At 47.2% G+C, this 72,089-nt stretch overlaps 3 protein-coding genes and 1 long non-coding RNA gene across 7 annotated transcripts; 2 read left to right on the top strand and 2 right to left on the bottom strand.

Annotated features, from left to right (window-relative positions):
• Positions 1-27,518: 27,518 nt before the first annotated feature.
• LOC109758865 (F-box protein At3g26010) lies at positions 27,519-29,600 on the bottom strand. Its single transcript, XM_020317723.4, has one exon. It carries the CDS (start codon positions 28,874-28,876, stop codon positions 27,743-27,745), a length of 1,134 nt encoding a protein of 377 aa, XP_020173312.1. The 5' UTR covers positions 28,877-29,600; the 3' UTR covers positions 27,519-27,742.
• Positions 29,601-30,896: 1,296 nt separating this feature from the next.
• LOC141027069 (uncharacterized) lies at positions 30,897-31,394 on the top strand. Its single transcript, XM_073503989.1, has one exon. The coding sequence runs from the start codon at positions 30,897-30,899 to the stop codon at positions 31,392-31,394; it is 498 nt and encodes a 165-aa protein (XP_073360090.1).
• A 17,847-nt stretch (positions 31,395-49,241) lies between these two features.
• LOC120969279 (uncharacterized) lies at positions 49,242-52,407 on the top strand. 4 transcript variants are annotated; one of them, XM_040396419.3, is made up of 7 exons: positions 49,242-49,863; positions 49,970-50,825; positions 50,915-51,437; positions 51,514-51,612; positions 51,685-51,747; positions 51,829-51,893; positions 52,066-52,407. In XM_040396419.3, exons 1-3 carry the CDS (start codon positions 49,571-49,573, stop codon positions 51,002-51,004), a joined length of 1,239 nt encoding a protein of 412 aa, XP_040252353.2. In that variant the 5' UTR covers positions 49,242-49,570; the 3' UTR covers positions 51,005-51,437; positions 51,514-51,612; positions 51,685-51,747; positions 51,829-51,893; positions 52,066-52,407. The 4 variants fall into 4 exon arrangements, with proteins under 4 accessions (XP_040252353.2, XP_040252350.2, XP_045087640.1 ...); XM_040396416.3 differs by having other exon boundaries at positions 51,979-52,407; XM_045231705.2 differs by having other exon boundaries at positions 50,915-51,106; positions 51,829-52,407.
• A 5,110-nt stretch (positions 52,408-57,517) lies between these two features.
• Positions 57,518-58,221, bottom strand: LOC141026359 (uncharacterized). Its single transcript, XR_012188339.1, has 2 exons — positions 58,064-58,221; positions 57,518-57,864 (listed from the first exon to the last, which is right to left on the bottom strand). It is a non-coding gene; the product is annotated as an uncharacterized lncRNA (long non-coding RNA).
• Between the last annotated feature and the right edge of the window lie 13,868 nt (positions 58,222-72,089).

Genomic DNA, 72,089 nt, shown 5'->3' with positions numbered 1-72,089 from the left:
CTGTGTCAGCATTGCGTCACTGTGACGTCAGCAAGTCAACAGGGGCTGGTCCGGGTCAAACCTGACAGTGGGACCCATATGTCATCGACTCAGCTAATTAATATAGTTAATTAGCCTTAAGTTAAACCTAACCAAAATGTCAGTGGGGCCAGGGCCCACATGTCAATGACCCAGGGGGGTCAAATCCCTGGTCAACCGGGGCTAAATCAGCGGCGTTTAGCCGCCGGCGGCATCAGATGCGGCGGAAGGGCTCGGGATTGCTCCTCCGGCGCCCAATCAAGCAGAGGAGGGCACGCGCGGGGAGCTGGGGCTCGCCCGCATCCAGAGCGGCATGCGGCAGCAGCGGGGACGGACGGAGCTCGCCGGAAACGAGCTCGGGGCGGCGCTGGCGTTCGGGTGTTTGTGGCTACGGGGCTGCAGTGGCCGTGGCAGCGCGTTCATGGCACCTACAGCAACTACGCGAGGCGGCGAGCATGTTGGACACGACGCCCGGGCTGTTTGGTTGCCGGGGCCGCGTCGGCGGCGGGCGCCAGCGGCGGCGGGTGCGGTCGCTACGGCATGCGAGGAAGAGAACGGAGAGGGGGGAAACGGCCAGCAGCTCACCACGGTCACGACGAGCGGGTCGGCGAGGTCGGGGAGGAGCTGATGAAGACGGGAGGTCACCGGCGATCTCGGCGGCCGAACGACGGAGACGAGGTCGGGGGCGACGCTTCGGGGCGTTTGGCGGGGCGTGACTCGGTGGGGAGGAAGAGGGGGTCGAGGCGAAGCTTCGGAGCACATCGACGAGGCGAGGCAGTGGCTCTGGGCGCGGTGGTGCTCGTCGGCGGCGACGACGCGCTCGGGCGTTCGCGGGAGAAAGAAACAGGGGGGGAGGAGCACATGGAGAGTGAGAGGGGTCGAAGCGACTGCGTGGCGTCACCAGAGAAGGCCAGGGCGTCGAGGGAGAGCGGCAAGCAGGAGGTGGCCGGGGAGGAAGACGACAGGGGAGGTGGGCTGGGCCAGCGAGCTGGGCCGGCCACAGGTAGGTGGGCCAGGTAGTCCTTCTCTCTCTCTTTTATTTCTGTTTTCAGTTTTCCTATTTTTTTCAGTATGTTTTGATTTAGTTCAAAGACCAAACCATTTTCAAAATTCATGAAAATAATTGTGTAAACCAAATGGACTTATCCAAAGCTACACAACAATTTCCAGAATTATTGAACATATATTTATTATATAACAAATATAGATCCAATTCAAATATTTATTGGATTAATTCAAAGGCCCAAAATAAATATGTTAAACCTTCCAAAAATATTGGTTTGAATTTTATTCTTGCCAATATTTTTCAAGGTTTAACAGGAACATTTTCTTAGGCTTCTTTGAGAAGATTTTAATGTTGATCATTTTTAAAAGGTTTCTGAGGCTTTGAAAATTCCTCAATTCAAATTTCATTTGAGTTTAAACATGATGCATGGAGGCAAGAAAAATCAAGCAAGGGCTGATCTGGGGCTGTGACAGCGGTGAAGCCTGTATTTACAAGAAAGTGACTGGGAGCACTACAGCATTTCTGATAAGTATATGTGAATGACATATTGTTGATCGGAAATAATGTAGAATTATTCTGCAAAGCATAAAGGAGTGTTTGAAAGGAGTTTTTCAAAGAAAGACCTCGGTGAAGCTGCTTACATATTGAGCTTCAAGATCTATAGAGATAAATCAAGACGCTTGATAAGTTTTTTCAATGAGTACATACCTTAACAAGATTTTGAAGTAGTTCAAAATAGATCAGTCAAAGAAAGAGTTCTTGCCTGTGTTACAAGGTGTGAAATTGAGTAAGACTCAAAGCCCGACCACGGCAGAAGATAGAAAGAGAATGAAAGTCATTCCCTATGCCTTGGCCATAGGTTCTATAAAGTATGCCATGCTGTGTACCAGATCTATTGTATACCCTACACTGATTTTGGCAAGGGAGAACAATAGTGATCTAGGAGTAGATCACTGGACTGCGGTCAAAATTATCCTTACTGGAATAAGGATATGTTTCTCGATTATGGAAGTGACAAAAGGTTCGTCGTAAAGGCTTACGTCGATGCAAGTTTTGACACTAATCTAGATGACTCTAAGTCTCGGTCTAGATACATATTGAAAGAGGGAGCAATTAGCTAGAGTAGCTCCGTGCAGAGCATTGTAGACATAGAAATTTACAAAATACTTACGGATCTGAATGTGACAGACCCGTTGACTAAAATTATCTCACAAGCAAAACATGATCACGACTTAGTACTCTTTGGGTGTTAATCACATAAGCGATGTGAACTAGATTACTGACTCTAGTAAACCCGTTGGGTGTTGGTCACATGACGATGTGAACTATGGGTGTTAATCACATGGTGATGTGAACAATTGATGTTAAATCACATGGCAATGTGAACTAGATTATTGACTCTAGTGCAAGTGGGAGACTGAAGGAAATATGCCCTAGAGGCAATAATAAAGTTATTATTTATTTCATTGTATCATGATAAATGTTTATTATTCATGCTAGAATTGTATTAACCGAAAACTTGATACATGTGTGAATACATAGACAAACAGAGTGTCACTAGTATGCCTCTACTTGACTAGCTCGTTGATCAAAGATGGTTATGTTTCCTAGCCATAGACATGAGTTGTCATTTGATTAACGGGATCACATCATTAGGAGAATGATGTGATTGACTTGACCCATTCCGTTAGCTTAGCACTCGATCGTTTAGTATGTTGCTATTGCTTTCTTCATGACTTATACATGTTCCTATGACTATGAGATTATGCAACTCCCGTTTACCGGAGGAACACTTTGTGTGCTACCAAACGTCACAACGTAACTGGGTGATTATAAAGGTGCTCTACAGGTGTCTCCGAAGGTACTTGTTGGGTTGGCGTATTTCGAGATTGGGATTTGTCACTCCGATTGTCGGAGAGGTATCTCTGGGCCCTCTCGGTAGTGCACATCACTTAAGCCTTGCAAGCATTGCAACTAATGAGTTTGTTGCGGGATGATGTATTACGGGACGAGTAAAGAGACTTGCCGGTAACGAGATTGAACTAGGTATTGAGATACCGACGATCGAATCTCGGGCAAGTAACATACCGATGATAAAGGGAACAACGTATTGTGACGCCCCCGATTTGACCATACACTAATCATGCACGCAAATGTGTACGATCAAGATCAGGGACTCACGGGAAGATATCACAACACAGCTCTACAACATAAATAAGTCATACAAGCATCATAATACAAGCCAGGGGGCCTCGTGGGCTCGAATACAAGTGCTCGATCACAGACGAGTCAGTGGAAGCAACAATATCTGAGTACAGACATAAGTTAAACAAGTTTGCCTTAAGAAGGCTAGCACAAACTGGGATACAGATCGAACGAGGCGCAGGCCTCCTGCCTGGGATCCTCCTAACTACTCCTGGTCATCGTCAGCGGCCTGCACGTAGTAGTAGGCACCTCCAGTGTCGTAGGTGTCGTCGTCGACGGTGGCGTCTGGCTCCTGGACTCCAGCATCTGGTTGCGACAACCAGATAGAAAGGAAAAGGGGAAAAGAGGGAGAGAAGCAACCGTGAGTACTCATCCAAAGTACTCGCAAGCAAGGAGCTACACTACATATGCATGGGTATATGTGTAAAGGGGCATATCAGTGGACTGAATTGCAGAATGCCAGAATAAAAGGAGGATAGCTAGTCCTGTCGAAGACTACGCTTCTGGTCATCTCCATCTTGCAGCATGTAGAAGAGAGTAGATTGAAGTCCTCCAAGTAGCATCGCATAGCATAATCCTACCCGGCGATCCCCTCCTCGTCGCCCTGTTAGAGAGCGATCACCGGGTTGTATCTGGCACTTGGAAGGGTGTATTTTATTCAGTATCCAGTTCTAGTTGTCATAAGGTCAAGGTACAACTCCGGGTCGTCCTTTTACCGAGGGACACGGCTATTCGAATAGATAAACTTCCCTGCAGGGGTGCACCACATAACCCAACACGCTCGATCCCATTTGGCCGGACACACTTTTCTGGGTCATGCCCGGCCTCGTAAGATCAACGCGTCGCAGCCCCACCTAGGCTCAACCGAGAGGTCAACACGCCGGTCTAACCCTATGCGCGCAGGGGTCTGGGCCCATCGCCCTATGCACACCTGCACGTTGCGAGGGCGGCCGGAAGCAGACCTAGCCTAGTGGCGTTCCAGTCCAATCCGGCGCGCGCCACTCCGTCGCTGACGTCAAAAGAGCTTCGGCTGATACCACGACGCCGGGATACCCATAACTACTCCCGCGTAGATGGCTAGTGCGTATAGACCAAATGGCCAGACTCAGATTAAATACCAAGATCTCGTTAAGCGTGTTAAGTATCCGCGAACGCCGACCAGGGCCAGGCCACCTCTCACCTAGGCGGTCTCAACCTGCCCTGTCGCTCCGCCACAAAGATCCACTTGCGGGTACTCCTACGAGCCGACCCGACTTTAGTCATCACATGTGTCATGTGTATAGTACATAAGTATATACCCGTGATCACCGCCCAGGTGATCACGGCCCAATAGTATAGCACAGCAGACGGACAAGAATGTAGGGCCACTGATGGAAAACTAGCATCCTATACTAAGCATGTAGGATTGCAGGTAAAGGTAGCAACAGTAGTAGCAAGGGCAGGCTATGCATCAGTATAGGATTAACGGAAAGCAGTAACATGCTACACTACTCTAATGCAAGCAGTATAGAGAAGAATAGGCGATATCTGGTGATCAAGGGGGGGCTTGCCTGGTTGCTCTGGCAAGTAGGAGGGGTCGTCAACTCCGTAGTCGAACTGGGCAGCAGCAGTGTCGGTCTCGTAGTCTACCGGAGAGAAGAAGGGGAAGAAACAGTGAATACAATGCAAACATAAGCATGACGATGCGTGACATGACAATGAGCAGTGCTAGGTGTGTCCTAACGCGACAGTAGGTGGTACCGGCGAAGGGGGGGGGACATCCGGGAAAGTATTCCCGATGTTTTGCGTTTTCGGACAGATGGACCGGAGGGGGAAAGTTGCGAGTTCGATAGGTTAGGGAGGTGTGGTGGACGAACGGACTGCGTATCCGGATTCGTCTCGTCGTTCTGAGCAACTTTCATGTAGAAAACATTTTCATCCGAGTTACGGTTTAAAAGATATGAATTTTCAAAGATTATTTGAATTTCTGGAATTATTTGAATTTAGCAAAAATGAATTATGACGTCAGCATGAGGTAACGCTGACGTCAGCAGGTCAACAGGTCGGCTGACCAGTCAAACCAGACAGGTGGGTCCAGTGGGACCCACATGTCATTGACAGGGCACTAACAGAGTTTTATAACTAACTTAAACAAGGTTATTAGCAGGTAGGCCCCACCTGTCAGTGCCTATTTAGATTAATTAATTAGTTTTATTTTATAAAAACATTTTATTTAGTTTACTTATGCGGCGGGGCCCGCATGTCAGCGTCACAGAGACGCCCAGTCAGCACGTTGACTGGGTCAACCCAGTCAACGGGGCCCGCGGGGCCCGCTGGCAGTGACCCGGGTGGCCCCAGGTGTGCCACGTCAGCAGCGGCCGGCGGCACGTCGCCGGTGACGCCAAACACGGCGGAGGGCTTCGGACCTCGTCGGATTTCGCCTACGGACAACCGTTTCGCGCGCGCGAGGGCGCGTTCGAACGAGCGGTGCAACGCGCGTCGAACAGCGGTGGTGGCGTCGCCGGAGTTGGCTGGAATCGGCGCCGGCGTCGAGGCCAGCGGCGGAGCGGCTTCGATCGAAGACGGAAACGGCGAGGCAACACGCTATTGAGCAAAAGAGGAGGCTGGGGAGGATCTACGTGGTGCGGCGAGTCCAATGGGTACGAGCCCGTGACCAAACCGTCACCGGAGACGCGTCGGCGACGAGCTCCGCGGCGACGCGTTCGGCCTCGTTGTGAGAGCTAGCTAAGGTTCGCGCGAGAGCAAACGGAGAAGGGTAGGAGGTAGAGGAGCTCACCGCGCGGCACGCGGAGGCCGGTGAGAGGCTTAGTAGCAGCAGCAGTCGCCGGAGTCGAAGAAGACGACGGCGACCCGAGGAAGAAGGCGACGGCGTTGGGGGTGATGTAGGGGGTCCCGGCTCGAGCAGGTGGTCGGGGAGGACGGGCTCGACGCGGCGGAGCTCGTGGACACGTCGGGGAGGAGAACGGGGCTCGGTGGCCGCGGCTATGGCGCAGCCATGGCGACGACGGCGCTCGGTTGCGGTGGGGAACGAGGTGGAGCTGAGGGAGGAGGGAGAGGCGCAGGAACCGAGGGCGAGAGTTGGGGCGAGTGGGAGGCGCGATCAAGGAGGCGGGGCGTGGCGGCCTTATCCTCCCCCGTCGCCGGCGAGGGGGTGCGGCGGGGACCTGCCCCTGTTCCGACCCCGGTCGGGGGAACAGGGAAGGGGAGGGCACGGCCGAGCGAGGTGGGCCAGGCCGGCTGGGCCAGGGGTCGGCCCAGTTGGGCCAGGGTCCAGTGGGGGGGGTTTCTCTTCTTCTCTTTTTTTTGTTTGTTTCTCCCCTTTTGTATTTTCTTTTTATTTATTTATTTTCTTTTCTGTTTTAATTCATTTAAAAGCATTTAGGCATTTTATAAAAATGTGTTTACTTCACCATAATTACCAATGCAATAATTGACATGGCCCGAACATTTTTATTTTAATATTTGAAAACTTTTGTCGTTTGACTTATTTAGGATTTAAATTTGAAACGGTTTTGAATTAACCCGAGATTAATTACAGTGACAGAGGTGACGTGCCATCATTAACGTGAGATTACTGTAGCATGATTATCCGGGCGTTACAAATCTCCTCCACTACAAGAAATCTCGTCCCGAGATTTAGGAGGTAGAAGGAAACAATGCGGGGTATTCTTCGCGCAGACGATCCTCTCGTTCCCAAGTGGCTTCATCTTCAGAATGGTGCGACCACTGGACTTTGAGGAACTTGATCGCCTTCTGACGTGTGCGGCGTTCAGCTTGGTCGAGAATGCGGACCGGATGCTCCTTATAGGAGAGGTCCTGCTGCGATTCGAGCACTTCATGATCCACTGCTCGGATTGGGTCCTTGAAGCAACGGCGGAGCTGTGACACATGGAACACATAGTGAACCTGAGAAAGGTTCGGCGGTAGCTCCAGTTGGTATGCCACTTTTCCACGCCTTTCCAGAATAGTGAATGGGCCAATATAGCGAGGAGCTAGTTTGCCCTTGATCCCGAAGCGGTGAGCACCCTTCATAGGTGTGACTCGAAGATAAGCCTTTTCGCCAGGTTGATAGACCATGTCTTTATGATGACGGTCATACTGACTCTTCTGACGTGACTGAGCAGTCTTGAGATTCTCACGGATAATGCGGACTTGTTCTTCGGCATCTTGGATAATATCTGGACCAAAGAGTGGACGTTCCCCAGTTTCTGACCAGTTCAGAGGGGTTCGGCACTTTCGTCCATATAACACTTCGAAGGGGGCCATCTTCAGACTAGCTTGATAGCTATTATTATAAGAGAACTCAGCATACGGGAGAGATTCCTCCCATTTCTTGCCGAAGGAAATAACACAAGCTCGAAGCATGTCTTCGAGAACTTGGTTGACGCGTTCAACCTGCCCTTGCGACTGAGGATGAAATGCAGTACTGAATGACAGATGAGTTCCCATAGCTTCTTGGAAACTTGCCCAGAATCTTGAAGTGAATAAGCTACCACGGTCTGAGCTGATAACCAATGGAATACCGTGGAGTGAAACAATCCTGGACATATAGAGCGTTGCCAACTGACTAGCAGTGATCGTTTCTTTGACCGCCAGAAAATGTGCAACTTTGGAAAGCCGGTCAATGACGACAAGAATAGCATCATTACCTTTCTGTGATTTGGGAAATCCAGTGACGAAGTCCATCTCAACATGGTCCCATTTCCATTCAGGAATAGAGATAGGTTGCAGAGTTCCAGCAGGCCTTTGATGTTCTGCTTTGATACGACGGCAAACGTCACACTCAGCGACATAACGAGCAATGTCTTGCTTCATATTAGACCACCAGAATCTCTGACGGATGTCTTGGTACATCTTTGTACTACCAGGGTGGATACATAGAGGCGTATCATGAGCTTCTTTCATAACCTCCTGTGTCATATCCAGGTTTTTCTCTGCACATGGCACCACTAGGCGGCCCTTGAAGTATAAGGTGCCATCTTCAGCATTAGTGAAGAATGAGGGCTTTCCTTCTACGAGGTAGCGCTTAATCTTGTGGGCTTCAGAGTCATACTTCTGTAGCCTTTTGATGCTGTCCACGAGATCTGGCTTAGCAACTAGGGTATTGAGGGAACCCTGGGTAACAACATGGAGGTTCACCTTGCCAAACTCCTTAGGAGGGGGAGCGAGTGCACCCGGAGGAACAATATGGAGGTTCAGCTTCCTGAATTCTTCAACAAGCGAGGGCTAAACTTTGTGAACCTGGAGGTGGTTGCAGTAGGACTTGCGGCTCAAGGCATCAGCCATTACATTAGCCTTGCCTGGCGTATAAGAAATACCCAAGTCAAAGTCTGCAACAAGCTCCATCCATCTCTGCTGACGGAGGTTCAGGTCTGGCTGAGTAAACAGATACTTCAGACTTTGGTGGTCAGTGAAGATCTCACAACGATTACCAAGAAGGTAATGTCGCCACTGCTTCAGCGCATGAATGACAGCAGCAAGTTCGAGGTCATGAACTGGGTAGTTCTCTTCGTGAGGGCGCAATTGCCGAGAGGCATAAGCAATCACTTTGCGGTCTTGCATTAGGACACAGCCTAATCCTTGACGGGAAGCGTCGCAGTAAATGACGAAGTCCTTCTTAGTATCAGGTGGAGCTAGAACTGGGGCAGAAGTCAACTTGTCTTTGAGTGCCTGGAAACTTTCCTGACATTTGTCTGTCCATTGGAACTTGACGCCCTTATGCAACAGATTAGTCAGAGGCCTGGCGATCTTGGAGAAGTTCTCGACGAATCGACGGCAATAGCTGGCGAGACCGAGAAAACTTCTGACTTGTTTAACGTTCTTGGGAGGAGTCCAATCAAGGATAGCCTGGACTCGTTCAGGGTTGACGGCAATACCATCCTTAGAGATGACATGCCCAAGATAGGTTACTTCCGGTAGCCAGAATTCACATTTGGAGAACTTGGCATATAGTTGATGCTCTCGTAGCTTCTCCAGCACAAGTCGAAGATGTTCAACATGTTCTTCTTCGTTCTTGGAAAATACCAGGATATCATCCAGATAAACCACAACGAACTTGTCGAGGTAATCCATGAATATATAGTTCATCAGACGAGAGAAGGTGGCTGGAGCATTGGTTAAACCGAAAGACATGACGGTGTACTCGTATGAACCATAGCGAGTCACGAAGGCGGTCTTTGGGATATCCTCTTCGCGAACACGGATCTGGTGGTAACCCAACCTCAAGTCGAGCTTAGAGAACACTGACGAACCCGCCAGTTCATCATACAGATCATTGATCCGAGGAAGAGGATATTTATTCTGAATGGTAGCTTGGTTTATAGGACGGTAGTCTTGAACTAATCGGTTTGTCCCATCCTTCTTCTTGACAAAGAGAGAAGGTGCTCCCCAAGGAGAGCAACTTGGGCGAATGAATCCTTTGCGAAGAGATTTTTTGATTTCCTCCTTAAGCTCAAGGAGTTCATGCGGCGGCATTTTGTAGGGTCGCTTGGCTATAGGAGTGGTGCCTGGTTTCAAGTCGATGATGAATTCGACAGCTCTAGCAGGGGGAATCCCTGGAAGTTCTTCAGGGAAGACGTCGAGGAATTCACGCACGACGGGAATGTTTTCAATGCCCTCGAGTGGTGCAGCGTTCAATGCATTCAATGCATAGAGCCTTGCCTCGGCATTTTGCACCAGATGGGCTTGGTAAGTAACTATCTCATCTGAAGGTTGTAGCAGATGGACGGTCTTAGTGGTGTAAACGATTGAAGCAGTATGCGCTTTTAACCAATTCATTCCCAGAATGAGATCAATGCTACAGGACTTCAGTACGATGGGAGAGACAAGAAATTCCAGTCCTTCGATTTCAACGGGGACGTCGTTGCAAATCATGGAGGTTCGACATTGGCCCGCAGGGGTGTGTACTAATAGTGAAGCATTCATGTCTTCGCTTCTAATGCCATGCATGAATGCAAAGTCTTCTAACATGAATGAATGTGATGCACCTATATCAAATAAAACGGATGCTGGTACTGAATTTACGAGGAGTGTACCCATCACAGTAGCAGGCTGGTCTTGAGCTTCGTTGAGATCAACGTGGTTGGCATGAGCACGACCATAAGACTTAGCATTGTTGTTGCGGGGCTGGTTGTTACCACGGCCAGTTGCTGGAAGGGCCAGTTGATTCTAGTTCTGGTTGCATTCTCTAGCACGGTGTCCTGGTTGACCACACCTGAAGCACAAGCCATTATTGGGAGTGGGAACAAGAGCCCCAGGTGGGGGAGCTGGTAGCTTTGACTGCCTAGATGGTGGAGGAGGCAGACGCGGTGCAACATAGGTCTGCCTTGGGGCAGATGCATTTGGACGATACATGCTGTTCGGGATCCATATCTTACGCTTCTGTGAGGGCGAGCCCGAAGATGAGCCCGTGTCACGGTTGCGCCTGTGAGAGCTCTGGTATTCCTGCAGACCAGTTTCGACATTGATGGCCTTGTTCACCAAGGTGGCGAAATCAGCAAAGTCATGCACTAGAAGTGCGAGCTTGATGTCAGCTTGGAGGCCATCACGGAACTTCTCCTGTCTGCGTGCATCAGTTGCAATGTCCTCCTCAGCATAGCGAGACAAGTCCAGAAACTCCCGCTGATAAGCTTCAATAGTTTTGTTGCCTTGGGTGAGGTTGCGGAACTCACGCTTCTTCCGGTCCATGACTCCTTGAGGAATGAAGCGGGCACGGAAAGCAGCTTGGAAGTCTGGCCAGGTGATGATTGTTCCAGCTGGCAGAGTACGCCTGTGGCTGTCCCACCATTGAGCTGCGGGTCCCTTCAGAAAGAAGGAAGCAAAGTTGACATAGCTGGCAGGGGCTACATCGGCAGACTCCATCTCATAGGTGATGTCACGGAGCCAGTCATCAGCATCCAGAGGCTGAGTTGACCTGCGGTACACAGTTGGATTCAGGCGCATCAAATCCTGCAGAGTTACTGGGGTTGGTTGCTGGTCCATATTGGGGCGAGGAAACTGAGCCATCATATTTTCCATGAATTGGCGGTTCAGTTCAAACTGTTGGATCATACCAGCCATGTACTTAGGTGGTGGTGGGGCATCGCCACCACGACCACGACCACCTGGCCTAACCATCCTGCTAATATATAACAGGGGTAGTTCAGCATTGAGAAATTTGCAAAGACAAGAATCATTCATGATGAAACATGCATAATGAAAGGAGCACGATAGCTACTACATAGTAGTCGGCATAACTTACAAAAGGGGTCATGCATAGAGTTCAGTACATAGAGTTCAGTACATAGACTAAAACAACATAGGCGGCACACAGGTGTTGGAAATATGCCCTAGAGGGAATAATAAATGGTTATTATTATATTTCTTTGTTCATGGTAATTGTCTATTATTCATGCTATAATTGTATTGTCCGGAAATCGTAATACATGTGTGAATACATAGACCACAACCTGTCCCTAGTAAGCCTCTAGTTGACTAGCTCGTTGATCAACAGATAGTCATGGTTTCCTGACTATGGACATTGGATGTCATTGATAACGGGATCACATCATTAGGAGAATGATGTGATGGACAAGACCCGATCCTAAGCATAGCATAAAAGATCGTGTAGTTTCGTTTGCTAGAGCTTTTCCAATGTCAAGTATCTTTTCCTTAGACCATGAGATCGTGCAACTCCCGGATACCGTAGGAGTGCTTTGGGTGTGCCAAACGTCACAACGTAACTGGGTGACTATAAAGGTGCACTACGGGTATCTCCGAAAGTGTCTGTTGGGTTGGCACGGATCGAGACTGGGATTTGTCACTCCGTGTGACGGAGAGGTATCTCTGGGCCCACTCGGTAATGCATCATCATAATGAGCTCAATGTGACTAAGGCGTTAGTCACGGGATCATGCATTGCGGTACGAGTAAAGAGACTTGCCGGTAACGAGATTGAACAAGGTATTGGGATACCGACGATCGAATCTCGGGCAAGTAACATACCGATTGACAAAGGGAATTGCATACGGGATTGACTGAATCCTCGACATCGTGGTTCATCCGATGAGATCATCGTGGAACATGTGGGAGCCAACATGGGTATCCAGATCCCGCTGTTGGTTATTGACCGGAGAGGCGTCTCGGTCATGTCTGCATGTCTCCCGAACCCGTAGGGTCTACACACTTAAGGTCCGGTGACGCTAGGGTTGTAGAGATATATGTATGCGGAAACCCGAAAGTTGTTCGGAGTCCCGGATGAGATCCTGGACGTCACGAGAGGTTCCGGAATGGTCCGTAGGTGAAGAATTATATATAGGAAGTCAAGTTTCGGCCACCGGGAAAGTTTCGGGGGTTACCGGTATTGTACCGGGACCACCGGAAGGGTCCCGGGGGTCCACCGGGTGGGGCCACCTACCCCGGAGGGCCCCGTGGGCTGAAAGTGGAAGGGAACCAGCCCTTAGTGGGCTGGGGCGCCCCCCTTGGGCCTCCCCCCATGCGCCTAGGGTTGGGAACCCTAGGGGGGAGCTTCCCCCTTGCCTTGGGGGGCAAGGCACCCCTTCCCCCCCACTTGGCCGCCGCCCCCCTTGGAGATCTGATCTCCCAAGGGCTGGCGCCCCCCCAGGGGTCCTATAAATAGTGGGGGGAGGGAGGGCAGCAACCTACAGCCTTGGGCGCCTCCCTCCTCCCTGCAACACCTCTCTCTCTCTCTCGCAGAAGCTTGGCGAAGCCCTGCCGGAGACCCGCTGCATCCACCACCACGCCGTCGTGCTGCTGGATCTCCATCAACCTCTCCTTCCCCCTTGCTGGATCAAGAAGGAGGAGATGTCGCTGCACCGTACGTGTGTTGAACGCGGAGGTGCCGTCCGTTCGGCACTCGGTCATCGGTGATTTGGATCACGGCGAGTACGACTCCGTCATCCACGTTCATTGGAACGCTTCCGCTCGCGATCTACAAGGGTATGTAGATGCACTCCTTTCCCCTCGTTGCTATAGACTCCATAGATGCATCTTGGTGAGCGCAGGAAAATTTTAAATTATGCTACGATTCCCAACAGTGGCATCATGAGCCAGGTCTATGCGTAGTTACTATGCACGAGTAGAACACAAAGCAGTTGTGGGCGTTGAGTTTGCCAATTCTTCTTGCCGCTACTAGTCTTTTCTTGTTTCGGCGGCATTGTAGGATGAAGCGGCCCGGACCGACCTTACACGTACACTTACGTGAGACAGGTTCCACCGACTGACATGCACAAGTTGCATAAGGTGGCTAGCGGGTGTCTGTCTCTCCTACTTTAGTCGGAACGGATTCGATGAAAAGGGTCCTTATGAAGGGTAAATAGAAATTGGCAAATCACGTTGTGGTCATACGTAGGTAAGAAACGTTCTTGCTAGAAACCTACAAACCACGTAAAAACTTGCAACAACAATTAGAGGATGTCTAACTTGTTTTTGCAGCAAGTGCTATGTGATGTTATATGGCCAGAAGATGTGATGAATGATATATGTGATGTGTGAGATTGATCATATTCTTGTAATAGGAATCACGACTTGCATGTCGATGAGTGTGACAACCGGCAGGAGCCATAGGAGTTGTCTTTATTATTTTGCATGACCTGCGTGTCATTGAATAACGCCATGTAAATTACTTTACTTTGTTGCTAAACGCGTTAGCCATAGAAGTAGAAGTAATCGTTGGCGTGACGACTTCATGAAGACACAATGATGGAGATCATGATGATGGAGATCATGGTGTCATGCCGGTGACAAAGATGATCATGGTGCCCCGAAGATGGAGATCAAAGGAGCATGATGATATTGGCCATATCATGTCACTACTTGATTGCATGTGATGTTTATCATGTTTTTGCATCTTATTTGCTTAGAATGACGGTAGTAAGTAAGATGATCCCTTATAATAATTTCAAGAAAGTGTTCACCCTAACTGTGCACCGTTGCGAAGGTTCGTTGTTTCGAAGCACCACGTGATGATCGGGTGTGATAGATTCTAACGTTCGAATACAACGGGTGTTGACGAGCCTAGCATGTACAGACATGGCCTCGGAACACACGCAATACACTTAGGTTGACTTGACGAGCCTAGCATGTACAGACATGGCCTCGAAACACGGAGGACCGAAATGTCGAGCATGAGTCGTATAGAAGATACGATCAACATGGAGATGTTCACCGATCTTGACTAGTCCGTCTCACGTGATGATCGGACACGGCCTAGTTAAACTCGGATCATGTTTCACTTAGATGACTAGAGGGATGTCTATCTGAGTGGGAGTTCATAATCAGATGAACTTCATTATCATGAACATAGTCAAAAAGGTATTTGCAAATTATGTCATAGCTTGCGCTTTAGTTCTGCTGGTTAAGATATGTTCCTAGAGAAAATTTAGTTGAAAGTTGGTAGTAGCAATTATGCGGGCTGGGTCTGTAAACTGAGGATTGTCCTCATTGCTACACAGAAGGCTTATGTCCTTAATGCACCGCTCGGTGTGCTGAACCTCAGCGTCGTCTGTAGATGTTACGAAACATCTGACATACACGTTTTGATGACTACGTGATAGTTCCGTGCGGTTTAGAATTGTGGCACCAAAGACGTTTTTTGAAACGTCGCAGAACATGTGAGATGTTCCGAAGACTGAAATTGGGATTTCAGACTAGTGCCCACATCAAGAGGTATGAGACCTCTGACAAGTTTCTTAAGCCTGCAAACTAAGGGGGAAAAGCTCAATCGTTGAGCGTGTGCTCAGATTGTCTGAGTGCCACAATCGCTTGAATCGAGTGGGAGTTAATCTCCCAGATGAGATAGTGATAGTTCTCCATAGTCACTGCCACCAAGCTAGTAGAGCTTCGTGATGAACTATAACATATCAAGGATAATTATGATGATCCTTGAGCTATTCGCGATGTTTGACACCGCGAGAGTAGAAATCAAGAAGGAGCATCAATTGTTGATGGTTAGTAAAACCACTAGTTTAAGAAGGGCAAGGGCAAAAGGGATACTTCATGAAACAGCAAGTCGTTTGCTGCTCTAGTGAAGAATCCCAAGGTTGAACCCAAACCTGAGACTAAGTGCTTCTGTAATGAGAGGAACGGTCACTGAAGCAGTACTACCCTAGAATACTTGGTAGATGAGAAGGCAGGCAAGGTCGACAGAAGTATATTGGATATACGTTATATGAATGTGTACTTTACTAGTACTCCTAGCAGCACCAGGGTATTAGATACTGGTTCGGTTGCTAAGTGTTAGTAACTCGAAATAAAAGCTGCGGAATAAATGGAGACTAGCTAAAGGTGAGATGACGATATGTGTTGGAAGTGTTTCCAAGGTTGATGTGATCAAGCATCGCATGCTCCCTCTACCATCGAGATTTGGTGTTTGCGTTGAACATGATTGGATTATGTTTACCACAAAACGGTTATTCATTTAAGGAGAATAATGGTTACTCTGTTTATTTGAATAATACCTTCAATGGTCTTGCACCTAAAATGAATCTCGATCGTAGTGATACACATGTTCATGCCAAAAAGATATAAGATAGTAATGATAGTACCACATACTTGTGGCACTGCCACTTGAGTCATATTGGTGTAGAACGCATGAAGAAGCTCCATGTAGGTGGATCTTTGGACTCACTCATTTTTGAAAAGATTGAGACATGCGAACCATGTCTATTGGTATATATGCATGAAGAAACTCCATACAGATGGATCGTTTGGACTCACTTGATTATGAATCACTTGAGACATGCAAATCATACCACATGGGAAAAATGATTGAAAGTCCTCGTTTTCAGTGAGATGGAACAAGAGAGCAACTTATTGGAAGTAATACATTTTGATGTACGCAGTCCAATGAGTGTTGAGGCATGCAGTGGATATCGTTATGTTCTTACTTCACAGATGATTTGAGTAGATGCTGAGTGTATTTACTTGATGAAACACTAGTCTGAATTATTGAAAGGTTCAAGTAATTTCAGAGTGAAGTTGAAGATCGTCGTGACAAGAGGATAAAATGTCTGTGATATGATAATAGAGATGAGTATCTGAGATACGAGTTTGGCACACAATTGAGACATTGTGGAAAGTGTTTCACAATTAATACCGCCTGGAACACCATAGTGTGATGGTGTGTCCGAACATCATAACTGCACCCTATTGGATATGGTGCATACCATGATGTTTCTTATCAAATTACCACTATCATTTATGGGTTAGGCATTAGAGACAACCGCATTCACTTTAAAAGGGGCACCACGCAATTCCGTTGAGACGACACCATTTATAGAAACCTAAGTTGTCGTTTCTTAAAAGTTTGGGGCTGCGATGCTTATGTGAAAAAGTTTCAGGCTAATAAGCTCGAACCCAAAGCGGATAAATGTATCTTCATAGAATACCCAAAAACAGTTGGGTATACCTCCTATTTCAGATCTGGAAGCAAAAGTAATTGCTTCTAGAAACGAGTCCTTTCTCGAGGAAAAGTTTCTCTCGAAAGAATTCAGTGGGAGGATGGTGGAGACTTGATAAGGTTATTGAACCGTCGCTTCAACTAGTATGTAGCAGGGCACAGGAAGTTGTTCCTGTGGCACCTACACCAATTGAAGTGGAAGCTTATGATGGTGATCATGAAACTTCGGATCAAGTCACTACCAAACCTCGTAGGACGACGAGGATGCGCACTACTTCAGAGTAATGCGTGATCCTGCCTTGGAAGTCATGTTGCTAGAAAACTATGAACCTACGAGCTATGGAGAAGCGATGGTGGGCCCATATTCCGACGAATGGATCGAGGCCATGAAATCCGAGATAGAATCCATGTATCAGAACAAAGCATGGACTTTGGTGAACTTGCCCGATGATCGGCAAGCCATTGAGATAAATGGATCTTTAAGAAGAAGACGGACATGGACGGTAATGTTACCGTTTATGAAGCTCGACTTGTGGCAAAGAGTATTTTCACAAGTTCAAGGAGTTGACTACGATGAGTTTTTCTCATCCGTAGCGATGCTTAGGTCCGTCGGAATCATGTTAGCATTAGCTACATTTATGAAATCTGGCAGATGGATGTCAAAACAAGTTTCCTTCCCAGTTTTTCGTGAGGAAAGGTTGTATGTGATACAATCAGAAAGGTTTTGTCGATCCTAAGGATGCTAAAAGGTATGCTAGCTCCAGCGATCCTTCCATGGATTAGAGCAAGCATCTCGGAGTCAGAATATACGCTTTGATGGGGTGATCAAAGTTTTTGGGTTTATACAAAGTTTGTTAGAAACTTGTATTTACAATAAAGTGAGTGGGAGCGCTACAACATTTCTGATAAGTATATGTGAATGACATATTGTTGATCCGAAATGATGTAAAATTTCTGGAAAGCATAAAGGGTTGTTTGAAAGGAGTTTTTCAAAGGAAGACCTGGATAAAGCTGCTTACATATTGGGCATCAAGATCCATAGAGATAGATCAAGACGCCTGATGATACTTTAAAAAGACAGCACACCTTGACATGATTTTGAAAGAGTTCAAAATAGATCAGCAAAGAAGGAGTTCTTGGCTGTGTTACAAGGTGTGAGTATTGAGTGAGACTCAAGACCTGACCACAGCGGAAGATAGAGAAAGGACGAAGGTCGTCCCCTATGCTTTAGACATAGGCTCTATAGTATGCTATGCTGTGTACCGCACATGTAGTGTGCCTTGCCATGAGTTGGTCAAGAGGGTACAATGGTGATCCGGGAAAGGATCTCATGACAGCGGTCGAACTTATCCTTAGTACCTAGTGGATTAAGGAATTTTCTCGATTATGGAGGTGGAAAGGAGTTCGTCGTAAAGGGTTACGTCGATGCGAACTTTGACACTAATCCAGATGACTCTGAGTAGTAAACCGGATTCGTATAGTAGAGCAATTATTTGAAATGGCTCCAAATAGCGCGTGGTAGCATCCACAAAGATGACATAGATATTCGTAAAGCACACGGTTCTGAAAGGTTCAGACCCGTTGACTAATAACCTCTCTCACAAGCATAACATGACCAAACCAGAACACATTGAGTGATAATCACATAGTGATGTGAACTAGATTGTTGACTCTAGTAAACTCTTTAGATGTTGGTCACATGGTGATGTGACCAGTGAGTGTTAATCACATGGTGATGTGAACTAGATTATTGACTCTAGTGCAAGTGGGAGACTGTTGGAAATATGCCCTAGAGGCAATAATAAATGGTTATTATTATATTTCTTTATCCATGGTAATTGTCTATTATTCATGCTATAATTGTATTGTCCGGAAATCGTAATACATGTGTGAATACATAGACCACAACCTGTCCCTAGTAAGCCTCTAGTTGACTAGCTCGTTGATCAACAGATAGTCATGGTTTCCTGACTATGGACATTGGATGTCATTGATAACAGGATCACATCATTAGGAGAATGATGTGATGGACAAGACCCAATCCTAAGCATAGCATAAAAGATCGTGTAGTTTCGTTTGCTAGAGCTTTTCCAATGTCAAGTATCTTTTCCTTAGACCATGAGATCGTGCAACTCCCGGATACCGTAGGAGTGCTTTGGGTGTGCCAAACGTCACAACGTAACTGGGTGACTATAAAGGTGCACTACGGGTATCTCCGAAAGTGTCTGTTGGGTTGGCACGGATCGAGACTGGGATTTGTCACTCCGTGTGACGGAGAGGTATCTCTGGGCCCACTCGGTAATGCATCATCATAATGAGCTCAATGTGACTAAGGCGTTAGTCACGGGATCATGCATTGCGGTACGAGTAAAGAGACTTGCCGGTAACGAGATTGAACAAGGTATTGGGATACCGACGATCGAATCTCGGGCAAGTAACATACCGATTGACAAAGGGAATTGCATACGGGATTGACTGAATCCTCGACATCGTGGTTCATCCGATGAGATCATCGTGGAACATGTGGGAGCCAACATGGGTATCCAGATCCCGCTGTTGGTTATTGACCGGAGAGGCATCTCGGTCATGTCTGCATGTCTCCCGAACCCGTAGGGTCTACACACTTAAGGTCCGGTGACGCTAGGGTTGTAGAGATATATGTATGCGGAAACCCGAAAGTTGTTCGGAGTCCCGGATGAGATCCTGGACGTCACGAGAGGTTCCGGAATGGTCCGTAGGTGAAGAATTATATATAGGAAGTCAAGTTTCGGCCACCGGGAAAGTTTCGGGGGTTACCGGTATTGTACCGGGACCACCGGAAGGGTCCCGGGGGTCCACCGGGTGGGGCCACCTACCCCGGAGGGCCCCGTGGGCTGAAAGTGGAAGGGAACCAGCCCTTAGTGGGCTGGGGCGCCCCCCTTGGGCCTCCCCCCATGCGCCTAGGGTTGGGAACCCTAGGGGGAGCTTCCCCCTTGCCTTGGGGGGCAAGGCACCCCTTCCCCCCCACTTGGCCGCCGCCCCCCTTGGAGATCTGATCTCCCAAGGGCTGGCGCCCCCCCAGGGGTCCTATAAATAGTGGGGGGGGAGGGAGGGCAGTAACCTACAGCCTTGGGCGCCTCCCTCCTCCCCTGCAACACCTCTCTCTCTCTCGCAGAAGCTTGGCGAAGCCCTGCCGGAGACCCGCTGCATCCACCACCACGCCGTCGTGCTGCTGGATCTCCATCAACCTCTCCTTCCCCCTTGCTGGATCAAGAAGGAGGAGACGTCGCTGCACCGTACGTGTGTTGAACGCGGAGGTGCCGTCCGTTCGGCACTCGGTCATCGGTGATTTGGATCACGGCGAGTACGACTCCGTCATCCACGTTCATTGGAACGCTTCCGCTCGCGATCTACAAGGGTATGTAGATGCACTCCTTTCCCCTCGTTGCTAGTAGACTCCATAGATGCATCTTGGTGAGCGTAGGAAAATTTTAAATTATGCTACGATTCCCAACAACAGGCTCGCGGCGAATGCCTCTAACACTACAAGCAAGCCTACATCAGTCCCAAGAGGTACTGTGGAGGTAATCGTAACCCGACAGCTGGTAGTGAGGCAACGGATAGCCCTCCACGTCAGCAGACTGGGTGCTACGGATACTCAGGTGTAGAGCCCGACGCTCAGGTGGCAGAAGAGGACCAAGTGCGGGAGAGTAGCCTCCCACCTCTGCCCAACCGACACCGTGGGGCATCACGGTCCTGGCTGGGTAGATCGCAGTACGCGGTAGCTGTCCAGATCGTACAAAGGGGTGCAGCAGCGTCAAAGCACGGTAAAGGTGCTGACGGGTGGTGTACATCTCGTGGCGAAGAGCTCGGTTAGCTCGATCCAGCCCATCAGCATGCAGAACCAGGTTCTGATGGTAGAAGGGCTCTTGGGTGACAGTGGAGTAGGCAGCAGTATAGTATCCCTCCGCACCAACATCAGATGCGATAGCAATGTGCCTGAAAGGGGAGGTGTCCAACTCCCGATACTCTCCACGAAGACGTGTCAGAGCAACATAGGCAGCATCGTGGACAGCAATATCGATGGTCACACCAACACCATGTGCGGTGTGCAGCACAGTAGTGGAGTCATACTCCCGCGAGTAGAGGTGGACGATGGCACGGTACTGCTCCTGGTTAAACTCCTGGTACTCCTCGTAGACAGTGTACTCAGGGTGCCAGCGATAACCCAGATAGGTCATCATCTCAGCTAGCACAGCAGGTGATCCCGAGGCACCAATGGTCGTCGTGTGGCGCACGACCTGCCTCGTGGGTTCCATCTGAAAGCAAAGACGTTTCAAAGGAGTCAAATGACAGTGTGTGAATTGTTCAAAATACTATTCTAAGAAACAACTATGGCTTATCCAACTTTGGGGTGAATGCGGTCACGGGATCCTAGTGTTAGAGTTAGTAAATTCGTTTAACCCGAGTAGAAGAGAGTTCAGAGTCCCAGAGTAAAGGTCGAGGAGTAAAAGATCCTAGTACCACCCAATGGCGACGTGGGCCCGTAAGACACACAGCCATGTTAGTAAAAGTTTTTGTAATGTCTAGACTCGACTTCGGCCAAGGAGTGTGGAAAGGGGGATTCCTACAGGCAGTCGGCTCTGATACCAACTTGTGACGCCCCTGATTTGACCGTACACTAATCATGCATGCAAATGTGTACGATCAAGATCAGGGACTCACGGGAAGATATCACAACATAAATAAGTCATACAAGCATCATAATACAAGCCAGGGGGCCTCGTGGGCTCGAATACAAGTGTTCGATCACAAACGAATCAGCGGAAGCAACAATATCTGAGTACAGACATAAGTTAAACAAGTTTGCCTTAAGAAGGCTAGCACAAACTGGGATACAGATCGAACGAGGCGCAGGCCTCCTGCCTGGGATCCTCCTAACTACTCCTGGTCGTCGTCAGCGGCCTGCACGTAGTAGTAGGCACCTCCAGTGTCGTAGGTGTCGTCGTCGACGGTGGCGTCTGGCTCCTGGACTCCAGCATCTGGTTGCGACAACCAGATAGAAAGGAAAAGGGGAAAAGAGGGAGAGAAGCAACCGTGAGTACTCATCCAAAGTACTCGCAAGCAAGGAGCTACACTACATATGCATGGGTATATGTGTAAAGGGGCATATCAGTGGACTGAACTGCAGAATGCCAGAATAAAAGGGGGATAGCTAGTCCTGTCGAAGACTACGCTTTTGGTCATCTCCATCTTGCAGCATGTAGAAGAGAGTAGATTGAAGTCCTCCAAGTAGCATCGCATAGCATAATCCTACCCGGCGATCCCCTCCTCGTCGCCCTGTTAGAGAGCGATCACCGGGTTGTATCTGGCACTTGGAAGGGTGTATTTTATTCAGTATCCAGTTCTAGTTGTCATAAGGTCAAGGTACAACTCCGGGTCGTCCTTTTACCGAGGGACACGGCTATTCGAATAGATAAACTTCCCTGCAGGGGTGCACCACATAACCCAACATGCTCGATCCCATTTGGCCGGACACACTTTTCTGGGTCATGCCCGGCCTCGTAAGATCAACGCGTCGCAGCCCCACCTAGGCTCAACCGAGAGGTCAACACGCCGGTCTAACCCTATGCGCGCAGGGGTCTGGGCCCATCGCCCTATGCACACCTGCACGTTGCGAGGGCGGCCGGAAGCAGACCTAGCCTAGTGGCGTTCCAGTCCAATCCGGCGCGCGTCACTCCGTCGCTGACGTCAAAAGAGCTTCGGCTGATACCACGACGCCGGGATACCCATAACTACTCCCGCGTAGATGGCTAGTGCGTATAGACCAAATGGCCAGACTCAGATTAAATACCAAGATCTCGTTAAGCGTGTTAAGTATCCGCGAACGCCGACCAGGGCCAGGCCACCTCTCACCTAGGCGGTCTCAACCTGCCCTGTCGCTCCGCCACAAAGATCCACTTGCGGGTACTCCTACGAGCCGACCCGACTTTAGTCATCACATGTGTCATGTGTATAGTACATAAGTATATACCCGTGATCACCGCCCAGGTGATCACGGCCCGATAGTATAGCACAGCAGACGGACAAGAATGTAGGGCCACTGATGGAAAACTAGCATCCTATACTAAGCATGTAGGATTGCAGGTAAAGGTAGCAACAGTAGTAGCAAGGGCAGGCTATGCATCAGTATAGGATTAACGGAAAGCAGTAACATGCTACACTACTCTAATGCAAGCAGTATAGAGAACAATAGGCGATATCTGGTGATCAAGGGGGGGCTTGCCTGGTTGCTCTGGCAAGTAGGAGGGGTCATCAACTCCGTAGTCGAACTGGGCAGCAGCAGTGTCGGTCTCATAGTCTACCGGAGAGAAGAGGGGGAAGAAACAGTGAATACAATGCAAACATAAGCATGACGATGCGTGACATGACAATGAGCAATGCTAGGTGTGTCCTAACGCGACAGTAGGTGGTACCGGCGAAGGGGGGGAACATCCGGGAAACTATTCCCGATGTTTTGCGTTTTCAGACAGATGGACCGGAGGGGGAAAGTTGCGAGTTCGATAGGTTAGGGAGGTGTGGTGGACGAACGGACTGCTTATCCGGATTCGTCTCGTCGTTCTGAGCAACTTTCATGTAGAAAACATTTTCATCCGAGTTACGGTTTAAAAGATATGAATTTTCAAAGATTATTTGAATTTCTGGAATTATTTGAATTTAGCAAAAATGAATTATGACGTCAGCATGAGGTAACACTGACGTCAGCAGGTCAACAGGTCGGCTGACCAGTCAAACCAGACAGGTGGGTCCAGTGGGACCCACATGTCATTGACAGGGCACTAATAGAGTTTTATAACTAACTTAAACAAGGTTATTAGCAGGTAGGCCCCACCTGTCAGTGCCTATTTAGATTAATTAATTAGTTTTATTTTATAAAAACATTTTATTTAGTTTACTTATGCGGCGGGGCCCGCATGTCAGCGTCACAGAGACGCCCAGTCAGCACGTTGACTGGGTCAACCCAGTCAACGGGGCCCGCGGGGCCCACTGGCAATGACCCGGGGTGGCCCCAGGTGTGCCACGTCAGCGGCGGCCGGCGGCACGTCGCCGGTGACGCCAAACACGGCGGAGGGCTTCGGACCTCGTCGGATTTCGCCTACGGGCAAACGTTTCGCGCGCGCGAGGGCGCGTTCGAACGAGCGCAGCAACGCGCGTCGAACAGCGGTGGTGGCGTCGCCGGAGTTGGCTGGAATCGGCGCCGGCGTCGAGGCCAATGGCGGAGCGGCTTCGGTCGAAGACGGAAACGGCGAGGCAGCACGCTATTGAGCAAAAGAGGAGGCTGGGGAGGATCTACGTGGTGCGGCGAGTCCAATGGGTACGAGCCTGTGACCAAACCGTCACCGGGGACGCGTCGGCAACGAGCTCTGCGGCGACGCGTTCGGACTCGTTGTGAGAGCTAGCTAAGGTTCGCGCGAGAGCAAACGGAGAAGGGTAGGAGGTAGAGGAGCTCACCGCGCGGCACACGGAGGCCGGTGAGAGGCTTAGTAGCAGCAGCAGTCGCCGGAGTCGAAGAAGACGGCGGCGACCCGAGGAAGAAGGCGACGGCGTTGGGGGTGATGTAGGGGGTCCCGGCTCGAGCAGGTGGTCGGGGAGGACGGGCTCGACGCGGCGGAGCTCGTGGACACGTCAGGGAGGAGAACGGGGCTCGGTGGCCGCGGCTATGGCGCAGCCATGGCGACGGCGGCGCTCGGTTGCGGTGGGGAACGAGGTGGAGTTGAGGGAGGAGGGAGAGGCGCAGGAACCGAGGGCGAGAGTGGGGGCGAGTGGGAGGCGCGATCGAGGAGGCGGGGCGTGGCGGCCTTATCCTCCCCCGTCGCCGGCGAGGGGGTGCGGCGGGGACCTGCCCCTGTTCCGACCCCGGTCGGGGGAACAGGGAAGGGGAGGGCACGGCCGAGCGAGGTGGGCCAGTCCGGCAGGGCCTGGGGTCGGCCCAGTTGGGCCAGGGTCCATGGGGGGGGTTCTCTTCTTCTCTTTTTTTTGTTTGTTTCTCCCCTTTTGTATTTTCTTTTTATTTATTTATTTTCTTTTCTGTTTTAATTCATTTAAAAGCATTTAGGCATTTTATAAAAATGTGTTTACTTCACCATAATTACCGATGCAATAATTGACATGGCCCGAATATTTTTATTTTAATATTTGAAAACTTTTGTCGTTTGACTTATTTAGGATTTAAATTTGAAACGGTTTTGAATTAACCCGAGATTAATTACAGTGACAGAGGTGACGTGCCATCATTAACGTGAGATTACTGTAGCATGATTATCCGGGCGTTACACGTATGTTGTTATACGGTTTGACCGATAAAGATCTTCGTAGAATATGTGGGAGCCAATATGAGCATCCAGGTTCCGCTATTGGTTATTGACCGGAGAGGTGTCTCGGTCATGTCTACATAGTTCTCGAACCCGTAGGGTCCGCACGCTTAACGTTATGATGACAGTTATATTATGAGTTTATATGTTTTGATGTACCGAAGGAGTTCGGAGTCCCAGATGAGATCAGGGACTTGACGAGGAGTCTCGAAATGGTCGAGACGTAAAGATCGATATATTGGACGACTATATTCGGACATCGGAAAGGTTCCGAGTGATTCGGGTATTTTTCGGAGTACCGGAGAGTTACGGAAATTCGTATTGGGCCTTAATGGGCCATACGGGAAAGGAGAGAAAGGCCCCAAAGGGTGGCCGCACCCCTCCCCATGGACTAGTCCGAATTGGACTAGGGAGGGGGGCGCCCCCTTCCTTCTTTCTCCTTCTCCCTTCCCTTTTCCTACTCCAACAAGGAAAGGAGGAGTCCTACTCCCGGTGGGAGTAGGACTCCACCCTTGGCGCGCCCTCCTCCTAGGCCGGCGGCCTCCCCCTTGCTCCTTTATATACGGGGGCAGGGGGCACCCCATAGACACAACAATTGATCTATTGATCTTTTAGCCGTGTGCGGTGCCCCCTCCACCATATTACACCTCGATAATATCGTAGCGGTGCTTAGGCGAAGCCCTGCGTCGGTAGAACATCATCATCGTCATCACGCCGTCGTGCTGACGAAACTCTCCCTCAACACTCGGCTGGATCGGAGTTCGAGGGACGTCATCGAGCTGAACGTGTGCTGAACTCGGAGGTGCCGTGCGTTCGGTACTTGATCGGTCGGATCGTGAAGACGTACGACTACATCAACCGCGTTGTGTTAACGCTTCCGCTATCGGTCTACGAGGGTACGTGGACAACACTCTCCCCTCTCGTTGCTATGCATCACCATGATCTTGCGTGTGCGTAGAATTTTTTTGAAATTACTACGTTCCCCAACATCCCCGCCGATGACCGTCGGCGGCGCGATAGCCGTCTCCCAGTACACTGCGGCACGGCGGTCATTAGGAGCCCAGTAGGTCTTATACTTGCACCACTTCTTTCTCTGTTTAGGGTCGTCGGAGACGGCCTGATTCATGGCCCAGCGAATGATGTCAACTGCCATCGCGCCCTTCGCTGGGTCAGGAATCAGCGTCTTCATTTCTTCTTTAGTGGCCTTCATGACCACGGCATTCGATTCGTTCTACATGTCAGCCATGGAGCCGAAGTTCGAGCACACCTCCATGGTGTTCTCGAACTTAGTCCGGTCACCAGCCGTCCACCTGAGGAAGAAGGCCCTCCAGCCAATACCCCAAGGGAAGGGGTTGGCATTGGAGCTGGAGCTGGAGCTAGAGCTCATGGCGATGGGGAGGAGGAAGGTTGACAGTGAGAGAAGAGAGGGGGTGGGTAAATAGTGATGGGCAGGGTGAATAAATATAGGGGATGGAGAGGAGGAGAAGAGTGACAGTCATGCCGTTTTAACTACAAGCTCTTGAATTAGCCATGAACTCTGTGCAATGCCTGACTCCATGACTTGCGTGCAGATCGAGGACACGGAGGTGCTCCCGGCCGTTGACAGCAAGGGCAAGCGGCCCCTTCACCCAATGCCCGACGAGGTTGAGCTGCCGCCCACCGCCGAGGAAGACCCGAAGACGCCTGAGGGTGGCGACGACGAGGGCATGGAGGAGCCCCAAGCAACAAGCGCCGCAACTACGGCCACTACCATCAGGAGGATGGCCCAACTCACTTATGCAAGGTCATCCTTGCACCGAAGCTTGAGTGCATCCCCATGCCCCTGGACTTCACCAAGCACTTCGTCGCGGTGCCGACGGAGTTCAAGCTTAGGAACAACATCGGTTGCTCCTGAAAGGTGACGGTCAAGCTGATGAACGGCATGGTGACCCTGGATCAGGGTTGGGCCACCTACGCAGCCGTTCATTAGATCAAGATCGGCTATATGATAACGTTCAAGCTCCTCACTCCTGACACCCTCAAGGTCATCATCTTCGACGACGATGGCATTGAGGTCGTCAACAAGTGCGGGAAGCACGACGACGCCTTCGCCGCCAAGGAGTAGGGCCGGGCCACCTCTTTCGAGCGTACTATCGAATTATGCAAGTTGATGGTTTATGCGTTGAACTGTTATATCTGTGGTACTGTTATATCTAAATTATACTAGTTGATGCTATATTTATGGTCTGTTGTGCTTATGATGTGTGCTGCCGAAGTGTGGTGATAACCTCACCAACTAGCCAAAGAGGTCACCATACATCAGGCCTTGCATACAATCAAACTCCATGCCTTGGGTTTGTGGACTAACATGCAGGCAACCAAACACCAGGCAGTGTAGTTCAGCCCATGCAGGTAAGAGGGCATGCAGGCAACCAAACAACATGCATATGGTGCATTTGAGGCTGCATTTGTATAGCCAGACTGAGTAAAGAAGTGTATGCGATGCAGACACTGTTGCACACGGCAACCAAACACGCCCTTATAGAGGAAAGTGTATGGAGCAATTTTGATTGTAGTGTGTAAGAAAAGTGTTCCATCTAATATAAAATATATTTACATTAAGTAAAATATATTTACAAATAAGAAAAATAGGGGAGGAAATGGATGGAGCCACGTTGACCATCGGATCGCTGCGTCCAGTGTGCATTAACCCACGGAGCGATTCATTCAATCTCGGTTCGATGGGTTAGGCACGGCTCAGACCTCACCGCTCCATACCCACCTCAATTTAGCGCGCCAGTACCGGACCATCGTCCGCAAAGCAATCCGAAAGGTAGCACGAGGACGGGACGAGCCACGTCTTGACGACACGGTTCCTCGCGCCCTTGCCGAACTCCCACGCCGCGCCGGTGATCTCTCGCTTGCCCAGGTCGTACTCGACGACCTTCCACGGCGACCATATGTAGACCACCGCCTGATTCTCCGGGTGCATCGCCAGGAACCTCACCTCGCCACCGCCGCCGTCCACGACGTCGCTGACTCTCACGGCGTGCTTCAGACGCCACCACTGGCGCGCGCGGTCGTCCTCGAGGGACCAGACTTTGAGCAGCCCGCCGTCGCTGCAGAAGTAGTGCAGCCTGCCGCCGGAGTGCGCGACGCGGCCGTCGCCGTCCGCCGGCTCGGGGAGGTCGATGACCGTGCACGCGAGCCCGGCCCCGGCGGCGAGGTCCATGCGGACGACGCAGTCCGGGTCGGAGGCGAGGAAGTACACAGCGCCGCCGTGGCAGTGCACCGAGCCGGAGAGGGAGCCCGCGAGGACGCCGCCGAACTCCACGTCGCGCGCGGCCCACGCCCGCGTCTCCGACGAGAACACCTCCACCGCCGCTCCACGGTCGCGCCACCCGGTGAAGTTGATCACGTGGTAGTGCTGCCCGCCGAGCGGGTCGAACGCCAGCACGGAGAGCCGCGCGTCCTTGGCCGGCCTCGGGAGCGCCACCCAGCTCCTGGTCACCGGGCTCACGACGTAGAACTCCGGCGAGCCGGGGGCGCGGCAGAGGAGCAGGCCGTTGCACCCGTCGCAGAAGATGACGCTGTCGTGCAGCGCGAAGAAGCTAAGGTCCCGGACCTCGAGCCGGCGGCCCTCGCCGGCGCACGCGTACACGGGCCTGCCGCCGCCGCCAAGCGCGCCGTCGTCGTCGGGGAAGCAGATCATGGACATGTGCAGGGGGAGCCGGCAGCGGAGGTAGCCGTCCGCGATGGCGGCGCACCAGTTCTTGGAGACGCACCTGGAGCGCGCGACGGACTCCAGGGGCAGGCGCAGGATGATCTCGGCGAGCACGTCGTCGCCCAGGTCGATCTCTTCCGGAACAAAGCCCCTGGCACTCGCGTCGCTGTCGACGGAACAACTCTTGAGGATTGCCATATTATTCTTCTTGTTGGCACGTACGCTCTCAATACTGACCGAGTCGAGGGAATCGGACTATCAGAGGAAGAAGCAGCACTGCTACGAATTTTCAGACAAGATGACGGTGGATGTAGATGGAATGTAATGTAATGCTAAGATTAGAAGGGATGGATGGGCTATAAATAGATCTCCAACTGTGTAATACGGTTGGATGAGGATACTCGGGTCGGGTGGTACCTGGTCCGCTGGTCGGCAGGCAGGGATAGAAATACTGCCTGAATGATTGGAGCCCGCGTGTGCGCCGACGTGTATCAGTCGACAGCAAAGGAGAACCTGCGCGATGTGTGGTGATAAGTGATAACCGTCGAGGGAGGGCTCAGCTAGGTCGTGACACGTAGCTGGACTTGGGCTCGAGTGATTCGTTCTGGTTTCTCTCGTAGCCGTGAGCCGACACCGCATCACCGCGGAATGAAACGGTGGCGCCCGCGATATGAGCAACGTTTTCCGGTGCGCGGCGGTGGCGCGATATGGTGCGGTGGTCGTGGCCGGTGGAAAAATAATAGAGACCGCGGCGCCACGCCGCACTTCACATGCCTGTGCGGTGGTGCGCCGGCTCCGAAGTCTCCTCCTCCTCAACACGCAAATGACGCATTTCCGTTTGGTCATTCTTCGCATATCAACATTGAGTAAGGGAGCGAATCAACATGTAATTGGATAATTAGTAGGATAGTGATATCCCAGCTCATCAGGGTCAAGTCCTGGTACTTGTATTTATTCTGAATTTTTGAATTTATTTCAAGATTGCCGACGATGCGTGTTAAGTGGGAGGAGATTAAAAACCATTGAGTTGGAGAAGTTACGTGGGTATAGTGTATGTCAAAACTCGGCCAACTTATCAATAAGCAAATGGGTTAATATAACGAGCTTCAGAAGATTGAAAAAAATGACGACAAAAAGAAAATATTTTTTTAATTGTTTGGATTGCTTACCACATGTGTCACGTGGTGACAAAAAGGAAATATTTTGTCAGCGGCCTTGACAGGGCAGGCCCACAAATCAGCGACGATGGACACGTCGCCACTGCTCCGCGAGCGGTCCGGCCCAAGAAGCCCAACCCACGAGTCATCGGGCCAGCGTGGGTAAACGGAAGCCCGGCTGCGCATCTACTTGAGGAGGGATCGAGACCAGACTGAGGCATCCAGTGGATCAGGCGAACGGCGGCTCGGCTCTTTTCCCCTTCCCCCTTTCCGTGTCGCGACAAACCCTAGCTACCAAATTCGTGTATCTCCGTCTGTAATCGCCACCGTAACTCATATTTGAGAGAGATCCTTGCTAGTAATCAAGAGATTCGAGTACCCTATCATGTATCAGAGACCAGCATCTTCCCCATCACCGCGCCACCCTGGCGCAGATCATCGAAACCACGGGCCTTCGACAAGCTCGCGCGCACCTTGTCGCCATGGATCCGGCGATCGAGGCCTTCCTCGACCGGCTCGACAACACCCTCAAGGCCCAGAACAAGGCAATCGCGGAGATCCAGGCCTCCACGGCCAAGATCGACGACCTCGTCAACTGGCGACCAGATCTGGAGAAGCGGGTGGCGGATCTGGGCGACGCGGTGGCGGCGCTCTAGTTGGCGCAGCCACCGCCGACCAGGACGAGCGAGGAGCCACAAGGCACAAATCCGAAACAAGGCCCTTCTGCGACGACCGGCATCCTCCCTGGGGCCGGTGGCGGCGCGGGCAATGATCTCCAAGGGCCCAATGGCCACGGCATCTTCAACTTACCACGGGGGAACGTGGCGGCGTCCTTCCAGACGCCGCCGCCACCCCTGGCAACAGGTCCGTCCTCCTCCCTAGCAGCAACCACCACCCTGTCTTCACCGTTCGCACACGCGAGTCAGCTGCTGTCAGGGCTGGGCCAAACCCACCCATCTATTGCGTCTCCACAATTCACGAGCGACAACCCGAATCTGTGGAAAACAATGTGCAAGCAGTACTTTCAGATGTTCGGCATTTTACCGTCGTTTTGGGTGCCCATGGCGGCCCTGAATTTCTCCGGGTCCGCCGCTGTGTGGCTGCAATCCATACAGAAGCGACTCGCAGAGTTCGACTGGGAAACATTTACCTCATTACTTTGCACTCGTTTTGGGCGCGATCGGCACCAGACGCTGATCAGGCAGTTTTACACTGTTCGCCAAACGTCTTTTGTAGCACATTACATCGAGAAGTTTGAATTGATAATCAATCACTTATCGTCATATTCTGACTCGATCCATCCCTTTTATTTCTTGACTCGTTTCGTCGAGGGGCTGCGGAGGGATATTCGGGCGGTGGTCCTCGTGCAACGACCACCGAACCTGGATACGGCGTGCGCGCTCGCCCTGCTTCAAGAGGAGGTGGCCGATGGCGCGTTCGGCAGCCTTTCACGCCCGCCGGAGCCACCACCACGAGGAGGCACTCCCATGCCGCTTCTCCTCCTCCGGTGCGCTCGGTGCCAGTGGCGCCAGCAGCAGATTGCCGCGGCACAGACGTAGCCCGCGCTGACGCGTCCAAGCTCAAGTCGCTCCGGGACTATCGACGGGCCCGGGGTCTGTGTTTCAAGTGCGGAGAGAAGTGGGGGCACGACCATGTGTGCCCCACCACCGTCCAGCTTCACGTTGTGGAAGAACTGCTGGACGTCTTCGGCCTCGATAGCTTCATCGACACACAGCTGGGTTATGATGAACCATCCCAAGACACAACCATGGCCATCTCTGTATCTGCTGTTACAGGAGGAGTTTCGGCCAAAGCTTTCCAGCTCGGAGCGTGGCTTCAAGGCCGTGAAGTTCTCATGTTAGTGGATTCAGGCAGCTCCAACTCTTTCATCAATGAGCACCTCGCAAAGCAACTTTTAGGAGTTCAACCTCTCTCCAATCCCAGCCATGTTCGAGTCGCAGATGGAGGAGAGCTACTCTGCACACAGGTAGCCACACAGTGCGCATGGTACTCACAACGGCACGAATTCTACACAGATTTGAAAGTGTTGGCCTTGGGCACGTACGATGTCATCCTGGGCATGGACTGACTCGAAGAACACAGCCCGATGCAGGTTGACTGGCGCGCCCGTTTCATTGAAATACCTACTCCAGCGGGTCCGTTGCGTCTCGTGGGACACGACGCGGCCTCGACAACTTGCCAGACCATCAACAACTTACAACTGCAAAACCTATGCAGCAAAGGATCTATCACACATGTCATACACCTCTGTGTGGTAGCACCTCAGCCTGAAGATTTAGAACATACACCAGCCTGCATCCAAGAAGTTTTGGACCAATTCCCAGACGTGTTCGAGGAACCAAAGGGGCTCCCACCTAGGAGGGCATGTGATCATCGCATACCTCTGATTCCGGGAGCGCGACCAGTCAATGTCAGGCAGTATCGTTACAAACCTGAGCAGAAAACAGAGATAGAAGCTCAGGTCGAGGCACTGTTGAAATCAGGAGTCATTCAGCGCAGCAACAACCCATTTTCATCCCCAATCATCTTGGTGAAGAAAAAAGACGACACCTGGCGCCTCTGTATTGATTACAGACAATTAAATGCTATCACATGTTGGGGAACGTAGTAATTTCAAAAAATTTCCTACGCACACGCAAGATCATGGTGATGCATAGCAACGAGAGGGGAGAGTGTTGTCCACGTACCCTCGTAGACCGAAAGCGGAAGCGTTATCACAACGCGGTTGATGTAGTCGTACGTCTTCACGATCCGACCGATCAAGTACCGAACGTACGGCACCTCCGAGTTCTACACACGTTCAGCTCGATGACGTCCCTCGAACTCCGATCCAGCCGAGTGTTGAGGGAGAGTTTCGTCAGCACGACGGCGTGGTGACGATGATGATGTTCCACCGACGTAGGGCTTCGCCTAAGCTCCGCAACGGTATTATCGAGGTGTAATATGGTGGAGGGGGGCACCGCACACGGCTAAGAGATCTCAAGGATCAATTGTTGTGTCTTTGGGGTGCCCCCCTGCCCCCGTATATAAAGTAGCAAGGGGGAGGCCGCCGGCCAAGGGGAGAGGCGCGCCATAGGGGGGAGTCCTACTCCCACCGGGAGTAGGACTCCTCCTTTCCTTGTGGGAGTAGGAGAAGGGAAGGGGGAAGGAGAAAGAAGGAATGGTGCGCCCCCCTTCCCTAGTCCAATTCGGACCAGACCAAGGGGAGGGGTGCGGCCACCCTTGAGGCCCTTTTTCTTCTTTCCCGTATGGCCCAATAAGGCACAATACGTATTCCCGTAACTCTCTGGTATTCCGAAAAATACCCGAATCACTCGGAACCTTTCCGAAGTCCGAATATAGTCGTCCAATATATCGATCTTTATGTCTCGACCATTTCGAGACTCCTCGTCATGTCCCCGATCTCATCCGGGACTCCGAACTCCTTCGGTACATCAAAACTCAATAAAACTGTCATCGTAACGTTAAGCGTGCGGATCCTACGGGTTTGAGAACTATGTAGACATGACCGAGACACGTCTCCGGTCAATAACCAATAGCGGGACCTGGATGCCCATATTGGCTCCCACATATTCTACGAAGATCTTTATCGATCAGACCGCATAACAACATACGTTGTTCCCTTTGTCACCGGTATGTTACTTGCCCTAGATTTGATCGTCGGTATCTCGATACCTAGTTCAATGTCGTTACCGGCAAGTCTCTTTACTCGTTCCGTAACACATCATCCCGCAACTAACTCATTAGTCACAATGCTTGCAAGGCTTATAGTGATGTGCATTACTGAGTGGGCCCAGAGATACCTCTCCGACAATTGGAGTGACAAATCCTAATCTCGAAATACGCCAACCCAACAAGTACCTTTGGAGACACCTGTAGAGTACCTTTATAATCACCCATTTACGTTGTGACGTTTGGTAGCACACAAAGTGTTCCTCCGGTAAACGGGAGTTGCATAATCTCATAGTCATAGGAACATGTATAAGTCATGAAGAAAGCAATAGCAACATACTAAACGATCGAGTGCTAAGCTAACGGAATGGGTCAAGTCAATCACGTCATTCTCCTAATGAGGTGATCTCGTTAATCAAATGACAACTTTATGTCTATGGCTAGGAAACATAATCATCTTTGATTAACGAGATAGTCAAGTAGAGGCATACTAGTGACACTCTGTTTGTCTATATATTCACACATGTATTATGTTTCCGGTTAATACAATTCTAGCATGAATAATAAACATTTATCATGATATAAGGAAATAAATAATACTTTATTATTGCCTCTAGGGCATATTTCCTTCAGTCTCCCACTTGCACTAGAGTCAATAATCTAGATTACACAGTAATGATTCTTACACCCATGGAGCCTTGGTGCTGACCATGTTTTGCTCGTGGAAGAGGCTTAGTCAACGGGTCTGCAACATTCAGATCCGTATGTATCTTGCAAATTTCTATGTCTCCCACCTGGACTAAATCCCGGATGGAATTGAAGCGTCTTTTGATATGCTTGGTTCTCTTGTGAAATCTGGATTCCTTTGCCAAGGCAATTGCACCAGTATTATCACAAAAGATTTTCATAGGACCCGATGCACTAGGTATGACACCTAGATCGGATATGAACTCCTTCATCCAGACTCCTTCATTTGCTGCTTCCGAAGCAGCTATGTACTCTGCTTCACATGTAGATCCCGCCACGACGCTTTGTTTAGAACTGCACCAACTAACAGCTCCACCGTTCAATGTAAATACGTATCCGGTTTGCGATTTAGAATCGTCCGGATCAGTGTCAAAGCTTGCATCAACGTAACCATTTACGATGAGCTCTTTGTCACCTCCATATACGAGAAACATATCCTTAGTCCTTTTCAGGTATTTCAGGATGTTCTTGACCGCTGTCCAGTGATCCACTCCTGGATTACTTTGGTACCTTCCTGCTAGACTTATAGCAAGGCATACATCAGGTCTGGTACACAGCATTGCATACATGATAGAGCCTATGGCTGAAGCATAGGGCACATCTTTCATCTTCTCTCTATCTTCTGCAGTGGTCGGGCATTGAGTCTTACTCAACTTCACACCTTGCAATACAGGCAAGAATCCTTTCTTTGCTTGATCCATTTTGAACTTCTTCAAAACTTTGTCAAGGTATGTGCTTTGTGAAAGTCCAATTAAGCGTCTTGGTCTATCTCTATAGATCTTGATGCCCAATATATACGCAGCTTCACCGAGGTCTTTCATTGAAAAACTCTTATTCAAGTATCCCTTTATGCTATCCAGAAATTCTACATCATTTCCAATCAGTAATATGTCATCCACATATAATATCAGAAATGCTACAGAGCTCCCACTCACTTTTTTGTAAATACAGGCTTCTCCAAAAGTCTGTATAAAACCAAATGCTTTGATCACACTATCAAAGCGTTTATTCCAACTCCGAGAGGCTTGCACCAGTCCGTAAATGGATCGCTGGAGCTTGCACACTTTGTTAGCTCCCTTTGGATCAACAAAACCTTCTGGTTGCATCATATACAACTCTTCTTCCAGAAATCCATTCAGGAATGCAGTTTTGACATCCATTTGCCAAATTTCATAATCATAAAATGCGGCAGTTGCTAACATGATTCGGACAGACTTAAGCATCGCTACGGGTGAGAAGGTCTCATCGTAGTCAATCCCTTGAACTTGTCGAAAACCTTTCGCAACAAGTCGAGCTTTATAGACAGTAACATTACCATCAGCGTCAGTCTTCTTCTTGAAGATCCATTTATTTTCAATGGCTTGCCGATCATTGGGCAAGTCAACCAAAGTCCATACTTTGTTCTCATACATGGATCCCATCTCAGATTTCATGGCCTCAAGCCATTTTGCGGAATCTGGGCTCACCATCGCTTCTTCATAGTTCGTAGGTTCGTCATGGTCTAGTAACATAACTTCCAGAACAGGATTACCGTACCACTCTGGTGCGGATCTTACTCTGGTTGATCTACGAGGTTCAGTAATAACTTGATCTGAAGTTTCATGATCATCATCATTAACTTCCTCACTAATTGGTGTAGGTGTCTCAGAAACTGGTTTCTGTGATGAACTACTTTTCAATAAGGGAGCAGGTATAGTTACCACATCAAGTTCTACTTTCCTCCCACTCACTTCTTTCGAGAGAAACTCCTTCTCTAGAAAATTTCCGAATTTAGCAACAAAAGTTTTGCTTTCGGATCTGTGATAGAAGGTATACCCAACAGTCTCCTTTGGGTATCCTATGAAGACACATTTCTCCGATTTGGGTTCGAGCTTATCAGGTTGAAGTTTCGTCACATAAGCATCACAGCCACAAACTTTAAGAAACGACAACTTTGGTTTCTTGCCAAACCACAGTTCATAAGGCGTCGTCTCAACGGATTTTGATGGTGCCCTATTTAACGTGAATGCAGCCGTCTCTAAAGCATAACCCCAAAACGATAGCGGTAAATCAGTAAGAGATATCATAGATCGCACCATATCTAGTGAAGTGCGATTACGACGTTCAGACACACCATTACGCTGTGGTGTTCCGGGTGGCGTGAGTTGCGAAACTATTCCGCATTGTTTCAAATGTAGACCAAACTCGTAACTCAAATATTCTCCTCCACGATCTGATCGTAGAAACTTTATTTTCTTGTTACGATGATTTTCAACTTCACTCTGAAATTCTTTGAACTTTTCAAATGTTTCAGACTTATGTTTCATTAAGTAGATGTACCCATATCTGCTTAAATCATCTGTGAAGGTGAGAAAATAACGATATCCGCCACGAGCCTCAACATTCATCGGACCACATATATCTGTATGTATGATTTCCAACAAATCTGTTGCTCTCTCCATGGTTCCGGAGAACGGTGTTTTAGTCATCTTGCCCATGAGGCACGGTTCGCAAGTACCAAGTGATTCATAATCAAGTGGTTCTAAAAGTCCATCGGTATGGAGTTTCTTCATGCGCTTTACACCGATATGACCTAAACGGCAGTGCCACAAATAAGTTGCACTATCATTATCAACTCTGCATCTTTTGGTTTCAATATTATGAATATGTGTATCACTACTATCGAGATTCAACAAAAATAGACCACTCTTCAAGGGTGCATGACCATAAAAGATATTACTCATATAAATAGAACAACCATTATTCTCTGATTTAAATGAATAACCGTCTCGCATCAAACAAGATCCAGATATAATGTTCATGCTCAACGCTGGCACCAAATAATAATTATTTAGGTCTAAAACTAATCCCGAAGGTAGATGTAGAGGTAGCGTGCCGACCGTGATCACATCGACTTTGGAACCATTTCCCACGCGCATCGTCACCTCGTCCTTAGCCAATCTTCGCTTAATCCGTAGCCCCTGTTTCGAGTTGCAAATATTAGCAACAGAACCAGTATCAAATACCCAGGTGCTACTGCGAACATTAGTAACGTACACACCAATAACATGTATATCACATATACCTTTGTTCACCTTGCCATCCTTCTTATCCGCCAAATACTTTGGGCAGTTCCGCTTCCAGTGACCAGTTTGCTTGCAGTAGAAGCACTCAGTTTCAGGCTTAGGTCCAGACTTGGGTTTCTTCTCCTGAGCAGCAACTTGTTTGTTGTTCTTCTTGAAGTTCCCTTTCTTCTTCCCTTTACCCTTTTTTTTGAAACTGGTGGTCTTATTGACCATCAACACTTGATGCTCCTTTTTGATTTCTACCTCCGCAGCCTTTAGCATTGCGAAGAGCTCGGGAATTGTCTTACTCATCCCTTGCATATTATAGTTCATCACGAAGCTCTTGTAGCATGGTGGCAGTGATTGAAGAATTCTGTCAATAACGCTATCATCCGGAAGATTAACTCACAACATGCCCTGCAAAAACAAGTTAGACGTCCTCTACTTTGTTGTTGCAAGTTTTACGTGGCTACTACGGGCTTAGCAAGAACCATTGTTACCTACGCATCAAAACCACAACGATAGTTTGTCAAGTTGGTGCTTTTTTAACCTTCGCAAGGACCGGGCGTAGCCACACTCGGTTCAACTAAAGTGAGAGAGACAGACACCCGCCAGTCACCTTTAAGCAACGAGTGCTCGCAACGGTGAAACCAGTCTCGCGTAAGCGTACGCGTAATGTCGGTCCGGGCCGCTTCATCTCACAATACCGCTGAACCAAAGTATGACATGCTGGTAAGCAGTATGACTTATATCGCCCACAACTAACTTGTGTTCTACTCGTGCGTAGCATCAACGCATAAAACCTGGCACGGATGCCACTGTTGGGGAACGTAGTAATTTCAAAAAAAATCCTACGTACACGCAAGATCATGGTGATGCATAGCAACGAGGGGGGAGAGTGTTGTCCACGTACCCTCGTAGACCGAAAGCGGAAGCGTTATCACAACGCGGTTGATGTAGTCGTACGTCTTCACGATCCGACCGATCAAGTACCGAACGTACGGCACCTCCGAGTTCTACACACGTTCAGCTCGATGACGTCCCTCGAACTCCGATCCAGCCGAGTGTTGAGGGAGAGTTTCGTCAGCACGACGGCGTGGTGACGATGATGATGTTCCACCGACGCAGGGCTTCGCCTAAGCTCCGCAACGGTATTATCGAGGTGTAATATGGTGGAGGGGGGCACGCACACGGCTAAGAGATCTCAAGAATCAATTGTTGTGTCTTTGGGGTGCCCCCCTGCCCCCGTATATAAAGGAGCAAGGGGGAGGCCGCCGGCCAAGGGGAGAGACGCGCCATAGGGGGGAGTCCTACTCCCACCGGGAGTAGGACTCCTCCTTTCCTTTTGGGAGTAGGAGAAGGGAAGGGGGAAGGAGAAAGAAGGAAGGGTGCGCCCCCCTTCCCTAGTCCAATTCGGACTAGACCCAGGGGAGGGGTGCGGCCACCCTTGAGGCCCTTTTTCTTCTTTCCCGTATGGCCCAATAAGGCCCAATACGTATTCCCGTAACTCTCTGGTACTCCGAAAAATACCCGAATCACTCGGAACCTTTCCGAAGTCCGAATATAGTCGTCCAATATATCGATCTTTACGTCTCGACCATTTCGAGACTCCTCGTCATGTCCCCGATCTCATCCGGGACTCCGAACTCCTTCGGTACATCAAAACTCAATAAAACTGTCATCGTAACGTTAAGCGTGCGGACCCTACGGGTTCGAGAACTATGTAGACATGACCGAGACACGTCTCCGGTCAATAACCAATAGCGGGACCTGGATGCCCATATTGGCTCCCACATATTCTACGAAGATCTTTATCGGTCAGACCGCATAACAACATACGTTGTTCCCTTTGTCACCGGTATGTTACTTGCCCGAGATTTGATCGTCGGTATCTCGATACCTAGTTCAATGTCGTTACCGGCAAGTCTCTTTACTTGTTCCGTAACACATCATCCCGCAACTAACTCATTAGTCACAATGCTTGCAAGGCTTATAGTGATGTGCATTGCCGAGTGGGCCCAGAGATACCTCTCCGACAATTGGAGTGACAAATCCTAATCTCGAAATACGCCAACCCAACAAGTACCTTTGGAGACACCTGTAGAGTACCTTTATAATCACCCATTTACGTTGTGACGTTTGGTAGCACACAAAGTGTTCCTCCGGTAAACAGGAGTTGCATAATCTCATAGTCATAGGAACATGTATAAGTCATGAAGAAAGCAATAGCAACATACTAAACGATTGAGTGCTAAGCTAACGGAATGGGTCAAGTCAATCACGTCATTCTCCTAATGAGGTGATCTCGTTAATCAAATGACAACTTTATGTCTATGGCTAGGAAACATAATCATCTTTGATTAACGAGATAGTCAAGTAGAGGCATACTAGTGACACTCTGTTTGTCTATATATTCACACATGTATTATGTTTCCGGTTAATACAATTCTAGCATGAATAATAAACATTTATCATGATATAAGGAAATAAATAATACTTTATTATTGCCTCTAGGGCATATTTCCTTCATCACAGTCGTCGGCAAGTTTCATGTACCAATAATCGAAGAACTCCTCGATGAACTGCATGGAGCAGGATGGTTTTCAAAGTTATATTTGCGCGCAAGCTATCACTAGATCAGACTGGCCCCCGGAGAAGAGCACAAGACGGCCTTCTCAACACACCAGGGCCATTTTGAGTTCAAGGTCTTATCCTTTGGACTAGCTGGGGCTCCTCCCACATTCATTGAAGGACTGACTACGACTCTCAAGCCAGTCATACGCATTTGTGTCCTCTGTTTCTTCGATGACATTCTCATTTTTAGTGCCACATTGGAAGAACACAAGTGCCATGTGAAACAAGTGCTGGAACTGCTTCGCAAAGACCACTGGAAGGTTAAGCTCAGCAAATGTACTTTTGGGCAAAGCAGAATATCTTACCTGGGCCATGTCATCGGTGCGCAAGGGTTGTTAACAGATCCAACCAAGATAGCAGCGGTAGCCAACTGGACCCCTCCGCAAGATGTCAAAGGAGTCAAGAGTTTCTTGGGACTCGCAGGATACTATCGGCGTTTCGTGCGCAACTTTGGCGTGATTGCTCGACCGCTCTTTAACTTACTGAAGAAGGGCGTCCCTTTTCTCTGGACATCGATCACAGAAACTGCATTTCAAGTTCTGAAGCAGCAACTTATCACAGCACCAGTTCTGGCCTTACCAAATTTTGATCAACCATTTACAGTTGAGACCGATGCGTGCGACCGTGGCATAGGGGCAATTCTGCAACAGTAGGGACACCCGATAGCTTTCATGAGCAAAGCCCTGAGTCCACGCTATCAAGGGTTGTCGACCTATGAGAAAGAGTACTTGGCAATCATAGTGGCCATGGATCAATGGCGTCCGTACCTGCAGCACACGGAATTTATCATCTACATGGATCAAAAAAGCCTCACTCATCTAGAAGAGCAGCGACTGAACACCCCGTGGCAGCAAAAAGCCTTCACCAAACTGTTGGGGCTCTGGTACCGCATCAAATACAAGAAGGGGACTGAGAACAACGGTGCGGATGCCCTATCGCGAGCTAACCTAGCTGAGACACTTCACATGGTCACATCATGTCAACCCGGGTGGCTGGAAGACGTCGTCAACAGTTACAACAACAATCCGCACGCGTAGAAGCTTCTGGAACAACTAGCAGTGTGCGAAGATGCCAAAGGACGATTCACACTGCAGCAGGGCATCATCAGATTCAGGGGAAGGATATGGCTCGGTGGAGGAACTCATATACAACAGCGCATCATGCAGGCCTTCCATGACAGCCCGATAGGTGGCCACTCGGGATTTCCAGTTACTTATAGACGTATTCGACGCCTTTTTGCTTGGCCCAAGATGAAGATGCAAATTAAACACTATGTTCAGTGCTGCTCAGTGTGTCAGAAAGCCAAGCCAGACAGAGCGGCCTCACCAGGACTCTTATTGCCGCTGCCAATTACAACCAAACCATGGGACATGATTACCATGGATTTCGTGGATGGCCTTCCACAATCGAGCCGGTTCAACTGCTTACTGATGATAGTTGATAAGAGAACTAAGTTCAGCTATTTCACTACTAGGGAAAAGCCTATACACAGAATCTTACCGGCAGTGCGCTTTAAAATAAGGCGCTGCTAACTAGCAGTAGCGCACTCGCACAAACCTCGCTGCTGAAATAAATGTATCACTAGCGCGCCTACTCTAAGACGCGCTACTGCTATAATTGCCACGATGCCGCAGTGAGGCTAGTTCTAGCAGCAGCGCGCTAATATGAAGAGCGCTACTACTAGGGACCATAGCAGTAGCGCATTTACACAATAACCGCTACTGCTAAGTTTACTAAAAAAATTAGTCCCACCTTGCTTCGTGAAGAGAGTTTGTACCACCTTAAATATACTACTTCTCAAACTTTCACAACCACTTGGTCTTCATTGCACTCTATGTGTAGAATTTGTGGCCGCAATATGAGTCTTCACCAGTTCCTAAACTGGTGAGGACTCATATTGACAAATCAGATTGTACACAAAAAGATCGTTCATGATGAATGTATTTTTGATGTCTATTTTTACATGCTGACACATAGAAGTAGCGCGCTCTTTGTGAAAGGCGCTACTGCTAGGTCGTTTAGCAGTAGCGCCTTTTGATATAGCGCGCTACTGCTAAGCCATTCCATCTCCCCCACTCTCGGACCTATCCGATCCACTCACACTCACACTCACTCGATCTCGCCCTCAACCCCCACGCCGGGCCTCCCCCGTCGCCCCTCCTCCGATCTGCGCCGCCGCCACCTCCTCCTCCTCGCTGGACTCGGTACCGGCCTCCTCCTCCGTCCTCCCTTTAGTCGCCGTTGGCCGGTCCCTCCTCGCTCCGCCTTCCTCCTCCGTCCTTCCTCCACTCGCTGCTGGCTGGCCCCTCCTCGCTCCGTCTTCCTCCTCCGTCCTACTCTCTTCTCCCTCCTCGAGTCGCCCCTCCTTCTCCCTCCTCCCTCCTCCATCTAGTTGGATTTAGTTGATTTAGTATGTAGTTGATTTAGTTGATTTAGAACATCTTGATTTAGTTGATTTAGTAGGCTAGTTGATATAGTTGATTTAGAACATTTTGATTTAGTTGATTTAGTATGCTAGTGGATTTAGTAGGCTAGTTGATTTAGTTGATTTAGTATGCACCATTTTATTGTTATTTTTTTCTGTACATGGATAGGTAGATGCTTTTGTTTTTTTGTAATAAGATATTTTTTGGCAAAATGTAGGTGCCAATTTAGTTAAATTTGCCACTTGTTTTTTTAATCAATTATCTTAGGCAATACGGGCCAAATGAGATGAAATGTCTTGGTAGGTGGTACCCTTATTTGGTACATATTTGTGAAAAGTTTTTTTGGCAATAGGTGCCACCAAAATGTTTTGTCCATAAAATTGCTTCTCGCGGAAGAACCAAAAATATCACATGCTACTGTTTTTCTTTCCTGTGAAGTGAATCGTTAATCCTTTGCTCATATTGCTTTAGGAAAATGGTGCCACCACCACCACCACTATGTCGACTGTGCAAGTCAAGGTGCGCCAAGCTGGCTGTCATTGCTAATTTTTTAAATGATACATTTTTTATTAATTTTCATAAATATTACGCTGGGTAAATTTTTTTCAAAAATAATACACCGTCGGCCCGCTGCAGGCCGACTGGGCCTAGTCGGCCCGCAGCAGGCCGATTGGACTCCAGTCGGCCTACAGCTGGCCGACTGGCCCCTGTCGGCCCACTGTGGGCTGATTGGGGAGCTAATTGGCTCGCTGTGGGCTAATTGTTTTTCAAAAAAAGTAGGCATAAAAATATATGTTTAAAAAATATTAATTATGTAATTAAAAAATGTTAAACGTGTATAAAATAATGTTCCTGATGTATACAAAAAATGTACAATATATATGCAAAAAAGTTGACTAAAAATATGTTTTAAAAAGTGTTAATCATGTATTTAAAAATTGTTAAATGTGTGCATAAAAAATGTTCCTTATCTATACAAAAAATATAGAATGTGTATAAAAAAAGTTGACACCAAAAAAATATGTTTGGAAAAAGATGTTAATCATGTATTTGAAAAAATGTTCCTTATCTATACAAAAAATATAGAATGTGTATGAAAAAAGTTGACACCAAAAAATTATGTTTGAAAAAAATGTTAATCATGTATTTGAAAAAATGTTTAACGAGTACACAAAAATGTTTCATGTATTGGAATGAAAGGTTAAACGTGTATAAAAAAATGTTCCAGCTCCGGATCCGGTATGGGAGCATCACGGACCTAAGCATGATTGGTTGCTCTTTTTGTATGGAACTGGAACATTTTTTTCAAACATATTTTTTTGGTGTAAACTTTTTTTCATACACATTCTATATTTTTTGAATAGATAAGAAACATTTTTTATACACACATTTAACAATTTTTAATCATGTATTTGAAAAAATGTCAACTTTTCAAACATATTTTTTTGGTGTCAACTTTTTTTCATACACATTCTATATTTTTTGTATAAATAAGGAACATTTTTTATACACACATTTAACAATTTTTAAATACATGCTTAACACTTTTTAAAACATATTTTTTATGTCAACTTTTTTGCATATATATTGTACATTTTTTGTATACATCAGGAACATTTTTTATACACGTTTAATATTTTTTAATTACATGATTAACATTTTTTTAAACATATATTTTTTTATGTCTACTTTTTTTGCAAAAACAATTAGCCCACAGCGAGCCAATTAGCTTCAGTCGGCCCACAGTGGGCCGACAGGACGCAATCAGCCCACAGTGGGCCGACAGGGGCCAGTCGGGCCTGCTGTGGGCCGACTAGGCCCAGTCGGCCTGCAGCGGGCCGACGGTGTCTTATTTTTGAAATTTTTTTATCCATCGTAATATTTATGAAAATTAATAAAAAATTTATTATTTAAAAAAATAGCGCTGTCATTTATCTCAACCTGGTGGAAGATGACGAAGATGATGAAGATAATGAGGACCCACTCGATGAAGATGATGAGAACCCACTTCATGAAGCCATCATAGCTCAAAGAATGAGGCTGAGCGAGGAGGAGGTGTGCAACCTATGGGATATAATTCCGCCACGTGATGACTTTGTCGGGGTGCCATTCGTGACCCGCCTGACAAGTACCATGGTCGATCGGCATGAAATGGTATGTTATACGTACTGCCTGTAGTAATTTGATGATATATATATATATGCTTTATTGTTATACTTACAAATACAAATTATTCGATGATATGCTTAGTGAATCCGATGATATGCTTAGTGTAGAGTCCAGTGATATACTTTGTGGAATCTAGTCGATGATATGCTTTAGTGTAGAGTCTGATCACATGCTCTTATTAGTGTAGAATCCAAGGAACTATTAATAGTGTAGATAATCCATATATACTTATTAGTAGAATTCATGATTAGTTAGTATAAATGCGTAGTACCGTGTCTTTTGATAGTGTAGAAATCTAGACTAAATAGAAATATATTTGCAAGAGTATGTGCGAGGCTATTTATTAATTGATATGTTTTTCTTATTCAGAAATTGCCAAAGAACCTATCTGTGAGTTGTGGTATCGAGCCTGATGAAGAAGGCTCAGCTGGACTACGCCTTACCGCAACGGGCTCCGTCACCACCTGTACTTACCGCATGGACACAGACGGTCGCACACACTTAAACTCGGTTGGGTGGAAGAGATTTCTCGTTGGCAAGAATCTTCGTGTTGGACAGGCCATCCTAATTACTATCAGGAACACCCACCGCCCAGGCTTGAGAATGATGATTGTCGTCGATATCATCTAGAACTACATGTGTGTGTGTGGCTATATCATCTAGAACTACATATGATGATCGTCGTCGATATCATGTAGAACTACATATGATGATCGTCGTCGATATCACCTTGTACTGCTTGAGGATGCATGTTGAGTATATATATGAAATTATTATCTAGTACTCCCTCCGTTCCAAATTACTCGTCGTGGTTTTGAACTAAAACCACGACGAGTAATTTGGAACCAAGGGAGTACTACCTAGTACCTATAATGCTTTATGAAATTGATATCTAGTAGTACCTATTATCTGGAAATTGCTGTTTATTGAAGCTGAAACAGGATAGGAAGCCGGGGCGAAATGATGAAAGATATAGCAGTAGCGCGGGGCCAGAAAATCGCTACAGCTAATTAATAGTGGCGCATTCCGGAAAAGCGCCGCTGATACAATCCATAGTAGTAGCGCGGGTACAGACCGCGCTACTACTAACAGTTAGCTGTAGCGCCTTATTGGTAGCGCGGCTGCCCGCGCTGCTGATAGCCTCAAAACCCGCGCTACTACTAGGGTTTTCCCTAGTAGTGTTTCTTGCCTCTGGCGCATCCGCACACTGCGGCTTCAGTTGCGCAACTCTTCATACAGCAAGTCTACAAGGTGCATGGGCTGCCGGGAGCAATTGTGTCAGATCGAGATCCCGTGTTCACAAGCCATTTCTGGCAGGAGCTATTCAAGGCAGCAGGCACACAACTCAGACTAAGCACAGCCAACCACCCTCAAACAGACGGTCAAACGGAACGAGTTAATCAGTGCGTTGAAACTTTTCTGAGATGTTTCACTCAAGCGTGTCCAAGACGGTGGAGTTTCTGGATCCCGCTAGCTCAATTCTGGTACAACAACTCTCACCACTCAGCTATAGGCATGGCCCCTTTCAAAGCAATGTTTGGGTACGAACCAGGGCACTAGGGGATTACTGCAGAAAACACCTGCTCAGTGCCCGCTCTCAAATCATGGATCGAGGAGAGAGATGCGGTCCAGGAGCTGCTACAGCAACATCTGAACAGGGCAAAGCAACTGATGAAAAGTCAGGCTGATAAGAAACGATCTTTCCGAACTTTCGAAGTGGGTGATCAGGTGTACCTGAAACTGCGGCCGTACATCCAAACTTCAGTCGCGCCAAGAGCAAACCATAAGTTGGCATACAAGTACTACGGCCCTTTCCAGATCACCGACAAGATCAACGACGTTGCATACAAGCTCCAACTGCCGCCACAGGCGACGATCCATCCAGTCTTCCACGTCTCGCTGCTTCGACGCGCGCTGAACCCGGGTATGACTGTTGAAACTCATCTTCCTCAGTGTTCTGACGAGCTCGCGGTCCCTGTGGCAGTCCTGCCGTCAAGGTGGAGACAGGACAAGGGCAAGATGCGCGAGCAGATTTTCGTCCGCTGGTCCAATTCCAATGTGCTCGGAGAAACTTGGGAAGACAAGGCAAGTCTCAAGGAGCGATTCCCTCTTGCTGAGGCTTGGGGACAAGCCTCGACTCAAGAAGAGGGGGATGTCAGCGGCCCTAACAGGGCAGGCCCACAAGTCAGCTACGATGGACACGTCGCCACTGCTCCGCGATCGGTCCAGCCCAAGAAGCCCAACCCACGAGTCATAGGGCCGGCGTGGGTAAACTGAAGCCCGACTGCGCATCTACTTGAGGAGGGATCGAGACCAGACTGAGGCATCCAGTGGATCAGGCGAACGGCGGCTCAGCTCTTTTCCCCTTCCCCCTTTCCGTCTCGCGACGAACCCTAGCTACCAAATTCGTGTATCTCCGTCTGTAATCGCCACTGTAACTCATATTTGAGAGAGATCCTTGCTAGTAATCGAGAGATTCGAGTACCCTATCATATTTAGATGGGAAGAAGTTAATTTTAGGCTTATCGTGTGTCTAAGGTTGGACATCTCCCATTTTTGTGTTTGTTTTACAAAAAAGCTAATTTTTAGGCATGACAACTCTAACTTTTTAGTGACAATTTATATTAGCGATTTTTTTTTGCAGGTGAATTTATATTAGCAAATTGGCAAATTAAGTTTACAAGATCGACAATTTTTTGATTTTTTTAACCGAGGCGAATTTGCCTTGCTCGCCAACTAAAGTTGTCATCCTCGAATAATATAACTTGTCATGAAAACATTTGATTTGTTATGCTCAAAAAATCTGACGTCGGATTTGTAGTGGAGTCCTTGTTTTATAGCTGACAACATATCGTGAATATCCTCCTTAGGTGCTCTTAAACGGTCTGAACATTTGCAAGAGTACATCACCACAAAGGTTACAAGCTAGAGTCATGAATTATACACCCTAAAAAAAGAGTCATGAATCATACACAAAATAAAGGGGATTTGTTTACCCTTTTGTTTCTGTGTGGGTCTTATGCTGTTATTGGGGTTTTCCAACAGAAAATATGATGCCCATGTGTGTTTTTGTTGTTGCATTGGGATTTGGAAGGTGGGCAAAAACACCTACTCGGCCATTGTGTTGTTTTCTATGTTGCATTGGGAGCAATAGTATCTGTCGTAGATGGGTGCTGAAAATTGTTAGAATTTATGCTACAGTTACGCGCTAAAAATACTACAAACTTGACCCAAGTTCTTCACCTAGTCAGGCTCAACATGTTAATCAGTTAATGCATGTGTTACTTTAGTAAAAATCAAACTTAAGCAAGTGCATATAATTATTGATAAAATTATTTTGTAACGTTACGATAGTTCAAATTTTACATAAACCTACTTCATATTAAATTATAAACATTAGATACAAGTAGAGATATGGTTAGGTAGAAAATGACCCTAAACCCCGAAAATAAAGGGGAGAGGACAATTAAATGACTAGTATTTGACTATTTTGCTGGGACTGGCTATATGCAAGCCCTCTGAAAATTTACTTTGGGTAAGTCAGTTTTCTGAGTCATTGGATTAAAGATTCAAGGGCACAAAGTCGACCCTTCTTTCTTCTTCCTCTAGCTTTCTTCCTTCTTTATCCGCTCCTCCTCTCACAAAGTTAACTTACCAAAATTGCAAATTCAGTCAGTTTACATATAGATATTGTGATTTTAGTTGTCAATCAAAGCCACGGTCGAACTTGTCGTTGTACGTTGTGCTGCTACAATCGATCGACTGTTTTTTGCGGGGTGTAGTAGATTAACTTTTTTTCTTCTTTTGTGCAGCAGTAGTAGATTAACTTACTTGCACACTACTTTTTCAAAGCAACTTGAGTCCTCTAGGCCATTGCATATGGCCTGGCCGTGGCCGGTGTAGCAATGATTAACATGGTGGCCAGTAGATCAACTTAATCGCACGCTAATTCCCAACATCGTGGTCATCATGTTTGCATTTCTTGCTCAAGACAACTTAATACGCTAGTCTGGCCCATTGCGTATGGTCTGCCCCGGTGTGGCAATGATCGTGGAGCTGGCGGTGGTCATGCGTGCACGTCAACCGAAACAACTGCCGGGACGCATTAGCATATGAACAAAGCGTAATTGCTTAAACTAATCCCCCAGATTGTCTAACATGATTGGAACGTACGCCAGCTGCAAGCACGCTCTGTTTGGAGTCGAGACCAAGGAAACGAGCGTGCACTTGGACCTGGACAATTGCGTGTTGCCGCTCTTGAATATAATCTCCCTATTATCCGACAAAAAAAAAAGGTATCTCTATCTAGTGAGACTTGGTTCATTCTGCCGACCTGAGTCCGAGTCTCCACTAACTTGCGCATGAAAGCTCGGTGGTTACTTTCTGGCTGGTCAGTACTCCTACTTGAAAACTTCAAGTAACTCCAACTTTTCGCCAAAAAAATGTAGCATCAACTTACAATTCTCCCAACCTATTTCCATTATTGAGACGAATCAGGATGAGTGGACGAAATCGCCGGATGCGTGGCCGCCATTCGTCACCAAGATAGGCCTTACTTCCATTATCAACAAGCTCAATCGGAGGGACAGGCGATGCAACCTAGTATTTCCATTATTGAGGTGATATCATTATCAGGTCCAGGATATGAAGATGACCACGGCCAACTATATATCTTTGAGAGAATTCCTTATTTGACACTACCTTAAAATGTGGTTCCTTATTTGACCCTGAAGAATTTTTTTTCCCTATTTGACATGTAGTCTAAATTTTCTTCCTTACGTGACATCGCCGTTCGTTTTGTTACACCGTTCCGTTAAATTGTTTTTGAATGGACCAAAATACCCCCGTGTTAGTAGCTAGCCCACAAGGAGTTTTGACCAGAGTCGCTAGCCCACAAGCCCGATCCAGATCTGGCCATCCTCTCGTCTCTTTGTTTCTTCGATTCCCCACCCCCAACCCTAGCGGCGGCGGCAGCGGGTTGCTGGCTCGTACGGCGGCGGCGGCGGCGTGAGCTGAGGGGCCATGGCTCAAGGGGTGGCTGCGGGCGGAGGATCAAGCACGGCTGCAGGCGCCGGAGCAAGCACCGCGGCGGACGGCGACCCAGGCACGGCGAACGGCGACCAAGGCGGGGCTGGGGATGGCTCATCGGTGAGGTCCGCTGCTGGCGGCCATGGCGCGGCTATGCAGCACTTGCCGGTGAGCTCAGCTGCGGGCGCAGGCCATGGCGATGCTGCGGCCGGTGCAGGCCATGGCGATGCTGCAAGGTTGGGCGTGGATGCGGTCTTGGGCCACGGTGCGGCTGCAGACTTAGAAGGGTGAGTTCCTTCCACAATTTCTCTTCAAATGCAGGATTAGAACGAGGAGCAGGTTGACCCATATCCAGTAGCAATGCTCATGCATAAGTTTCTCTTTTATGTACAGGATGGATCCAAATTCTTGTTATGTGCTGAAAATTAGATTGCTTGGCAACCCAAAAAAAGCTAGAAAAGAGGCCATGTGTTTTTATTTCGAGAAGGTTATTGATTCCGACTTGACAAATTATGAAGATTTGGTTGAATCAATTATAGTGCAGTACCAGCCACGTTATTTGGAAGTTGCGCATGTTCACTACTATGATGAAGTTCTGAAAACGTTTCCAGAAATAAAATCAGACCAAGAGTTGATGTATATGTTTGAGAAACACGCTAAGTCAAAGATGGTGCAAATGTTCATTGTATATTGGGAACCCTCTGAACCATATGAGCCTATCATTGAGTATTATAGTGATGTGCATATCCAACCTAAGAACAACGTAGACCAAGATGATGATAGTTATCTTCGCAACCCAATACCGGAGAATGAACATGTTGGGATTGATGAAGAGAATATATATTTGAAGGAAGAACCTAAAGCTCTAAATGTGGTTCTTCTTCCTGATAAAGAAAAGGACCAAGACTATGTTGTTGATGGTGAGAGTGAGGATGAGAGTGAGGATGGGAGTGAGGATGAGAGCGAGGACGAGACTGAAGTAGAGGAGGATGAGGAGTTGCACGAGGTAAATCATGCCCCAAATATAGAGTATGATAAGGATGACCCTCCTATGACTGAAGGTTTCATATATCCCAATATGAAGGAGTTTAAGTTGGCCCTTTCTCAACATGCTATAAAACATGAATTTGAGTATAACACAGAGAAGAGTGCACCATGTAGGTTCAGGGGCTATTGTAAAAGAAGAGATGAAGATAATTGTCCATGGAGGATACATGCTTCTACAACGGATGATTTTTGTACCGTAGTGGTAACTGTCTAACTTTGCTCGTTTGTAAACATTTCTTGCATGATTGTTTGAGAGTTTTTAGCTAACTAATTATGTTCTTATTTTTGTAGGTGAAAAAACCTTTTGGTCATGATTCCTCTAGTGCAAGAAGGAAAAAGAAGGTGAAGAATGCAACTAAGTACTGGATTGTGAGAAGGTGAAGAACTGGCTCATTGAAGATGCAACTCTAGGAGCAAAGGAATTGCGAAAGACGCTTAAAGAACACCGCAAGGTCAAAATCAACTACAAGAGAGTATATATGGGTAAGTTGCTAGCCTTGAAGCAACTATATGGTGATTGGGATATCAACTTTGACAATTTATATAGGTTTAAGGCACAAGTTGAAAGTTGTTGCCCCGGTAGCATAGTGCAGATTGATCATCACACAATAAATGGTAAAATCAGGTTTAGAAGAATTTTTGTTGCTATGAAGCCTTGCATAGAGAGGTTCCTTAGTGGTTGCAGACCATATTTGGCAATAGAGTGGTTCCTTAGTGGTCAACACTTATGCCCTATTTGTAAGGAATATGGGCATCATTGGCACAAATGTAAGAAGGGAAACCGAGAGGACATTGCTGCAATGATGGCTGTGAGGTAGTATAGATTTACTCATTTTTGCATTATTCTTCCAACTATACATGTTCAATACTTTCCTATCTCTTGTGTGTAGAGAACCACCAAAGAAAAGGACAAAGACAACCAAAACAGCTGAGTTATCCATTGTGCCTTGCGAAGATGGAGTACCAACAAGAATGTGTTTTCCCCCAAGGTTCGTAATACTTGTGCTCATAAATACATGAAAACAATGTTTGAATTCTAAGTACCTTTCTGCTCACCATAGCAAAAGCTTGGAAACTACAAAAAAAGGGAAACATGTTAACTCTAGTGCTGGAGCATCAAAAAGGTGATTACAACTAGTTCAGATTTTGAGATTTAGTTAAATTAAAACTTGTTCTGTTTTCTTATTGCTTTCTTCTCACCATAGCAAAAGCTTGGAGAATACAAACAAAAAGGGAAAAGGGGGGAAATCTGAATCGGTCGATCCAAGAGGTATTGTTTCTCTTTTTAGTTGACATGTTATGAATATTTTTTTGTTTTCAATTGCTAAAAACTACTGCCGCCTTACATGCCTAAGTGCATATCAAGAACCGGCTCAAAACAGCCGGAGCCAATTTCCATCGAGTTTCCTATGCCTGGCGATGAAACAAATGTTCCTGTGAAGGTTAGGGGCAAGAGTAAGGAGTGCACTCAAAAGATTCCTATGGTGCCACAAGACAGCCCAGCAATGTGCACAAGAAGCAAAAAAATTAACTCTGCACGCCCTTCAATGAGCACAAGAAGCAAAAGGCGGCTTAGTTTGTGATTCTCATGTTTTCCTTAATGTCATGGTTACTTTTGAATGTCCTTTTGTGCTGCTCATGTGATGTACTTGTGGACGTGACCTCATGTGTGAAACAGTATGTGATGCATGCCAACTAGTACTGATGTATGTGGTGAATGTGAACCTAAATGTGATGTATGTGTGAACATGGCTGCTTCTGGTTGTTGTTCATGTTGTGATGCATATTATGTGTGTGTGTGTGTGTACACATAAACACTATTCTGATCACGGGATCTAAATAATATTCTGATCACAACCTGAACTGCCTGAGTAACGCTCCTGAACTTCCCTCTGTACGAACCCGACCTTCGGGCTATCTTCGCAATCGTGTCTCCCCGCGTGAATTATTCTGGTTAGTTGTGTTCTATATGATGTAAGTGTAATCTGCAAACGGTTTTTAGCAACTAAATACCCGTTTTAAATAGGAATCTCACTCGTTGGCGGATTTGCTCTCGGGTCGTGATGAAACATTTCTCTCTTGCAATTTTACTGTCTGAGTTGTTCGACGTGAACTTCTCCCAGTGCTAGGTTGAACTTCCGCCAAAATTGTCCAAATGGGGCTTGTGATATACCGTTGGAAAGCTATGGACACCAGTATCATGACCCAAGTAGATTTTTTGGCAAAATGTAAGCGGTTTAAGAGGTGTTTTGAAAACCGTTTTTCTTCATACAAAAAACGTGAATCGTATTTTCGATCGCGTTTCTAAATCGTTTATCGAAATGAGGCAAATAATATGGCGTTGGAAAGCTGCTGTAAAACCGCTCCTTCGACATGTTGAAAGTTTTCTCTAATTCCTTATTGTTAAAGAGTAATTTGGAAAATCGTAAAATTTCGCAAACCGAACAGCCGAGTTCGAATTTTTGATGCCATTTCTAAACGGCTGATCCAATTGAGGAAAATGATATGGCGTTGGAAAGCTTATGAAAATACGTTACTTTTTCATGTTTAAAGTTTTTTCTATTTTTGAAAGGTTTAAACGTAATTTAGAAAACGGTTTAAGTTGCACTGAGTTTGTATTTTCGAGCTAATGTTTGAACCGTACATCTGAATGTAGCAAATGATATGGCGTTGGAAAGATTGAGGAAATGCAAAACTTTTGGTATAGATTGTTTCTCCAAATTCTTTACGGTTTTAAGTCAATTTGGAAAATGGCTAAAAACGTATTTCCGACGTAATTTCTACAAACCTTATCTGAATGTGGCAAATAATATACCAGTGAAAAGCTACGGAAAATGCGAAACTTTTTCATGATGATGGTTTTCTCTGGTTCCTAGCCGTTTTCTAGTAATTTCGAAAACGGCAGGATCATTCGTTCTGCCTTTACCGCGAAACAGATTCTTCGAAAATGCCCCGCGTGAAGAACCTGAACTTCTCGACATGTCTACTTAAACTTCACTCTGTTTTTTCACGTGTTTTTTTTGCTCATAGCTCTCCATCCACTCACCGGAATTGAGAAAATGACATACCAATGGAAAGCTACTGTAAACACGCAACTTTCTCATGTTGATTATTTTTTCATACTCGCGACGGTTTTACAAGTTTTTCATCTGGAATTCATTGACTGTAGTAGTTGAACTTCTGCTGTTTTCGCGTTGAACTTCTGTGATGTATTTTCGTTTGTAATTTTCTCATCCATTCTTCAGTGTTACAGAAATGATATTCCTTTTCTACAAACCTTTCTCACAATATATTTTTTTAGGGCCAATTCCAGTTCTGCCCCTAACTCGAACCCACTACTCAGTTTTGCCCCTAATTTTCAGGTATGCTCAGTTTTGCCCCTCCGCCGTTTGTGTGACTTATAGAAATGCCCTTTTGCGCCGTTACCTTCCGGTCAAAGTACTTTGACCATCCAGAAAAAAATAGCAAAAAAATCAAAAAATATGAAATTTGGTGGGATCGAAGATAGTCATGTCCGCAAGGCGCATGCACATTTTTTTGTTGGTTGGACACTCCGGGAGCTCGTGGCAAAGGAAAACAAAAATAATTTATGCCTATGAACAGTAAATTCGAAAAAATAGCAAAAAAGTTCAAAAAAATTGAATTTATTTGGCGTCAAAGAGGCTTGAGTGCACAAGGTGCTTGCAAGTTTTGGTGATCAAATGACGTACGAGGCGCTCTAGAGAAAAAAATAGTGCATTTTTTCAAAGTTTTTTTGAGCTAAAATTTGTTTTTTTCTCCACAAGCTCCTACGATGTCCAAACACAACAAAAACGTGCACACATCTTGCGCACCTGAATATCTTCAGTCCCACGAAATTTCTTTTTTTTCTTGATTTTTTTCTATTTTTTTTAATTTACTGTTCGCATGCGTATAAAATTTATGTTTTCCTTTGCCACGAGCTCCCAGGGTGTCCGAACGGCATGAAAATTTGTACACGCCTTGCAGACATGAGTATCTTCGATCCCACAAAGTTTCAATTTTTTTTATTTTTTTTTGCTATTTTTTCAAGACGGTCAAAGACCTTTGACCGGACGGTAACGGCAGAGAAGGGCATTTCTATAAGTGAAACTAACGGCGGAGGGGCAAAACTGAGCATACCTAAAAATTAGGGCCAAAACTGAGTAGTGGGTTCGAGTTAAGGGCATAGATGTAAATGTCCCATTTTTTTACTTTCTCCAACCGAGGACTTGAACTAAAGCAAATGATATTCCTGCCGTTTCGAAGTAAATTAGAAAATGGCGAGATCAGGATTTCTGTGTTCATCGCGAATGGAAATGCACTCCGTGAAGTAGTTGAACTTCTGGGGCATGTCTGTTTGAACTTCACTTTGTTTTTGACGTGCTATTTTTTGCCCGTAACTCCCAAGCTACTTACCGGAATTGAGCAAATGATATACCGATGGAAAGCTGTTGAAAACTCACAACTTTCGTGTGTTGATCAATTTTTCATACTCGCGGCGGTTCAAAAGAATTTTTTGAATATATAAAAAATATGTTTTAAACGGTATACATTAAAATTTTAAACCGCTCATCGGAATGTAGCACATAATATACGGTTGGAAAGCTTATGAATAGCAACAAGTTTTTCATGTAGATAGACATTACAAATTCGTTGTCGTTTCAGACCAGTTTTAAAATGGCAAAAACCAACATCACGTTTGCCTTTTTTTACATGTAATTGAAGGCTGGACGTCTCGCACTAGAGTTCTTGAACTTCACTGGGAGGAGCACATGAATTTCTTGCAACAAACGTTTTAGGCTTTTAGTTTTACATTCTTTTATTCTCACCAGAAACGCATTCCGTGTAGTAGTTGAACTTCCCATTGTTTTTTCCCTTGAACTTCTGTCACGTATTTTTGTTCAACCTCTCTCACAACAAGTTTTGAACTTTCTTGGGCCAAGCACTTGAACTTGCAGCAACAAAACTTTTAGCCTTTGCTTTTTCATTCTTTTTTCATATAAAATGCACACCGTGTAGTACGTGAACCTCTATCAGTTGTCAATCTGAACTTCTCTCGGTTACGTGAAAAAATCTGAGTTTTTTATAGACATCGAACCGCTCTAATTTTTTTACTCTCATCTTAAAGGCATTACATGTAGTAGTTGAACTTCCCGCTGTTTTCACTTTGAACTTTTATCACGTATTTTTGTTCATAATTTATCACCCATTCATTGGAGTTACACAAATGATATATTTTTTAGAAACCTATTGAAAAGATGCAACTTTATCTAATACGGTTAAAATTTTGTTTCGAACAACGTGGATCGATTTTTTAACCATTTATTTTGAAATAGAGCATACAATATAACCTTGGAAAGTTGTTAAATAGGAGAAACTTTTTTCATGTCATTTTGTTTCAAATTCGAAATGGAATGAGAGACTTGTTTTAAAACACCAAATACAACATTTTTTGTGTGTTTTTGAAGATGTAAATACATGGTGAACCTCTCTCACAAGAATTTTTTAACTTTCCCGGGCCGAGCACCTGAACTTCTAGCGACAATTTTTTTAGATTTTGCCTTTTTTGTTCGAACTCCTTGGGTATTATTTTGAAAAAATAGGAAATCTGATTTTTCTAGTAAACATTGAGTTGATCTTTTATTCTACTTAGCTTCTTACTTTTATTATTATAGCAACCGGAAAAATCTTAGTGTTTATATACATCCAACTGCTTGGTTATTTTAATTCGAACTTCTTGGTTTTATTTCTTTAGAATGAGCAAAAACCTCATTTTTTAAATAAACATCCAATTGATTCGTTCTTTAAATTTGAGCTTCCAGTTTTTTCCATAGAAACATTGACAATCTTTTTATATACTTTTTGAAGTTCATTGTTATTTTAATTTGACCTTCTTGGGGGTTTTTTAAACATGGAAAAATATTTTTTTTTTGTACAAATACTGAACAAGTAAGTTATTTTAGTTTGAACTTCTTGGTTATCTTTTTTCATGAACGTGAAAAATCCACGAGAGATTATTTCGCACTCATAACATTTTCTTCGAACTCTCCAATTTGTTAAATTTAAAGTCCAGAGTTAACATTATCTTGGTGACTCTTGTTTTCTTCTTGGTTTATAAATGTTGAACTACTCGGTTATTTTAAATTGAACTTCTTGGTTTATTCTTTAGTAAGGGGAGAAATCCGAGTTTTGAAAAAAAACATCAAACCACTCTACTATTATAAATTGAACTTCTTTGTGTTTGTTCTTTTGTAATGAGGAAAATCTGATTTTTTATATACATTGATCTACACTGTTATTTTAGTTTGAACTTCTTCCTTTTATTCTTTTAATAACGAGAAAAGTCTGAGTTTTTAATATACACCAAACTATTCTATTATTTTAAATTGAACTTCTTGGTTTTATTTTTGCTAGGAGTGGTTTAATAAACATCCAACCGCTCTGCTATTCAAATCTTAACTTTTTTATTTTAATTAGAAACAAAGAAAATTTGTTTTTATTTCTTTAATAAACTCCGGACTTCTCTATTTTTAAAATTTGAACTTCATGTTTTTTTGTGTGTTCGCCTCTTTATTTTTGGATACCCAATGCGTGTGTTTTGCCGTAAGCGAATATTTTTGAACTATCCGCGGTAGAGAATATGAACTTCACATCCACATTTTTTTGTCTTCAAGAAATGCTCGCTCTTTTGCTTTTAATTTTGAACTTCTATGGTCTATTTTTTTAACTTACGAATATGTTTTTTTTGGTTATGTGAAATTTTTATAGTTTATGTTTTAGGCAGACTCTTTTTTGGGTAAACGCTCATTGGTTTGTTTTTTAACATCATTTTTCGCCTTTTTATACAAACTACCAACACGTTGAATAAGAACGTTAAACGTCTAGACAGAGGTATTTTTGTTAACTATGAGCATCATTTTTGTGTTTGTTTTGAAAAACAAAAATGATGGAATTACCACCAACAAAGTAGATGCACCTAGTCTTTCTTTTAAAAACTAATGTCTTGCCACTTCATTATTGAGGCAAAACTAACTCTAATTGAATAGTCTCTATCAGGTAGGTAGGGGGTTACAAATAAAGAAATAGAAAGTACATCTAGTTTTAGTGCTCTTTTTCGCAAACAGATGTGCAACCAAATTTCCGTTCCTCCTTGTATAAATGAGCTTTGAACACCTTCAAACTTATAAGTATGAACACATCTCTCAAAAGCCATCGACCGCCTCAAAACAATCCCTGGAATCCTGCCACATCATGCATAAAACGTGGCCTTCAGTCTCAATAACAATAATTCAGAATCGTTATTCAATCACCATCAGCATGGTTGTCCCTGTTGGCAAACTATCAACTTATGATTCTGAAGTTACGAGCTTTTGGCAATTGTTTACGAGCTACTGAACAAACTAAAGATCGTTGGCAAAACAACATGAGTGAAGGCAATACCTTTTTAACTTCTTGTTTATTTGAATCTGAACTTGCATTTTTTTTGCAGGGTGCAGGTTACGGCAGTGGCGCACGGGCAGGGGCACTGCAATGTATATGCGGTCTTTGGGGACAGCAGGTTGGGATCGGGCACGAGCATTGAGGATGAAGTGGTTCAGTATCTCAATGTACTCCCTCCGTTCCTAAATATAAGTCTTTGTAGAGATTTCACTAGGTGGACTACATACGGAGCAAAATGAGTGAATCTACACTTAAAATGCATCTATATACATCCGTATGTGGTTCATAGTGAAATCTCTATAAAGACTTATATTTAGGAACGGAGGGAGTAATAGTTAGGTAAATGAGCAGGGTATCTTGTTTTTCTCTTAAAACTGGAACTTTAATTAAAGTAAATATTGAATATCATGCCTACGTAGGATACTCAAGTCCACAGTAGCGCCCAAGGATTTTCGATAAAAACATACTATTTTTCCCTACCACAATGTCAATAAAAATAATGTCATGTGAACAGAAACTTGGAACAAAAACTTTACCATGGGACGATTGCAAACCTGCGAGTCGTAAATCGAGGTTGCCGCTGTTCATCAGGGATGTGGAAGATTTCACCATGGCTAGGAGGGCACCTTCATTTTTTGTGTAATGCAGAAATAGTAAAATTTAAAGTGTGATTGCTGATCAAGGACTGTAAATAAGTTCTGTGGATGAAACAAGAACAGATTTTGTTCAGAGACTGTAGAACATCTAAAAACTGAATACATGGAAATAAAAATCAAAGTGTCTGTAGGGGAGATTTCAACTTGAACTTCTCATCCACCTAGACAGTTCCTTCCTTTTTTCATACAATTCCACATGGATGCATCCCAGGCCAACATATGTTAGTGCACTCATCTTGTTTTACTGAAGAAGAATATAAGTGGTCTGACGAGATGTAGTTCTTTTTAAAGGGAATACTATGTTCAGACTTACAAATGTCTTCCTGAAAAAAAATGTAAATGTCTTACTCTGAATGTACCTAGCAACACTCAGACTTTAGTTTTGACCATGCATTCTAGACGCCGACCATCGCGATGTCGCTGCCATTTTCTATTCGAACGACCATGAGAAATCTACTCGACCTGCCATGTACCCTCTACAACCGCGTGATGTTGAACAACTGCAGCATCAGCGACATCAGATGGAGGAAGGAACCAGTAGACATGTAGTAGCACAAGTCAAAATTTGAAGCAATTGCAGCAACACCACAGGGCTCTCAAGCAACGGTACCAAAGGGGTCTGAAGCGGCATCGGACAATGTGTGGGCGAGATTGCAACTTTGCAAGTGCTGGCTAGCAGCCGCCCGGGAGTAAGGAGGTCACAGGCTGCGCGGGAGGAAGTCCATCGTGCGAGAAGCCAGCGGCTGCACGCAGAGCATCTAGAGGAGACGGCTCGGTTGCCGGCGTTTCCGCTGCTGGCTGAGGAGAAAAATAGAGATGGGAGGCATTAGGTGATTTAGTTGAACGGTGCGAGTTGCTGTAGTTGAACGGCGGGAGGAAGGAGGAAGATGCAGTGGGTAGAGTTGGCACAGGTGGCTGTAGGCGGGAGGAAGATGTTCGAGGGAGGATGGGGATGGGTCTGTGGAGGTGCGGGAGGGCACACCGGAGCAGAGGGCAGTCCACGCCGGTGGGGAGGGAAGGTCACGCCGGATGGGGGGAAGGTCGTGCCGGAGCAGAGGAAATGTTGCGCCAGTCGTTGAGGCGATGGTTGGAGTGGAGGGGGGATGGATATAGCTTCCGGCGCGCGCGGTGGCTGGGGCCGACGCGTCGCGTGATTGCGGATCGCGCGCCGGCGGGGGCCGCGACTGCACGTAGTGGCAGAGGCCGGCGGTGGCGCCGCGGGAGGAGGCTGGCGGCGGCATCGCGGGAGAAGGCCGGTGTCGGCGGTCCCTTGGGTTGCCGAGGCGGCGGCTCAGGTGGTTGCCGAGGACGGCGATGCCCGGGGTTGCCGGGGACGGCGACGCCCGTGGTTGTTGGGGGCAGCGGCGCGCGGGCTTTGAAGAGGTTAGGCGGCGGCGGCGCGGGGTGGGCGGGTGGCGGCGGCGACGCAGGGTGGGCCGGTGGCGGTGGCGTCTGGGGTGGGTGGTGGGGGTCGGGGGTGCGAGGTTGAGGATGCGGGGTGGTATTTTTCTAAGGCTGTAAATTCGGGTGGTCTAGCATCCAGGCGCTTCTGGGCGAGCCGTGATCCGAATATTTATTTTGATCCGAATATATATAGGATAAATGTTTCCTACAAGCGGTGGTAGTTATCACCACTTGCGTTTTGTATGTTGTATGTAATATCTATCGAAACCGAGAGTATGTACGTGTAGTATGTAGTATATAACAATGATTATGTAGTATATATACTATTTTTTAGGTAGTATGTACCATGTTTTGAGTATGATCTCTTTTACGTATAAATATGTACGTATTTCACAAATATAACAAAAACTATGGGCTCATATGCAATTTTTTCATTTAACTTGCTTTAGAATATTTTAGATATAGTATATGAACATATTTAAAATAATAAAATAATATATATAGTACCATATGGTAGTATATATAGTATCATGGGGATCAAATTACACGGGAGGTTTTGCCAAATTTTCATTTTTTGAATTAAAATGAGAGGACAATTTTTTGATTGAAATCAGATCATTGACCAAGTTATGGGGTTTCAATTGGTCATTTAACATGACCAAATATGTAACATAAGTGTATATATTGTCATGTACAGATTTTTGCTCACTTTATGCACCAGGGGTAAAAAGGTATTTTCACATTTGTCTTTAACACCGTTAGTGAACAAAATGCACTAGAGTGTCATATTGGGAATGAAATTTAGTGCATGTGTCAAACAAGGAAGAAAAATTTCTTCAAGGCCAAATAGGGAAGAGAGAATTCCTTATTTGACACTACCTTAAAATGTGGTTCCTTGTTTGACCCTGAAGAATTTTTTTTCCCTATTTGACATGTAGTCTAAATTTTCTTCCTTACATGACATCGCCGTCCGTTTTGTTACACCGTTCCGTTAAATTGTTTTTGAATGGACCAAAATACCCCCGTGTTAGTAGCTAGCCCACAAGGAGTTTTGACCAGAGTCGCTAGCCCACAAGCCCGATCCAGATCTGGCCATCCTCTCGTCTCTCTGTTTCTTCGATTCCCCACCCCCAACCCTAGCGGCGGCGGCAGCGGGTTGCTGGCTCGTACGGCGGTGGCGGTGGCGGCGGCGTGAGCTGAGGGGCCATGGCTCAAGGGGTGGCTGCGGGCGCCGGAGCAAGCACCGCGGCGGACGACGACCCAGGCACGGCGGACGGCGGCCAAGGCGGGGCTGGAGATGGCTCGTCGGTGAGGTCCGCGGCTGGCGGCCATGCCTCGGCTATGCAGCACTTGCCGGTGAGCTCAGCTGCGGGCGCAGGCCATGGCGATGCTGCGGGCGGTGCAGGCCATGGCGATGCTGCAAGGTTGGGCGTGGATGCGGGCTTGGGCCACGGTGCGGCTGCAGACTTAGAAGGATGAGTTCCTTCCACAATTTCTCTTCAAATGCATGATTAGAAGGAGGAGCAGGTTGACCCATATCCAGTAGCAATGCTCATGCATAAGTTTCTCATTTTTACATTCGCTGCGTGCAAGATAGGCCCCTCAACCATCACGGCACTTCTGCCATCCGAGGTGGCAGGTGATGCGCGGGCGGCTCATTAGGGCATGTACAATCGTTCCGACGCGGGATATCTGTAAAACTTCTCCACGTCACCTATAGACATCGCAACGGAGAGCCTATACAACAGGGAGTCTATTTGACGGTCGCTAATCACCAAATTTCACGGGAAAGGAGAGAGGTGGTTTCCGTGGAAGATGGGATCCCATCCGACGACGCTCCCGGTACAACGGAAAATAGACTGTCGGTAACAACGATTTTTTCAAGCTAATAATAGACCGTCGTTATCTCTACCGATGGACTGTGCTGTTTTTTTCTTCTCTCTCCCTCGCATCATCTAATTTCCTACGTGAACTGTGTTGCAGACAGCTGAGTAGACACTGTTGTACATGCCCTTAGAATGGGTAGGGGTGGCAAAATGGCAAATGGGAGGTGGTGAGTTATTTACGGGAACAAAATCACCACACTTGGGTTAGGATAACAACTTGATATCACATTTGTGTCACGGCAAAAAGACCATGAAAACTGCGTCTAACCTGTAACGTGGAGAACCGATGCTCAGATTTGATCATGAAAACAGCCAAACCACATGTAGGGCCCACCTGTCGGGCTGACGTGGAAAATTGACCAATTGTGGTGGCAGAGGAGGCATGGATCCCACCTCCGACCACACACCACTGTGCCTCAATCTCCCGCTCCAGCGAATCTCCTCGCCTTGAATCTGGTCTGTGGGCTTCGACACGTCCTCCTGATGCCTCCGCCGCCAACTCCGACAAGCTGCGGGTCCTCAAGTTGTCTTCCCCCGCCTCACCGTGCTCCGTTGGCCGCTGCCGCCGATGAGGACGTCGCTCCAGTGCTACCTCGTCGCGTCCGAGCACGCATAAATGCTCAAGGTGAGCCCCTCACCCCTTCCTCGCGCGGTCACAGCCTGGCTCGACCGACGCACTGCCCGCGCTGCCGCGTACACCAGCTTCGACAAGGTGGTCACCACCTTGGTAGGAGGACAGGAAGAGCTCGCGCAACTAGGATGAGGGTGCCTTCTCACCCACGTCGGGTGGGCTTCAGTGCTGACGCGTGTGTCTGACGGCGTGCCACTGCGTGTTGGCCTTTTTTAGTGACCAGAAGATGAACGCACGAAAGGTGCTCGATGGAATGCCCCATAGATAGATTGTTGTGAAGAAGATGACCCTCTGGTCATTGATGAGTGGGGCTCACACCTTATTTGTCACATTAGGCGGTAAAAGTTTTTAGTCTTCGCCACGTCAACCAGACAAGTGGGGTCAACTTGCCAGTTTCGTTGTTTTTGTGTGCTTATCAAACAATCAGTGCTCGGCGTTATAGGCTGGTCCCATTTTTTATGATTTTTATGCCCTGAGCCAAATATGATACAAAAATTATTACCCTAGCCTCAACTGTGATGGTTTTGCGTAAATAACTCGAGGCGGACGAAATCACCTGAAAGATGGCGTTGTGCAGAGAGGGTGCAAGCTACAAATGCTAACACCGAAATAGGAACTGTAGTAGCAAATGGAACTCCTAACGCGCTTCTTCAACCCATTCTGGCGGCGTTGACTCGTTAGCTTAGCTGCCAGCCCGCCCGCGTTTGAGCCTCGGCTCTAGTGCGTGGTGCTCGCGACGGTGGGGGCATGATCATGTCCAGTCTAGGGGCCAAGGCAATCAGGGACTTTGGCAGAGCACAATAGAAGCACGCATGTAGGCATGCGGCTAGATGTGAATTGGTGCGTTGATCTCTCTCTCTCCTAGGCACGTAGCCGGGCTAACTGATTCTTCATGTAAAATAGGCGTGCGTGATCACTATTTATGATTATATGTTCTTTTTTCGAAAATGAGGATTACCCCGACCTTTATATCAGCATGATGCATACGTTCACTTTTATTAATTGTTCACCCGAGCCTGACAAAATGAATACAAGGATCAACCTAAATCCACCTATTAGGCGGACAAAGTCGCTACACCTACCAGCAGCGGCGTATCCAGGCCCCAGGCTAGCATGGCAGTGACCTGGGGCGTGAAGGTAAAACTCTTCGTGTACTGTAGCTACAGTAGAGCACAGTACCTACTGTAGCAACATGGCTGGCCAGTGGCGTAGCGATTTCCTGGCTATGACACTGCCTATAAGTATACAGATGTGCGCTATCCACATAACAGACAAATCTAATCCAGTGGCCTTAAGACCATCCAGTCTAGGCGCCCCATATCGTCCACCACCTGCGCACGTTGTAGGATCCGCCGCCACCATCTTCTGACATCCCGTCTTCAGGAGGAAACACTGCATAGATCTTGCCAACTGCCGACGTCATCACAACAACACACATCACCACCTGTCTACGCGCGTCGATCAAACCGCGTCAAACTCTAAGACTCCTTTACTCCACTACGTCAAGACCCACCGTCTTCATTGCGGTTGATGTAACACAGCTCAACTTTTTGGCCTCTCCAGTGAACCTCCGCTCCAAGATGATGCCCCCCGGAGGGAGAACGCACAAAGTCTCCGTCATTATTCGATCTGGGAGACCCAGATCTAGGGTTTCCCCCAGAACAAGTGCTATCTGGAGGAAGAGGGGCACGCCATCTGCAACTGCTCACGCACCCAAGCAGCGCCCACCGCCACATAGCTCTCACGATGTCGCCTTCAAGAAGGACACGACGCCATGAGCGCCGTTGCCGCCCTATGGTTTTCACCTGAGAGACCGTGGGGTGGGAAAAGGTAGGACGGACCCGAACGACGTCTCCAAGAAGAAAAACGGCACCCTCGGGTGTCATTGCCTGCGCGGTGGGCAGGAGCCGACCTGGGAATTATCCCAATCCAGATCCCCACCTCCCGCTCCATCCCAACCCGATAACCGGTTAGCAGCACGAGCATATAAGACAGGGTGCATGCAACATGGGTTGGAGGAAGGAGCAGCTCGATGCCGTTGGCCGCCCGGAAAGCAAGTCGCGGCTCCAACCCGCCGGTGAATCGCCGGTCACCCGATTTGATCCCCGACAACCCACCCACCCCACCGTATCACTAGACACGGGGTTCATCCTAGGGGCAGCCGCCCCTAATCCAGGGCCCTCCGCCCCCAGATCGGGAAGGGCTACGCCAGCCTTGCCACCAAGGCCATCGCTGGGACGCCGGCTTGCCGCCGCGCCGTCGTTGTCCATCAGGGCGCCTTGGACCTGATCGGCGCTGCCATGATCTAGATCGGGATCACACCCTCGAGTTAAGGCGTCCCGCGCCACCCTATGGCCCAACAGGAGCGGCAGTACCTCTGCCGCCGCCGTCGAATGGACGGGCTTTGCCCGGCGCCGAGCACCGGTGACGGCGGCTGGGAGGGAGGGGAAGGGGGACTGGTGGCTGGGGTTGGTGCCCCTCGGTCGCTCGCGCAGGGGGCGACTGAAGGGAGGGGAGGGGAGCTAGCGATTTCTGATTGCATGTGTGTGTGATCACTTGGCTGTGAAGTAAAAATGTAATTATTACATGGACGGTCAATGTGTTGATTACTGTTATAGAATCCATTTGATTTAGAATCAACGGTTATACGTATATGCTTACGTACAATTTTTTGAGCATCTACTGGCTACTATGTTCACCTCGGTCAGAAATGTCCAGCACGCACCAATTCGTCTGAAAAATATGTGAAACAGTGCACTCTTCGTCACACACTCACCGCCTCCTCCGCGCCACCAACCTTAAGCACCGTCGCCACGGCCGCTAGCTGCTGGCCATGACGAGGTCGAGCAGCACCACGCATTCTCCAGTGCTCGCCCTTGCCCACCGTACACAATTCACAGCCGAGTAGATAGAACAGTATAGAAAGGGGATTTTGTTGTCGGCGTGATTTAGGGAAAACGATAGCGTTTTTTCTACTTTTTGCTACGGTAGGAATAATGTTTCCCTATCACCCTCATGGACAAACAGCACGTCCTTAATAAATAATAAATAAAATAAATAAACCTACATTAAAGAGGGATCGAAGGTCGTGATGGTTCAACCTCCCCTTCTATCGATCCACCTCTTCCTCCACCCTTCGTAGGCATGATTAAAAAAAATCAGAAAAACCAGCACTGCTCCTTCCATCACCGCTCGAAAAATCGTCCCAAAGAAAGAAAAAAAAGACCCACGATCCACAACCCACGAACACACGTCCCACCCTTTGTCTCCCCCACCCACCCCCATCGCTACCGAACCAATCTCTCTTCCCTCTCTAGAGAAATTCGCCGCCGCTGCTCCCCTCATCGTCCTCTCGCGGTCGACGTGGTTGCGGTCCTGGCCATGAAAGACGCCGCGTCGCCGTGGCTGCGGTTCTGGCCGTGGAAGACGCCGTGTCACCGTGGACGACGCCGTGTCGTCCTGGCCATGGACATCGCCGCCGCCCCCGCACTCCCCTCTGCATGAGGACAATCTATTATCCGTCTCCGTGCTTGTCGCGCCGCCGTAGTGTTGGTCACCGTCGTGCAGCCTCTGTACGCTGCCCACCCCTATCTTCAGATCCATGGGTAAAGTGTGAGTGTCTCCAATCTAGCACCGCCCTCCTCCAGCGGCCTAAAGCTCAAGTTCTCCGGCGACGCATCCGCAACCCTCTACACGGATATCTCATCCAGCGGGTACTCTAGGTCGCGGTTTCCCTTCTTTTTTCTTCTGCGTTTCATTGTACACAAAATGTAATTTTGTAGCGCCTCATTTTTCTGCTCGTCATGGGATTGTGCTGAAGGCTTCTTTTTTCTGCTCTTCATGGGAATGTGCTTGAAGGATCTTGATTATGACTCTCTTGTTTTAAGTTCTGCAATACTTCTTATTGTTTATGCATGCTTATTGTTGTTGAATTTCAGATAAGGATTGGGCGATGTTGTTGTTGACGGAGGGCGAGCCTCGGGGCGCTGGTAAAATTCCTCACTCTTTTCTCTTTTCCTGTACAATTTGTACTTGTTGCTTCATAATTCGTTTTCCTGAAACGAATGAAATAAGATGATTATACTTTAGGTTATTTTGGACCATTCAATTATTTGATGATGATCTCTTGTAGATCTCTAAAATGGAAAAAATAATGTCCTTTATCTCCCAATGCAAGGGAAACAACTCGAAAATTTTAACAACCTTGCTCCTGCAGAACGGGCTCACCAGGTCACCTTGTAAAAGTGCAACTCACTTAGATCCACTCTTGCTTGTTGTCGTCGTTGTATCCATATCCAATGCTACCATATGTTATGAAGTTTATGTGGATATGAGATTCTGATGTACTCACTGAATGCAGAGGTGAGAAAAGAGCACATGGTCGAGCGAAAAAGGGAGGAGGCATATTTGTCAACATGAACTAGGGACTGGATGCGTGGAAGGTGGAGTTGAAGCATGTGTCCTGTTTAGCCCAGCTTTGGAACATGGGGAGGAAGGTGTTGTTTTCTTGGTAAGTAAATTAGTGTTACACTGACCATGGCAGTGTTTCCTGGGTAAATCCTCTGTCGTCAGTGTCAGGAGGAACCGGGGGAGGAAGAGAACATCAGTAGCCCCTGCAACACGGATTCATGCAGGCTACAGCGGCGACGCCAATGGCATGGCTAGCACGTGCTGCAGCAGCATCTCCCAGTACCTGACCAGGACGCTGCCCCGCTGGCATGTCGATGGCTTCCCCTTGGACGATGCCACGACCTCAGCTGCAGTCGTAGTCTCCATACCTGGGTCAATTTACGTGCTATTATTTATTGTACATATATGTTTCAAGCTACTGCAAGCAAGATGCACAAATAAGGACAACAAAGGTAGCCGAGGCTGATAATGATCATATTCATGCTTTATCTTGTTTTTCATATGGGACTTAGTGTGGAGAAAGGGACATGGTGATTGGCGGAAAGAGAGCTATGTGGGAGAAAGACAACACAGTTTTTTGAATTTTAAAAATAGAAGGAAAGGCTTGTTGCTCAATGACATGGTGAGAAAACTTCATGATATGTTGTGGTACGTAGATAATTTAGCATCCAGTATGAGGTTTATCTGTGGTTCAGTTTTTGTTCAGTGAGCGAGCATATACTGTGTTCAGTTTGTATATATCACCAACATATTCCAGTAAGACTTAGCACATATTTATTTTTTGCCTTCCCAACTCAGTATGCTTCATCTATGCCTGATTTGACCAGACTGGAAGTACATTTAGGGTCTTAGCTAACCAGGAGCAAAAGTGAGCACAATGATGAAATCACTTTTTTTAGGTGTGTGATGAATTCACTTATTCTGAGAATTTTGTGATGCTTGGTGAGAATGAAAGAGGGAAAACACAGAAAGCGTTTATTTGAACGTCTGGTTAGTCCAAAGTCCTCAGAAAAACACACATACACATGAGCGCTATCAATCAATCCATAAAAGAACAAATCACAAACATCGAAAGAGTTAGCTTATCATCTCATGAGCTATATCAAGTGAAGTTATACCAGGACATCAAAGCGCGAAGTGGTGGACCAGTGAAGGAAGATCAATGTTTGTCTGGTTATTTGTGGGATAAGAATTATGTCAAGAAAAAATAAAACCAGTGAAGGACCAAGAAGGACAAATACAACAATAAAACATTGTTGTGCTGCTCCGTGGCAACGCACGGACAGTCAGCTAGTAAACCTGCAAGTGAGAAATACGATGCGTGGAAAACGACACTGGAAACTGAAGGATATGAAAAAAAAACTACATACAAAAACATGTTTAGGAAAAAAAAGTTGAATTGCTAGACCAATGGCAACTCAAATAATAATATAGTAGCATTCATTTTCTATTCTAAATACAATATTTTTGTTTTTGAACTCCGAACGCGGAACACCGCCTCTTCAACGGCATGATGCCAGCACGCCGGCCGGATGCGTGGACGGCAAATTTGACAAATTTGACCTATAATCGAAATCAAATCACAGAATGAACTGGTTACGAAACTATTTCACACCCCTGACCCTTTTGTGTAGCGCCCGCCACGCCGGTGCCACACCCTACGGTGCAGCGCCTAGCTCCGGGGCGTTGCACCAGTGTCCACCGTGGCAGCCCACGGGCCCGCACCCAGCAGTGCAACGCCTCCGAGCTAGGCGCTGCACCTGTAATGTGCAGCGCCTAGCCGCTAGGCGGTGCACGTGTAATGTGCAGCGCCTAGCCGCTAGGCGCTGCACTGTGACTTATATGCAAACGTGCCAGCCCTCTCCTCCCCCACCATTGGCAGTTACAGAAAAAAGGGCGGCGGCCATCTGCACTGCCCCTCTCAATCCCCTCTCCCAAATCCCTCCGATCCGACGATTTGGTCCGTGCATTTGTTCACCAATCCATCGTAGAAGGTACTCTCCTCCGATCCCCTTCTTTCTATCCATAGAAAATATTATGTTTTGAAGATTTGGGGAACCCTTGTTTGAATCTTGCATGTATTAGATTTGGGCAACTTTTGTTTGAATCTTGCGTATATTAGATTTGGGGAACCTTTGTTAGATTAGAATGTGGTTTGGATAGATATGTTGACATGTTATTTATATAGTTTGGATACATAGATTGACATGTTTTTTGTATGGAGAAGTAGATTGACATGTTATTTGTATGGAGAAGTAGATTGACATGTTATAGTTTGGATACATAGATTGACATGTTATTTGTATGAAGTAGGCCCAAGTAGGGGGAAGTACCATATGCTTTGGATCTTGCATGTAGTAGGCCTACTTTAGTTTTTTTGAATTGAAAAGATAATCGTGTTGACATGAATGCTTTGTTGAAATTGTTAGGATGGTTTGGCTTCTCGATGATCACTGGGACCATCAACACCGGTCGTACGCTATGGCGGTGCAGCAGCGGGTAATACTGAAAGTGGCCGGTGTTATGAATTTCGTATGTTTGTTCAAACACAAATGCCCCATATGTAATGTTATGATTTGTTTGTTTGTAGGAGCTTGCACCTCTGAAGCTTCGGTCTCACGGGATCAGCCTTGGAGGGATGAGCTATGATGAGCGGTACACACCTTATGTTAGGGAGGCAGGACTTCTCCCTTTCATTGAGTTGGTCCGCCGGTCGACGCCACCCAACAATGCTGCAGCACTCACCGCGCTTATTGATCATTGGAGGCCGGAGACACACACTTTCCATCTTCGGACCGGGGAGATGACCGTGACGCTGCAGGATATCGCTATGATCACCGGTCTTCCTATCGATGGCAATCCTTTATGTATGAACACCGATTCTGAAGGGTGGCGCGCGCAGATGCAAGCCCTTATCGGTATGGTTCCTCCGGAGCCTCGGGAGCCAGAAAGGGAAGATAAGAAGAAGGAAAGAGTCGCAGCGGGCGCTACTTTCACGTGGATATCATCGCACTTCGCTCATTGCCCCGATGATGCTAATGAGGACATGGTGAAGACTTATGCTCGTGTCTACATGTGGTACATGGTATCGAGGACAATGTTTGCTGATGGCACCGGCAAGAATGCTCCATGGATGTGGCTGAAGGCGTTGACCGTCTTCGATAGCAAATGGAGTTGGGGTTCGGCGACACTAGCTTACTTGTATCGACAGGTATGAAGTTGTTTCCTTTTCACTTCATTGATACATTATCAATGCGCTTTTGCGGCAAATTTGACCATGTTCTTTTTTATGTGCAGTTGGACGATGCCAGTTGTAGGCACACTGGAGGTATTGGTGGTTGTCTGCTCGCACTTTCCATATGGAGCTGGGAGCGTTTGCCGGTTGGACGACTTAAGACCGTGAAGTACGAGGATTGGGACGATAAAGACGACCCACTACGGCTCCCCACTTGGGCTTACAAGTGGGATGTGTTAAATGAGACGACGGATGATCCCTCTATAATGTACAAGTTGTACAAGAGCGAGCTGGACGCCATCACGCCTGAGCAGGTGAACCGACCTTGCATAAGTGATTATCATGCTTGTATCTTCACTCGATATCAATTTTGCATTGAATCCCATTTTGCAGGTGGAATGGGAGCCGTATGGAAAAGGAGAGAGTTTTGGTAACCCTATAGAGTTCAGGCTTAATCCGATGTGCATTAGGGATAGGGATCTCTGGCATATGCAGTGCCCACTGATATGCAACTGGGCGGTTGAGCTTCACCTGCCACATCGGGTGTTCCGGCAGTTTGGTTTGTTCCAGTCACACCCGCCGGAGTGGGAGGACACGGACAAGTTGCTACACGCGTAAGATATAATTAACCTTGAGCACTTAGCAGCTTCTCGACGGTTTCGATGATGCTAATATCTTGTTTCTAACTTGCAGGTTGGATAGGAAAAAGCAGCGGAAGATCAAGGATTGGGCCAGCCATCACAGGAAGTATGTCGTGCAGTTCGCTCTTAGTGTGGAGCAAGCAAGGGCTGGAAAACGAGCCCAGCTTCGTGAGCACTGCCCGGATGCGTTCAACAACTATCTCACATGGTTTCTTGCAAGTACCCGCGTGGAGGTATGCCAGCCCGCGTATGCTGAGGAGATTCTGGAGGAACCCACCGTTTTTGATGAGGTAGCCCAGCACCAGTACAACGCATTAGTCAGGAAAGGCAACTCGGTCATCCCTTCAGCTCCAATGATGAACTTTGTGGTTAGCCCTTTTTGCTTTTCCATTCGCACTTTTCACATCTTCGCTTGCCTAACACTTTGATACCGTTTCTGTTCATAGCGTGCCCAGATCAAGAAAGCAGCTGACGAGACCGAGACTATTCTGGAAACAACCCCGGCTGGCAAAAGCGATGGGGAAGGTGCACTTCGATAATTCATTAAGGTTCACATCTCCTTCAAACTAGCACTTAACATTTGTTGGTACGTTCCATGTCTCATTCACTTGTACATGTTGCAGCGCCAGGGCCAAAAGTTAAGGCGGCTATCAAACCTTTTCGGTTGTCGTGTCACCTGAACGGTCTAGGTCGGCGACACCATCAGATCCCGCTTCGGGGCAGAGCCATGGTGAACCTTTCACGGATGAGGATGTGGGTGGGGTCACCCAAGAGGTATGGCATGACGATATATATCCATTTATTGATGCATTGCTAACTATATCCTCACACACGGTCTTTCCATATCTTTTGTTGATGCATAGGTTGCTGATGATATGACCTTGGGGACGTACCGGGCTCGGTCTGCATACGAGTTGAAGCCTAGGAGGGGAATCAACAAGTACACACCTGAAGACTTCACCCAAAGAGGCAAAAGGACGGTGGGCACCTCGCGGATGGCGGCTTTGGATGACTATTTGGATGACGATGTCGAACCGGAGGCGGAGCCGGAGCCGGAGCGTGTTCCTCTTCCTAGGAAGGTGAAGAAGATAAGCGTCAAGAGGGGGGAGGACCCAGCAAGCGTGGAAAGCACTAGTCATCTTAGTTTTTTTATAATGTTGAAC

The sequence above is a fragment of the Aegilops tauschii genome, chromosome 7 (genome assembly GCF_002575655.3).
Source record: "Aegilops tauschii subsp. strangulata cultivar AL8/78 chromosome 7, Aet v6.0, whole genome shotgun sequence".
NCBI lineage: Eukaryota > Viridiplantae > Streptophyta > Magnoliopsida > Poales > Poaceae > Aegilops > Aegilops tauschii.
This window is presented reverse-complemented; position numbering and strand designations above follow the sequence as displayed.

Coding starts and splice junctions, on each gene's coding strand:
- LOC120969279 (XM_045231705.2), top strand. CDS start 49,571: ATGGCTCAAGGGGTGGCTGCGGGCGGAGGATCAAGCACGGCTGCAGGC. Junction 49,864..49,969: donor GCGGCTGCAGACTTAGAAGG/GTGAGTTCCTTC, acceptor TTTTATGTACAG/GATGGATCCAAATTCTTGTT. Junction 50,826..50,914: donor ATGATTTTTGTACCGTAGTG/GTAACTGTCTAA, acceptor TTATTTTTGTAG/GTGAAAAAACCTTTTGGTCA.
- LOC109758865 (XM_020317723.4), bottom strand. CDS start 28,876: ATGGCAATCCTCAAGAGTTGTTCCGTCGACAGCGACGCGAGTGCCAGG.
- LOC141027069 (XM_073503989.1), top strand. CDS start 30,897: ATGGCGGCCCTGAATTTCTCCGGGTCCGCCGCTGTGTGGCTGCAATCC.